Source organism: Solenopsis invicta, chromosome 12 (genome assembly GCF_016802725.1).
Source record: "Solenopsis invicta isolate M01_SB chromosome 12, UNIL_Sinv_3.0, whole genome shotgun sequence".
Lineage (NCBI taxonomy): Eukaryota > Metazoa > Arthropoda > Insecta > Hymenoptera > Formicidae > Solenopsis > Solenopsis invicta.
This window is the reverse complement of record NC_052675.1, coordinates 3,697,078-3,769,166: the sequence shown is the minus strand read 5'-3', so window position 1 is coordinate 3,769,166 and position 72,089 is coordinate 3,697,078. Positions and strand designations below refer to the sequence as shown.

General features: G+C 35.8%; 5 protein-coding genes and 1 pseudogene across 5 annotated transcripts; 1 reads left to right on the top strand and 5 right to left on the bottom strand.

Annotated features, from left to right (window-relative positions):
• Positions 1-1,116: 1,116 nt before the first annotated feature.
• On the bottom strand, positions 1,117-8,649 carry LOC120359069 (annotated as a pseudogene).
• Positions 8,650-19,374: 10,725 nt separating this feature from the next.
• On the bottom strand, positions 19,375-21,015 carry LOC105197970. Its single transcript, XM_011164581.2, has 2 exons — positions 19,829-21,015; positions 19,375-19,624 (listed from the first exon to the last, which is right to left on the bottom strand). The coding sequence occupies exons 1-2, from the start codon at positions 21,013-21,015 to the stop codon at positions 19,375-19,377; spliced, it is 1,437 nt and encodes a 478-aa protein (XP_011162883.1).
• Positions 21,016-37,181: 16,166 nt separating this feature from the next.
• LOC105200183 lies at positions 37,182-37,739 on the top strand. Its single transcript, XM_011167611.1, has one exon. It carries the CDS (start codon positions 37,182-37,184, stop codon positions 37,737-37,739), a length of 558 nt encoding a protein of 185 aa, XP_011165913.1.
• Positions 37,740-41,125: 3,386 nt separating this feature from the next.
• On the bottom strand, positions 41,126-41,924 carry LOC120359250 (putative nuclease HARBI1). Its single transcript, XM_039456069.1, has 2 exons — positions 41,808-41,924; positions 41,126-41,726 (listed from the first exon to the last, which is right to left on the bottom strand). Exons 1-2 carry the CDS (start codon positions 41,851-41,853, stop codon positions 41,320-41,322), a joined length of 453 nt encoding a protein of 150 aa, XP_039312003.1. The 5' UTR covers positions 41,854-41,924; the 3' UTR covers positions 41,126-41,319.
• An 85-nt stretch (positions 41,925-42,009) lies between these two features.
• On the bottom strand, positions 42,010-42,667 carry LOC120359067 (putative nuclease HARBI1). Its single transcript, XM_039455368.1, has 3 exons — positions 42,580-42,667; positions 42,190-42,337; positions 42,010-42,015 (listed from the first exon to the last, which is right to left on the bottom strand). Exons 1-3 carry the CDS (start codon positions 42,606-42,608, stop codon positions 42,010-42,012), a joined length of 183 nt encoding a protein of 60 aa, XP_039311302.1. The 5' UTR covers positions 42,609-42,667.
• Positions 42,668-56,529: 13,862 nt separating this feature from the next.
• LOC105204403 (putative nuclease HARBI1) lies at positions 56,530-57,948 on the bottom strand. Its single transcript, XM_026141339.1, has 4 exons — positions 57,688-57,948; positions 57,245-57,535; positions 57,026-57,170; positions 56,530-56,807 (listed from the first exon to the last, which is right to left on the bottom strand). Exons 1-4 carry the CDS (start codon positions 57,946-57,948, stop codon positions 56,530-56,532), a joined length of 975 nt encoding a protein of 324 aa, XP_025997124.1.
• Positions 57,949-72,089: the final 14,141 nt, after the last annotated feature.

Sequence of the window (72,089 nt, the reverse complement as noted above, 5' to 3'; positions counted from 1 at the left end):
ATATATATTAATTATCTAATTGTTTTAAATATATCTTTAATAATAAAATGTGTTTATTTTATATTTATTTTCTTTTAATTTAGTAAAATTAATTCTTATTTTACAGAAATATAATCGCATATTTTAGAGTGAACGTATAAATTCAAAGCGATATATTGTATTCCGTCTCTTTCTTTTCTGATTTTCTACTATTGCTGTCTCGCTTTTTTGTTTCACATTTCTGCCACTTAGGAGATGGAAGCGTTGCAGATCTTTCTTACACGAAAACATAGGAAAGTGGAGGGGTACTAGCAGTCCACATTTATATAGTCAAAGGTTGAGATACATTTATAGCTGAAGTTTATTCCCCCCCCCCTCTCTCTCTCGCGGAAGTTGAACCCGATACTTTGGAAAGAATTTTCGTACATTTTCTTGTCGATGTATATTCTGCTGTACATATATGTTTCCTACTGAACGTACAACAATGCATAATCCCTAAACTTCGATCAATTAAGAAATATTAAATTTAGTTTAAGTAGTGCGCTAATTCAATGAAAAGTAAATAAGGAGCTAATTTTAAATTACATGTAAAACTTTTTCATAAAGTTTGTGAAAGCATATAAAGATGTCAAAAAACAATTGCGACTAAAGTGCATTCCTACGATCTTGGCAGTAAACTTTACGTAAATCTACCTTAAAGACAGAATTATTTGGCTGTGAATGAAACATGGAGTATATATATTTTAGTCATTGTCTGAGCATGAGGTAAATGTAACTGTGAAGAGATTTCCTTAATAGTTGTTTCGGCAACGGACTAACGGCTGTTATTTCTCTCCTGTTAACGTATTTTACACGGAACGTTGTTAATTCTGCAACGACATTGGAGAATCTCTCGTTCATAATAAGCGAATTGGCTATAGATGAATTCAATTAGTCCATCAGAATTCAGTTTCGACGTATTGTGTGATGCATTCAGAATCGAGAGTGGTTTCAAAATGGAAAAATGGAAATGGAAAAATACTTTCAATCACCTTGGCGTGACATGGGCATGAGTGAAAAAAATACGAATGAAATATGAAAGAGGAGATGCAAAATGTTCATTTTCTATAAAATTTTATATTGACATTTATTCTTTCATAGATACGTGTATACAGCACAATATATAAATTTTACCTGAAGTTTTATCTGAACAGTCGTTCAATGAGAGCATTTCTTACGAGAAAACCTTCTCCAGGTTGCCAATGGGGCTGGATCATCGAGACTTCGTTATTTAAATTCTCTATTTCTTCATCATCTTCTAACCGATCGTTAAAAATTAACGAGATGTTATGGAGAACAGCACATGCCACCACAATTGTAGTAGACGTTAATAATTTTGTCGTAAGTCCTTTCGACAAATAAGAAAATCTTCGTTTCCATATACCGAACGTCCTCTCGACAATTTTTCTTGTTCTTCCATGAATTGTGTTATAACTAAAACAAAAAAATGTAAATAAAATAATTGTATTATGTTTATTAATGACACACTTAAGTGTATGCGTGCGCATATGTGTATATAAAACTAAATATAATTATGTAAAAGAATTTTTAATTCTAATTATAAAATACATGCATCAAACCTTATTTCTTCATCCGTTGCAGGATTACCAATCGATAGTATAGTATCGGTAGTTAAGTAAGAAAGGTAATGCGGGATATCCAGCATCTCCAACTAGCATTCCGTCCAGTTCCCTTTGTCTATATCGCATATGTATGCGAGAATTTTGGAAAATTCGGCTATCATGTTCACTTCAAGAACGATATCCAAAATTTCTGTCTTTGGTCCAACAACAACCAACGAAAAGAAAATAAGAATAAGATAGGTTTTGCTTTATATATGTTCTTTTAGACAAAATATTTTCTTAAATTTATATATACCTGAATATATATATATATATACTACTGTGTCCAAAAAGTAAGGTGACATTGCATTTATTTCGAAAATTCTTTATTTATTCTTGCAAATCAATTTCGTCCCCTTCAAAGTAATCCCCCCCTGATATAATACACTTATTCCAACGGATTTTCCAATCTTCAAAACAGTTGTAATAATCGATTTCAGGAATGGCCTTTAGCTCCTTCTTCGCAGCGAAACGGTGTCCCCGGAGCGGCCGCTTGAGTTTGCTGAATAGCCAGAAGTCGCATGGAGCCAAATCAGGTGAATACGGTGGTTGTGGAACGATATTAGTCGAGTTTTTGGTTAAAAAATCACGAATCACCGTTTCGAGTCGATAGAAGAGATTCAAGCCGCTGCGAAGAAGGAGCTAAAGGCCATTCCTGAAATCGATTATTACAACTGTTTCGAAGATTGGAAAATCCGTTGGAATAAGTGTATTATATCAGGAGGGGATTACTTTGAAGGGGACGAAATTGATTTGCAAGAATAAATAAAGAATTTTCGAAATAAATGCAATGTCACCTTACTTTTTGGACACAGTAGTATATATATATATATATATATATATATATATATATATATATATACTATATACCGGGTGTCCCAGACCACCCGTCCCACCCGATTTTTTCGTAAACGCGACATTTTAAAGAAAAATGTTTCAGACAAAAGTTGTAGGGTTTTAAAAGATCTATTTACTGATTTTATCAGTTTGACCTTGGATGGCGTCGCCAAGGTCAGATCAAAATAACATTAACTTTTTTAAATAGGACACCTCATTTTTGGTTCCAGAATCTAATAGCTGGTGTCAAGACCTTTCCAAAACACTATAAGAAAGTTTATTTTTGTTGAGTACTTTCCGAGTTGTGAGGCTTGAAAGTTACGGTGTACTGTTACCTTCAAGCGTCATAACTCGGAAAGTCCTTAACCAAAATAAACTTATTTATAGTGTTTTGGAAAGCTCTCGAAATCGACTACAAGAAAATGCAATGAAAAATATACCTGTTTCAGACCACCCGTCCCACCCTTTTAAAACGTAGGGATGTGCTTGTACAAAAAAATGGCTCAGACAAAATTTGCATGATTTCGAGGGATCAACCTGATGATGATCTTGAATTCGACCTTGAGATCGATCTTGGGCATAAAGGTATAAGTCAAAGTAACATTTTTAAAATGTAAAAACGAAATAATCGGTGCCGCCTGTAGGTATTAGCGTTACCTAAGGTGTACCACGTGTAGGTAACAAGATCGTACTTACACCTTATCGGGGTGCTTTTTTAAGGTGGTTCTCCTCGCCGTCACCTTTGTCGGGGTGCTTTCATAAGGTGGTTCCCCTTGCCGTCACCTTTGTCGGGGTGCTTTCATAAGGTGGTTCCCCTTGCCGTCACCTTTGTCGGGGTGCTTTTTTAAGGTGGTTCTCCTCGCCGTCACCTTTGTCGGGGTGCTTTCATAAGGTGGTTCCCCTTGCCGTCACCTTTGTCGGGGTGCTTTCATAAGGTGGTTCCCCTTGCCGTCACCTTTGTCGGGGTGCTTTTTTAAGGTGGTTCCCCTCGCCGTCACCTTTGTCGGGGTGCTTTCATAAGGTGGTTCCCCTTGCCGTCACCTTTGTCGGGGTGCTTTCATAAGGTGGTTCCCCTTGCCGTCACCTTTGTCGGGGTGCTTTTTTAAGGTGGTTCCCCTCGCCGTCACCTTTGTCGGGGTGCTTTCATAAGGTGGTTCCCCTTGCCGTCACCTTTGTGCATACGCATGTTGTTCAGTCTCGATGTTCAAAATGTCCACCACGTGCATTTATACAGGCTGTTACCCTACTTTGGAAATCATCCGTCGCCCGACGAATTTCGTCAGTATCTAGAGACTGAATGACTTGTCGAATTCTGTTTTTCATATCTTCTGCAGTCGTAGGTCGTTCGCGGTATACAAGGTCTTTTATTCGTCCCCACAAATAATAATCTAAAATTGTAAGGTCCGGTGATCGTGGTGGCCAATTATGTGGACCATGTTTACCTATCCATCGGCCGCGAAATATGCGGTTCAGTTGATGACGAGCAATGACAGACGTGTGGGCGGGACATCCATCCTGTTGAAACCACATATTTAGACGTAATTGGAGTGGAATATCTTCAAGTAAACGTGGAAGTTCGTTTTCGAGTAAATCGGCGTATAAAAAACGGTTTAAATTCTCTTGAAAGAAAAATGGTCCCACGATATGCGTATCAACAATTCCGCACCAAACATTGACTTTCCAGATACGTTGATGATCCATTTCTCGATACCAATGTGGATTCTCTTGTGCCCAATAACGAAAATTATGTGTGTTTATTTCGCCGTCACTTTTAAAGGTGCACTCATCAGAAAATAAAATACTTCTATGGAAATTAGGTAATTGTTGAGTAACCCAATTACAGAATATCAGTCTTTGTCTATGATCGTTCAATGTCATGGCCTGGTGAAGTGACATTCAATATGGATGGAATGAATTTTCACGAAAAATTCGACTGATCGTGCTTCGACTTATTCCACTATCTCTTGCTCGTCGCTTTAAAGAATCATTCGGGGTTACAAAGGCAGATGCAATTACATCAGGTGCTCTTACTGAACGAACTGATCGATGAATTTGCCTTCCCTTATTATGATCCGGCTGAACAATACCTTTTACAATTATTCGACGTTGTAAGCGACTGAAAACTTTGCGCGAATGTGGTGTATGATCGGGATATTCATTTCGCCACATTATTTCAGCTGCTCGAAAACTTCCAGCTCTACCCAAAACTGACATCATTAACGCAGCTTCTTCGTTCGGGTAAGGCATAACTACAAATTACGCTTACGACCGGGTTGCTTATTAGAAAACGTGAATTGGTGACGAGTTGCGTAATATTATGAATTCTAAGCAATGACTTTTAGGAGTGGTATGTAAGGGTGCTTTTTCGTGAAAATTACTTTATTGCTACAATAATCAACATTAAATGAAGATTAATATTAATAAATCAAGAATAAACGGCATTATAGAGCTGTACCGAATGTTAGAGATCTCGGTAATTAGGTATCTTCAAAACTCTACGCGTAGGACTATAGGTACACGCACCGGCAGAAATGGTGTCTCTCGACGCTAGCGCTCGGCTGCCGCACACACCCGGAGCCGCGCTCGTACGTGTGTCTAGGCTGCGCGATGACGATCGGGGTGCGGGCGGAAAGTGGTGGGGGGCTTTACGATAGTGCATCCTCCTCGCTCGACGCTGGGTCGAGAGAGAAAGCATTATTCGACGTGATACCATGGGCGAAGTCGGTGTCCTCTGCTTATATTTTTCATTGCATTTTCTTGTAGTCGATTTCGAGAGCTTTCCAAAACACTATAAATAAGTTTATTTTGGTTAAGGACTTTCCGAGTTATGACGCTTGAAGGTAACAGTACACCGTAACTTTCAAGCCTCACAACTCGGAAAGTACTCAACAAAAATTAACTTTCTTATAGTGTTTTGGAAAGGTCTTGACACCAGCTATTAGATTCTGGAACCAAAAATGAGGTGTCCTATTTAAAAAAGTTAATGTTATTTTGATCTGACCTTGGCGACGCCATCCAAGGTCAAACTGATAAAATCAGTAAATAGACCTTTTAAAACCCTACAACTTTTGTCTGAAACATTTTTCTTTAAAATGTCGCGTTTACGAAAAAATCGGGTGGGACGGGTGGTCTGGGACACCCGGTATATATATATATATATATATATATATATACCTGAATATTCAAAGAAAAATATCCTTTTCTATTCCTAAAAATCTTGTCAACATTTTGTAGTCTTGTATGTACCAAACGAATATGAGTACAATCTATTGCGCCATCAATACTAGGAAACCCAATTGCTCCATCACCACGTCCAAGCATGTTAAATAATCTTTTATTTTCCAAACGTGATTTTTATGTGGATGGCATTTTTATATATCGGTTAATGTGGCTGGCTAATAAAGTAGACTCTCTAAACACAATTCGTGAAACTGTTGGTTATGATATTATTATAACATCCCCTAAAACAAGCTGCAAAAATATATATTTATTAAATTATTTAATAGCTTATTTTTATATTCTTGATATACGATTGGGAATCTTTTGACCACGTTGTGATTGACTATCAGCTACTCACAATGCTTGAACAGTAGAAAAACTCTGTGCACCGGGTGCTGTGGATGACTGTGGTCAATCGCAACGTGGTCAAACGAGATACTCCCTTGACATTCATGTACACACACACACACACACACGCACGCGCGCACGCACGCACGCACGCACGCACACACACACACACACACACACACACACACACACACACACACACACACACACACACACACACACACACACACACACACACACACACGTATACATAAGGTGCTTTTCAGCTAGGACACAAGTCGACACTGTGTAACACAGTGTCCATTAGTGTGAGTAAGACAACTAAAATTTTCTCTCTTACACTAATGGACATTGTGTTACACAGTGTCGAATTGTGTCGTAGTTGAAAAACACCCATAAATGTACGTTAATAATATAAAAATAAATTATCAAGTTATAATAATTTTATATATATATATATATATATATATATATATATATATATATATATTGTGACGTGACATCCCGTTTGGCTGTCCGTCACAAGGACCGTAAGATCCGAACGAGGAGCGCACGCTGCGGCTTTACGTCCTCTCGGCTCGGAGACGGACGTGTCGGCGAGTGCGCTCATAATTCCGCGTCTTTGTTTTGCGTGCGTGTGTCCGTCTGTTGATTTTAGCGACGTTTTGCGGATCGGCGGCTAGCGAATATTCCTTTTTTTTGTATCGACAAAATCTCACCCGGCGAGCAGACTGGAAGAAGGAGGAGGCTGCCGCCATTGGAGACCTTCCGGACCGTGCGCAGGATCGCAGTAGCGCACGACAGGTTATCTCTCTTCATTTAATTACGTTGTCTCTTACCGTCGCGCCTGTACGCAACAGTAAAGCCGCTGAAATTGCAGGACGCAAAGAGGGAAGGTCCGGCGTAGGAGATGTCGACACTTCACGCAGATCATCGCGTAGGAGACTCCGAACAAGGAGCTGCGAGGGAAAGTTCCGGACGTGGTCCCGAGCGCGGGGGCACCGGACGTCGAAGAGTCCGTAGAGATAGCCATCCGGCCTCGGGAAAACCACGGGAAGAGTCGCAAGCTGCCCGAAGACACCGACCTACCTCGAATTGCGCGCCGCGGCGCGACAGCCTGATTAGAGGGTTGCGAGGACCGCGTTATAAGGCGGAACCAATAGCGCGGCGCGACGAACCCCCGTGCGTGGGGGCGAGAGATCCTGCGTGCCGCCTGCCAAATTTCCTCGCGCTATCGATCACTTCGCTGTGGATCGTCACGGGTGCGATACCAAGAGCCGAGACGACGGGAGCCGCTTTCGAGGCCGAGTCACATCCCCGCACGAGGACGAGTTCGGGCCCAGCCTGCGTCGTGGTGAGACGAACGAACTAGTGTAAAGCCACCGATTTCGCTGGCCGGATGAGTCGCGCGTGCGAGAGTCGTCTTTAGAGTTAACGTTCGCCGTACAATCCTCCGCCGGAATGGGAACACGCTAGTGCTCGCGTGCCGTCCGCGTGCTCAACCGCCGTACGCCTCATCCGACCAAGTCGCGTCTTGATTCTTTCGGTTCCGTTTATTGAGAGCGCCGACGCCACAGCCAAGTCGCGATAATTGTATCATACTTTCGTGTGTCGTCTGTAGTAGCGTATGTATGCGTTTCTGTTTGGTGATTCCCGTTTGTTCCGCGTATTTCCGAACGCTGGCTACCGAATCGCCATATAATTTCGCGTGAAATGAGAGTGTGTGTGCCGAGTTGCGAGTGTGCACGGCGTGGTTTGTCCGCCGCTAAGTAGAACGGAATTTTGTCTCTCTCCGTTCGGTGAGCTCGTACCGACGACCGCGGGAAATTTTCCGACCGCGCCCGAGTCGCGAGACATCGTCGCGAGGCCAGGCGAGTAGTGTTAGATCTCGGAAATACATTGTCCAATTCTCTATGAAATCGAAGTGTTTTCTTTAAGTTCCCTCGCTCTCCCCTACCTCCCCGCCCGCCGCGAACCACCCCTCTGTCAATTCCGTGGCTGAGCTACCGGTTAAAAGAGCCCGTTATTGCCCGTGGCGAAGTAGAGTATTTTCGCGTTTCCTTTTCCGGCATGAATCGGGAGATCGGTCACGTTCCGATCTAAGAGTGGCACGCTCGCTCGTGCCTGGCGCCCAATCGTACCGACTAACTTTGCGCTTTTGATGTGAGCGACTTCACGATTACCGTGGCTGCCTAACTAGCGTCACGAGCGATTAACGTAGTTGCACCACGCTCGTGAGTGCGGTCGCAATATATATATATAACTCAAATTATATATATATATATATATAATTTGCGTACTTAAAAACTTGCTGTTGAATAAAACCTTAAACATATTAATAATTGTAGTACAGGAGTTATTGGCAAGCCTCTATTGTTTATTTAGCTAACCCTTCTTCCACCAAAGGTAAAATGCCAAACATAATTGACTCTTTGGAAAAACGGAACCTTCTTTTAAATTCCCATTCATTGTAAAATTCAAAAGAATTTTGGTAATCACGAAAATATCGCTTAAGAGCACGTATCAATCCTTTGTCTTCTTCTTCTTCATCATATGGAAAATTTAATTTATCTATGACAAAATCTCTTATATCTTCCAAATCCATTATCAAAGAGTAATTTTTGTAGAACTCTTATCTGTGAAAATACAAGGCTTCAATAAAGATTGTTGGAACAAAATGCCAATTAAAGTTTGCAATTTGCATGTAAAATAGAAAGAATACCTACGTTATGATGGCACATTCAGCGATTGGATGAGCTGAGTTAAGTAGAGTTCTTATAAATTTGTATATTTGCTTATGTTCAGGATTATGCTTGTCGTACTATTTTGAGACACCGTCCCTCTGAAAGATAAATTTATTGTTCAAGCACTGAGTAATGTACCACATGCAGGACAGTCTGCTGATTTGATTACTCATACTAAACAATTAAAAATTTAATACTGCACTTACACGTCTTCCACCGTGATGTCTCTCAGTTTTTGCGAGTGATCCACATTTTACACTGCCTGATAAAATTGCCAATAAAATAGCCTCCAGCACAATTCGTTTCTAGTTGGCCGATATTATTTCTGCATGAGTAGGCGCTCAAGATAAACTAAGGTAATGATGACAATTCAGCGACTAGCTGACTAGCTGAGCTGCATAAATATATATACATATCTGCTTATGTTCACACCGTCCTTCTGAAAAATAAATTTATTGTTGTAATGCAATGTACCACATGCAGAACAGTTTTTTCTGATTTGTGTCATTATTGATATTAATAGTTTAAAATTTAATACTACACTTAAGGTTTATAATAGCCGTAACCGTAAGAAATTGGTTAATTATCGATTATTCTCTTATAAATTAACTATGATTGGTCAATTTCTTACGGTTATGGCTATTATAAACCTACTTTAAGTAATTATAAATCACCCTTAAGAATGCAGAACTTTTTTATTATCACTACAGATTTTACTACAGATCAATTAAAAGTATGGCCGGAGCAACGCGAACCACTTAATTTCCGAAAGCCTTGCTTAATACGTCCTCGGACACGTCTTCGCGAAGATCGTTTTATTTATAAGTGTGTGCGTGAAATAAGACAGTCTTAAATGACTATGAATTAATGACTAACAAGGTAGCCTTAAGCACATGCTTAGATGTGTTTATGAATCACATTAAAGCGTTCCCAAATAAGATCATCTTGAACAAGGTAAGCCTTGAGTATTTGCTTAAATCCTGCCTTGTTTTTCGATTATGAATCTAGAGGGCACTTTAAGATTAAACTTAAGGTGATCTTAAGAATAAGTTCCGACTATGAATACGGGCCTATGAGTGTGCTCGGTAATGTAGCGCTCTCCTGCTCGCTTGTCAGTTATACTACCCTATGATCAGAAAGTACCGGGAATTTTTAAATAAAACAAAATAGAGTTAAATTTCAGGCAAATTTATTTTATCTCCTTCAAAATATGATCCATCTGAAGCAACACACATGTGCCAACGCTTGACCCAGTCCTCCATGCATCCCTGGTAGGCCGACGAAGGGATGGCCTTTAGTTCCCTCGTCGCATTCTCTTTGGTCTCCTCGATCGACTGAAATCTCTTTCCACGAAGTGGCAACTTCAACTTGGGGAACAAAAAAAAATCGCACGGGGCCATATCAGGTGAATACGGTGCTTGCTTGATGGTATTTACTTGATGTTTGGTCAAATAATTCAGTACAATTCGGGCTCGGTGCGATGGTGCGTTATCATCATGCAAAATCCAAGAATCCATACCCAAAACATCAACCACAATATGCTGTGCCGTTCCATATGCAATGCCAAGTTCACTAGACATCTCTCTTAAGCTGGTATGACGATTTTCAAGCACCATTTCTTTCACTTTCTTCACGTTTTCATCGGTGTTCGACGTCGATGGACGTCCGGAACGAGGGAAATCTTCCACCACTGTACGACCACTTTTAAAGTCTTTATACCACTCGTATGCTCTTGTTTTTGATAGAGCAGATTCGCAAAATGCTTTTTGCAACATTTTCAGTGCATCGGCACACGAAATTTCGTTCGCAACACAAAATTTCAAACAAACTCTTTGTTCAACAAAATTATTCATGGTAAAATGCGGCAAAATGAAAAAAGTTGACTGATGTAAACAAACGCCAGGCAGACACTAGTGATCGGATGGCACTAAAACCTGACAGATGTGCGTCTTAAGGTCGTACCAACATAAGAAAAAAAAATAAACCGGTTCCCGCATGCGCGGTACTTTTAAATAAAAAATTCCCGGTACTTTCTGATCATAGGGTATATATTCAAAAAAATGTTACTCTGTAAAAATTGTATTTAGTATTTAGATTTTTATCTAGAATTGGAGATCTACCTCAATTCATTATTCGTGTTATACGAATAATAATAATAATAATTATTATATACATATATTATGTATAATTGGATACATGTATTCATGGAATTTTTTTATATTTACTTGTACGTGTGCAGTATTGTATAGAAGTCATAAAACATTTTATGGTTTTAAAAAATTGTTTGAATGTTTTAAATATATTTTTTTTCTATTTTTTCGAAACTTGTCACACAGCACCATTTTTATCGGATTTCACAGCAATAATGATTACGTTGAGTCTTGCGTTAATCCAGGTACGTTGACATAACGATAAACAAAATAAATCCCAAAACCAACATAGTAAGCAGAAATACTATATTTCCTTTTTCTTTGCTTGTAACATAAGTCATCTATACAATATATATATTTTACGTATTCAATTTTTAATAAATATTTTCATCGAGGTTTTAGGCAATTGGTACAAATTCAGCAACTCATTCCTAATTAAAATTGTCTTTTATTCGAAACAAAAAAAGAAAAATGAGATTCAAAACGTATTACAAAGATATTTAAAAATTTGGTATATTACAATGTTTGTTTATTATTGGAGAGAGAGAGAGAGGGAGGGGTGAGAAGACGAACAGGGTTGTTAGTGAAAATAGAAAAAAATATTTCCTGAATTGTTCTCGATACTTTTTGGAAAAATCATTTGATTGAAGTCAAAATGGAGCATTTGCGACGCTGTCACCCGTTTGGCATCACCGCCTGTAAATTTTATACAATGTCTTTGCAGAATTTTGGAAACGTAAAAAAAAAATATGCTGTATTCATTACATGCGAATCGTAAAAGCAAAGAATTACAAATATCTTTCGAAGATACTTTAAACATCGCTCTCCTATTGCATGTTTATCAGACAAATGTAAAAAAATTTCTATCAAGTTATAAGTGTAGAAGTAACGTAGAAAAATCGCAAGAATGTTAGACATATATTGGTCTCAATCTAACGATAAAAAAATTGTTCTCTGTAAAAATAGAAATTTGTTGGTGCGGTGTACAGGTAGGTGTAAATACATAGAATAAATACAAAAATTAATTAAAATGACTTACAAAATATGTGATTTCTTTTTAGAGTAACAAGACATTTATGATAATAAATATCTATTTTTAGTAGCAAGAAAGCAGAACATAAAACAAAAGAATAAAAATAAACTAAACAAATCGCACAAGAAAAAAAACCTAACTAATTCTGTAAATTATTATAACTGTAACCCACTAAATATTTTGGTCATTATAATGTTGAAATGTCATGCTAACATCTCGGCAACAGCTAATGTCCCTCTTCTACAATGTTTCAGCAAAATGTTTTCTTTGTAACTTTATTGCAACGTACAGATAAAAACGTAGCAATCAATATTACGTTGTAACAAACCGCCTTTCCGCTCCCCTCTCGGACCGTCCACCGTTCCAAGCTATCCGGCCGAACAACCACCGGACAGCGAAAACACGGCGCACAGCGCCAATAAGAATTGAAACACCGGCATAGCGCGCGTTTACGCATCCATGCGTCGACAAATCTCCGCGCGCACGCGTTCGAGCGGAGTGACGGCCGCTGGACCGATCTCAAGCGGCGGGAAGTCCCCTACCGATTCCGTACCGTTCCGTACCCCCGCACCGTCCCTGCCATCGAGACTCGGGTATATAAGCGTCGCCGCTCTTAGAGTCGAGGCTTCTTCTTCTCCGTCCGATCTCCCGTCCGAGAAGGAAGTCTATCCCGAGTGCTCAAACGGAGTTAAGCGCCTTAGCTTCAGTCAAGCGATCTTGACACGAGCTATCCGCTTTCCTAGACCGTCCGTTCACGGGCTCAAGTCCACCTTGGGCTCCACCAGGAGATCCTGGTAGTCGGCACTTCCCGATCCGCCGTCCTGTCTCGGTATCGACTCACGACTTGGGGTGTTGAGTTCCGCGCCTCCACCAAGAGATCTTGGCGTGAGTCGATGACCACCGCCGAACATTGCGGTATTAACCGCAGCGCGTCGCGATCGGGCTGAAGTACAGCTGTACCGCGCGCGCGTCGCCTACGGCAAGGCCACGGTACCAGCGCGTCAACAAGGATTCCGAGTTCCGAGAATCTCGGCTTGGAATTCCGCGCACCTGTAAATAAACACCGTGTAAGATACCGCGTTTAAAATCCGACCATTCCGAATCTCGCGTGTACATATCGTCCGTCCGTCCGCGCGTTTTAATTTTCGTTTGTCCATCCGCGCGTAAATTCTAAGTTTTGTTACGTCCGTCCGAGCGTCACCGCCATCCGTCCGCACGCCGTGGCCAGAACGCTTTTATATTGTTCAATATAAAATATATTTTATATTGATATACCAATCGTATGCGAAATAAAGATTCGCCTATTTATCCAACAACTACAGTCTAGTTCTCTTGGCGACCTCAGTCCGCGTCCTCGTTCGCCAAACTCACGCCGCCCCGTGTGCGGAAAAAGACAGGTCGTTACAGCTCTCTGCAAAAATCAATGTTTTATGAAAATAAAACCGAAAACGTGCTTATATTTTTACGTACATAATCACGATTATCTGTTTGGTTTTTGAATGGCTATTTTGGAGAGAACAAAAGCGGTCAAAAATTTGTATCAAAAGCGTTATCATTTTCCGACCAAAAATCAGACATTTGGCCACATGGTGATAATATCCTCGTAAAGATATTTACATTCTAATATAGACGTAGCAAAAAATTACTATATCGTATGCATGTATACATATGTTTTCGCGTATATGTGTAGCAAATATGCGCCGCGCGTTGAAGGACACCATTCCTGCCTATATGTTCTGAATCGATGGTAATATAAAACAAAATTAAAAATGTCGGTAATTTATCATTGAGTAACATTTTTTGCGTATAGTTGGTGCTGTTACGGCGATCGGAGTTCGGCTTTCGCAGATTCCGCAGATTCTTACTAGAAATCTGCAGTACCGACGCGAAGCAAGTTCTCTTGTTACTTTAGCATCCTCTTAAATGCCTATTTTGAAAACCAAATTTTATTTGTAATATGATCCTGAAACAGAATGTGTTACATAAAATGGTGATAAAACAAAGAAAGGAATACTAAATAAAACAAATGAAAAAGAAAAAAAAAAATCAAAGAAAAGAATATGGTACGCAAACGTCGCGTTTGCATAAAATGAAAGAGTTAAGAGTCGTCTTTTTGCAATGGCAAAATGCAAATTTTGGTGATTAGCCTTTTGTAGGTTCCTTTACTGGTTCGCACTAACCGATACCACTCGATTTGTTCTGTCAGTGCCTGGGTAAATTTCCTCTATTCGTTCAATGAGCCGTTGCATGGGAGCCGTATCGCCTTCTCGTAACATGTCATCAACAGTTGGTTGAAGACCTTTGAAGTATTGCCATTTTGTTCGCTGTTGGAGTTGCTGCAAGTACTCATGACTCCACCGTTTCCAAAAATGTTGGTTTATTTGAATGACACGTTGCCAACGTGAGAGTCTATTGATAGGTACGTGAGTTACATCTTGTTGCGGAAAAGAGGTTAAAGCGTCTCCAACGAGGAAATGACCAGGGGTTAAGTAAGTTAGATCGTTAGGCTCATCGGATAGGGGTGTGATAGGACGAGAGTTCATAATAGCCTCGATCTGGGCTAGCACAGTGTACATTTCTTCAAATGTTAATGCGGCGTCGCTAACAATGCGTTTTAGATGTATTTTGGCGGACTTTACTGCCGCTTCCCATATTCCACCAAAGTGTGGAGCATGTAGTGGTATAAAGAGCCATTTGATGAAATCTTTTTTTAATAGTTGATCGACTTTATTTTGATGAGATTTATCAAACAGCAATCAGTAGAGATCCTTTAATGTATTTGACGCTCCTTGCCAATTTGTTCCATTATCGGAATATATATGCGTTACCTTCCCCCGAAGAGCGATAAATTGCTTGAGAAAATTTAGAAAGGCGTCAGTTGTTATGCTGCTCACCAACTCTATATGGACTGCCTTCGTTGCCAAGCAAATAAATATAGCGATGTATGCTTTCTCAAGTTTAGCTGTACGAAGTCGTCCAGACTTGATATGTATTGGGCCACAGTAGTGGCTGGTGCACAACACTTGTGGAGTGGCTGGTGGTCAACACTTGTGGAGGCAAATGGTTTTGATGGTGTTACTCTGTAAGTTGGCAAGTTGCTCATGATTGCTTCAGAAGTTCAAGGCGCTGTTTTGAAACACGTTATGTATTTTCTAAGAAGTTTTTTCACGTTGCTGCGTGCTGATAAAAGCCAGTATCTCATACGAATGGCTGCTAGAGTAGCTTGTGTTCCTGCATGTAGTTGTTTGTGATGTTCATGTCGTATGACGAGTTGCGTGAATGGATGATTGCCTGGTAATAATATTTGATATTTGGCGTCCATTGCTAATGATGATTTTTGTAGTCGACCGCCTACTCTTATAATACCTTGCGAGTCCAAGAATGGAGATAAATTTGACAACTTGCTTTTTCTCAGAACGCTGCCTTTTGTTCTTAATGCATGTAAGTCTTCACTAAAAGTTGCTTCTTGCACTATCTTTACCAAGCGTAAGTTTAAATCTATTAATTCTGATGTGCTTATGCGTCCTGTAATTTTATCCTCTTGGTTTTTGAATTTATTTCTGGTAAACTTGATGAATCTCAGGTATAATACAGTGATCCTGATTAGCTTGGTGATGAGAACCTCTCAATTATGTCTTATTTATTATCGATAATGATAGCTTCAGTAATTTGCTTCTGTTCTGGTAAATCACTTGATGCTATTAACGGAATGCTTATATCCCAGTCTTGAGTTTCTTTGGACAACCACGATGGACCAGACCATCAGAGCTCCGAACCGACCAACGATGAAGAAAGAGCTTCTCTTGAAATGTGATCCGCTGGATTGCATTCTGTATTTACGTGAAGCCAATTGTTAGCCTGTGACAGAGCATGAATTTCACCGACTCTATTAGAAACGGATGTGTTCCAAGTTTTGTCAGAAGCTCTTATCCAATGTAACACTATGGTTAAGTCTGTCCAATAATATACAGCGTCTGGTTTAAAATGTATTGCCTTTAATACCTTGTTTACTAACTGTGCCAGCAACAGTGCTCTACATAACTCCAGTCGAGAAAGTGTAATTGCTTTCAAAGGCTCGACACGGGATTTTGAGCATAATAAACGTGTTCTAATCTTGTGCGATCCGCGCGCTGTAAGATAAACGCATGCCCAGTACACCCTTTCACTTGCGTCTGAGAAACAGTGAATTTGGAGACTAATAGCGTTTTTACATGATACGTATCTAGGTATTTTGAAATTAGGAATCATATTTAATTGAGACTCAAGTTGTCGCTATGCTGTGTGAATGTCCATAGGCACAGTTTCATCCCATGCTAAGTTAAGTATCCATACTTTTTATATGAGTATCTTGGCGAAAAGCATCACGGGTCCTAGAAGCCCTAAGGGATCGAATATTTTTGATAATGCAGACAACATGATTCGCTTTGTTACCTTGGCAGTGTCAATAATGTTAATGCCGTACTGAAAGCTATCGCTTGTTATGTTCTATTGCATTCCCAAAGTATAAATGTCCTCGTGATGATTGATGAAGTGAATCGGAGCGCTGGCCTCGAAACATGGTATGTCTTTTAATATTTCAGGACAATTTGATGCCCATTTTCTAAGATGAAAATCTCCTTGTTCTAATACCTTGATGGTTTCGTCACGAAGAGCTCTCAAATCTGATTTGGTATCAGCTCCCGACAATAGATCGTCGACGTAGAAATCGTTCATGATCGTCGCGGATCCAAGTGGGTAAGTTGTTGTATTTATGCTAGCCAACTCCTGCATCGTTCTTATTGCTAAGAAAGAGACACATGCTGTGCCGTACGTCACCGTTTGTAGTTAGAAAGCAGTTATGTCTTCTTTCGGATCATTTCGCCAAAAAATAGTTTGCAAGTGTGTCTGCGATTTATCTATGCGAACCTGTCTGTACATGCGGGCAATGTCGGCTGTGATTACATAATAAAGTGTGCAAAAACGTAACAGAATTGAAAAGAGATCCTGCTGTAATGCCGGTCCCACCGACAGGCATTCGTTTAACGATACTCTTGAGCTCGTTTTGCATGAAGCATCGAATACTACACGCAACTTGGTAGTCAAGCTGTTAGTTTTCAGTACAGCATGATGCGGTAATAACGTTGCGTATTACCTTGTGTTTGCTCGTCATTGATAGGTATCATGTGCCCTAAAGTTTGATATTCCTTCATGAATTGTAAATACATCCTTTTTAAATCTGGTTGTTTTTGTAATTTGCGTTCCAAGGTTAAAAATCTATTTGTGCTGCGGGATTCACCTAATTGCTGCAATATTCCTTGTTTGAATGGCATTTGTACGACGAATCGTCCTGACTGGTCTCTCGTCGTAGTTTCTGCGAATTGTTTTATACATTGTTTTTCTTCTGGGTTAAATAAAACTTTTTCAGGAATATGCTCTGTTGCGTCCAAATGTGGGTCGGACGTTTTTGAGAAGAATTTGATTATGTGTTTTATTTATATTAATTTATTTTGTGATTTTAAATAGTTAGTAATGGGCTGCTGTCACCAGTCTGGTGCTTAATCCCAGACAATTTCAATGTGTTATTTATTTTGTATTTTCGAATTATTATAATTATTATATTTTATTAGTTAATTTGGAAGCATGACTAGGAGCGGTGGCGTGGGATATGGTTTAATTGAGCATAGTTAAGTAGAAAAATACTTTATGAATTTATTTATATAAAGAACTATAAAAACGCCATAAATAAACTGGTCTGATTGTTAAAATATATTAACATGAACAAAGATAACAATTAAATTTATAATATTATAATCATTATGGTTTTACAATTTCTAACTCGCGGTTTTCAATATTTTAAAATTTATTTACTTTTACATTTGAAACAATACGCGGTAATCTTTGCGCCACTATAGGTTTCCTCGTGTAAATAGATGGAACAACGGGTCGCGTGGGAATTCTGTTCGGTATATAACCGTTTGTCGGTTTCGCTGCTCTTTTCCGAAATTCGGCGATCTCCTTCCTTATGTCTCGTTTGGGAGGACGGAACGGAACTGTGAGATCCGGAAACTCAAGGACCGGAAATTCCGCCGGGAAGATGGGACATCAGGGAGGTCTGCCCAATATGTAGATGAATCAAAAATTTTAATTTCGTTCAATTCTTTTCGTAGAGCGCGTAGAAATCGTCTACATCCTCCGGCTTTACCACGATGGGTCTTCTTGCCCATGTTGCTTTGTAAAGGATTGCCATTTTTGTTGATTAATAAGATTTTCGATTAAGAAAGAAATAAAAATAAATTCTTATCGCTTTTCCAAATATTAAGTTAATTAGAGAGAGAGGAGCGTGAGCGTAGGAATGTGGCGTGTGGAACAGCGGAGTGAACTTAGAAGTTACAATTTTCAAATTATTAAATGTTTAAATCTTGAATATTAAGATTGAATTTAATTCTGATTTAAAATTAAACATTTTTAGTTTAAATTTTAAATCTTGAGTACTCGAGTGTCGAAGAATAAATCAGGATGCCAGTGGGATTTTTAAAGAAGGGAAAGAGGTTAAGAAAGGAGAAGAGGTGGCGAAGAAGGTGCAAACACAAGCATGACACCAGGTCGCGCGCAAGTCGAGAAAACACACCTCTCAGGGTAAAAAGAAAAAATGGAAGGTAGTAGTGCAAGCAAATTACGCCGCGACCAACCTGAGGAAGGGAGAGCGAGGAAGGAGAGAAGGAGTGTAGGTTAGGCCGAGGCCGAACTCAAGCATAAGCTCGGTGTGGTTCAACTGTCATGTCCTACAAAAGAGAGATAGTGAAGAAGGGGGACATCCCGATGCTATTCCTCGGCTGCCTCGTTTTTGCAAGAATAATCCTCCCGTCGTTGGGATCCTTCTGCCAGTCTTACCGCTGGCTGGCCGCCTGTCAAGCGCACACTCCGACTGTCCAGAGTGATCTGTTCGAAAAATGCTCCGCGCGCGCTCCTTTTATATGCTCCGGACGCGCGAGGGTGGTTATGGGTTCGAAAATGGCGCTGCGGCGCGCACTCGCGGCATCGCCGGCTCCCATGCTTGTTGGCGCCCGCGCGGAGGCGAGCCGCAGAGGTAAGGGGAGGGGAGGGACTGCGTTCCGCCGGCGGCCGTAATCCGCCGCGCGACCGCGCGCCGCCGAATGTTCGAGAACGCTGTACGGCCGCGCGCGCTCGCGGGTGCATTCTTTAAATTTTAATATTTAAAAATCGACACAAACATGCCAAATGAATCCGATATATTAGTTAATTATGTGATTATTAATATCAAAGGGAATTTTCCAAAATCATAAATGAATGGGTTAACTCGACTGTTTTAGAAATGTTTTGATTTAGAAATATTATCGGATGGCGTAAAAAAAGAAAAAAAATTTTGAACCCCAGACGTAACAGCTCGATGCTCCAAAACTTTGCTACTGCTTGATTAATTTGCTGATTGATTGATACGGTGCAGATTCGAGATGATTTTGTGGGGCCATGGTTATATATTTTGTCACTGCCAATCCAACCCAATTGAGTTTTTTGTAGTGTGTTTGTTGATTTTTATGCTCGTGAATTTGATCCACACATATCAATTTCCAGAAGTACTCATTGCCTATGAGTATGTCTATGTCGGCTGCTATGTGAAACTGCGGATCTGCCAACTTAATATTATTCGGGATCCTGAAATTGCAAATGTTAATGTGCGTTTGAGGCAATTTTTCAATTATACCATCCAATACATAACATTCCATGTTTTGAGTGTATGAAGAATGCATTGATTTTATTTGAATGTTAACTGTATGACAAGAATGCGTTTGTGACATGTTTATTCCGCTTAAAGATATGTTAACCTGCTTTCAATGGAGACTTAATTTTTTTGCTAACTTATCGGTGATGATATTAAACATAGCTCCTAAGTCTAATAATACTCGACATGTATGTGAGTTGCCGTGCCGATCGTTTACCATAACGATTGCTGTTGATAAAATGACTTCTTTATACCCTCCTTGAATGGTGTGATGATTCAACGTGACTGCGCCGGCGTTGACTGCTTCATTTGTTTGATCTGTAGATTCACTGCCTTTCTGAGCCTTTACTTCCTTGTCTTGCATGTGAAGTAACGTGTTGTGTCTTTTGCTGCATGTTTGACATGTTGACGATCTACATTCTTTGGCTTGGTGCGTCGTGGAACGTAGGCAATTGATACATAATCGCTTGGCTCTTGCTTTCTTATTTCTATCCTTGCTTAATAATTTTAAAAAGCTGGGGCACTGAAAGATGTAATGCTTTTCCTTGTAATAAAAGCAACAAATGTTGGTAGTTGTGAGATGGACGCTGGTCGCTTTACCGGTTGCTTTACGCATGTTTAAATTTGTGGAATCGCTGGGAACTTTTTTTGATACGGTCGACAACGTCTTGCATTTGTGTGTAAGAAAGTCTGTGAGTTGTTTTAAAGTGGGGATATCACTCGGTGGGATATGATCTTTCCAATCGCTAGTGAGAGTTGCGTCCAGTTTTGAAATGATTAAATAAACAATGAGGTCGTCCCACCGTTCAGTTGGCCTGCTTAAATTCTTTAAAGAACGCAAATGACGTAGCACATCGTCTATCAATTTTCTTAAAACATTGCGATTACCTTTTGGTACTGTGGGTAACTCGTACAGTGCCTTAATGTGCTCTTGTGCAATGACACGTTTGTCATTGTAACGCTGTTTCAATAGATCTAATGCTTGGTGATAATTATCGGACGTAGTTTTCAATGACTTAATTACGTGCGCGGCATCGCTCTCGAGAGACGAAATTAAATAATGAAAACGTTGAATATCCGTTAGTTTTGTGTTTGAATATATTATGGACTCGAAGGTATTGTGAAACGGATACCAATCTTCGTATTTACCGCTGAATTTCGGTATGGCTATTTTCGGGAGATGGACTTGACTAATATCACGCGCGTATAAAAACTGCGATCGTTCGTTGTCACGTGTTTTTCGCGCACCATCATACGTGCCGTCCGTGTTCACTGACTCGGCCTTCAAAAAACACTGTATTTTTCCGGCGACATTAAAATACATTTCCTCGAACTCAATGTACTCGGTTTTTTGCTCAAGCTTGAGCTACTCTACGTTTTTAAAATCGTCTGACGTTGCGAGCAATTCGTCGATTTGTGCTTGAATTCTATTGAATTGATTCCAGTGTTTTGTGAATTTGTCTCTTCGTTGTTTCACGTGTGTAAAATCTATTGGTTCGGATCTACGGCATCTGTCACATTCCGCGTACGCGTACACTGTGTAGCCCTTTTTGGCCTTGAGTGATCTTAACGCTCGCATTGACATCGCATATGATAACAATTAATGCAGGGAGAACAAAAGAAAGGAAACGTTGGAGACTCACCTCGAGAGAAAAAATGGCTGCGTCGTTGTGCGATGGTTCGCCCCTCGCGTCGTGATTAGAACATCCGGCTCGAAGGACCATGTACACCTAAGGACTTTGATTCTGTCCATGGGGAAATTTTCCAAACTGAGAAGTCGCTATCTTTCTACATATTTACAGTTCATGATTAACGTAATGACCAATAAGCTCTAGTCGTTTCATTAATCATGAACTGCGAGTATGTAGAAAGTGGTGACTTCTCAGTTTGGAAAATTTCCTCATGGACAGAATCAAAGTCCTTGGGTGTACGAATTTGTATTGACTTGCTTTAATGTTAACTTGTTACATAAGTATGGTAGGCGAGGCGCACTAATCATCGCATGTATAATGACAATCTTCTTAAGCTCCTGGTAGCATATGTATGTGTCCACGACGGTGTACGGGCACAGAGAGAGCGAGCTCGAGTCAGTCGCACGTAGAACGATGCGGGGAGGGGCTTGGTGCATACGCCGTCTGTCAGAGAGCCCCGGTTGCAAGGCTTAGGCCCGTGCAATATAGATGACGGGGTGAGGTCCGTGGAATAGGCCCGTGAGATATTAGTTTCTCAACACTATTAAATATTACAGCTAGCCTGTATAATATTTGACCTGTAATATTTTATAGCCTATATAAGAATATTTGTCCCATATAATATACTACGTTTCCTGTAATCCGTGTATATATTACTTTTTCTGTAATAAGTGGATTACAGTGCAAAAATCTTACACAAAATCCTGTAATATTTACGTGTGGTTATCGTAATATTTGTATTACATGTACGAGGTGTGTTCAAAAAGTATCGCGAATTTTGTGTTTTTTCAAAAATTATTTATTTATTCATGAATATCTATTTTGTCCCCTTCAAAGTAATCCCCATGAGATATTATACACTTGTGCCAACGGTTTTTCCAATCTTCGAAGCACTTCAAAAAATCATTTTTTTTTTTATCTTGTTCAGCTCCTCCTTCGATGCCGTCTTTATCTCGTCAAGCGTAGCGTAACGTCGTCCTTTCATGGGCCTCTTCAGTTTAGGGAACAAGAAAAAGTCACAGGGGGCCAGATCTGGGGAATACGGTGGCTGCGGCATCATTAGTGTGTTGTTTTTGGCCAAAAAGTCGCGCACAAGCAACGATGTGTGAGCAGGGGCGTTATCGTGGTGCAAAAGCCAATTTTTGTTCTTCCACAAATCCGGGCGTTTCTGGCGGATTGCTTCGCGCAAATTGCGCATAACTTGCAGGTAATATTCATTATTGACCGTTCTACCCTGTGGCAAGAACTCATGATGCACCACGCCCCTGCAATCGAAGAAAACTGTCAGCAAAACTTTCACATTCGACCGAACTTGGCGCGCTTTTTTCGGTCTTGGTTCGTGCGGCAGCTTCCATTGAGATGATTGAGCTTTGGTTTCCACGTCATAACCATAAACCCACGATTCGTCACCAGTTATGACCCTCTGGAGCAAATTTGGGTCGTCGCGGACAGAGTCCAACATCTCATTAGCAATGTTCATGCGATGCTGTTTTTGGTCGCAATTGAGCAATTTTGGTACGAATTTCGCGGCGACCCGTCTCATGCCCAAATCATTGATAAAAATCGAATGGCACGAGCCAATCGATATGTTTAGGTCCTCAGCAACTTCTCTAACGGTGATTCGACGATTGGCCAATACCATTTTCTCCACTTCATTAATTTTTTCGTCTGTTGTTGAAGTGCTCGGGCGTCCGGCACGCTCTTCGTCGTTCACATCTTCTCGGCCTTCTGAGAACATTTTGTACCACCGATAAACGTTGCTTCGGTCCAAGGTAGCTTCTCCGTATGCCACAGTCAACATTCGGAATGCATCCGCGCACTTAATTTCGTTTTTCACACAAAATTTGATACAGGTTCTTTGATCCATTTTTTTGAATAGGTAAAAATCGAAGACGATCCAAAACACGTGCAAGCAAAGCAGCTGTCAACAATTAAGTGAACATTCAAAATGGCCGAGCTTGTCGGCATAAGTGAGAGACATGAGTACCAACATAACGCCACAAAAAGATCGAAATTCGAATATACGTAACCCGCGAAAATTCAAAATTCGCGATACTTTTTGAACACACCTCGTATTATAATACATGTTCAGTGATTTTTTTCCGTAAGGGTAACCCATTAACGCCCACAATCAGACCAGCAAAGACAGCTAAAAAATAACAATTGGAAATAAAATCGAAACGTAAAAAATACATTATTAACATAAAAAACACATTGCAAAAATCAATTTTGAAACAAATTTGCTTATAACAATTACAACAACAATAACAATTTAGAAAGCGTTATATATGTTTTTCAAGTCATTTTTTCCGTCGAATCGATTGGCGTAATCAATTTTCCTCTATAGTCAATTTTTAGTAATTTATTTATAACAATTGGTTGCAAAATTGAGTTTTGATAAGTTCTTTTTACGTCAGTAATGTTTTTTTCATATTTCAGTCCTATTTCCAATTCAAATTTTTTTTGCTATTTTTGCTGGTCAGACAATGAGCAGGAACGGGTTTTAATTATTTATGTGCGGGCAGATGCAGATAGAAATCTCGACGGATACAATGCGGATAGATGCAAATAGGATCCCTGTATGTACATACACCCACGGTCGTCGATTCTGTCCTTCGGAAAATTTTCCAAACTGAGAAGTCACTATCTTTCTATATACTCGCAGTTCATAATTAACATAAAAATTAATAATTAAATGACACTGGAACAATAACAATACAATAATTTAATAATAGTTTGATAGTTTTAAAAATTTATGTCTAATTTATCTTCTTTTTCATCACAAGAAATTATTAATCTTCAAAACTCGAGTTTGCGGATTAACTTCCAAAAATTTATCGCATTTAACATGAAGGTTACTTCGCCTTTATATCAAATGCGGTTGCAAGCGACCGGCGTGGCCGTAAGTTCTGGGACCCTATTCTTGAGCACATACACGATCATTTTCGTATACGAATAATTTCGCATGTAAGTTTTCGCATGCGATTGGTAAAGTTAATTCTTGATCACTATACGAATTAACGTAGGAAAACTAATACGAATACTAGAGCGTTGTTGCCAAATCTTCATGAAATGAGTGAACCAATGAAATACTAGCTTTAGTTATTCTTGTTGATACATAAGAAATTTGTTGAAAAAAAAACATTATAACCTGTAAATTAATTGCCTATTAGTAATTATTTCAGAGATAAAAATTTAAGAAAAAAACTACACGATTAAATTATTTAGATTGTATTGTAACCTTAAAAAAAGGTTACACATATCGTTTACAACGTTTACGTTTAAGGAGAAATTGAAAGTTAAATTTCATTGCCTATTAAATATTTGTATTGCATACAAAATATTGAAATCGTTATTGATATAAGGTAATTATAAAAAATTATTTCATTATTTCATTAATTATTTATTTAAATTTACTATTCATTGAGTTTTATACTTCTTGCTACAATATTTACAAATTACCTAGATAGCACACAGCATTCAAGAAGAATTCAGGTTTATGTCACCAATACTGAGTTTATTTTGAAATGCAAAACGAATTCTTTTCCTTACTTTTTCTTTCTTTTTCAGAAAAAGAATTCTTTTTGCATTTCAAAATGAACTTAGTATTGGTGACATAAACCTGAATTTTCTTTTTAATCTTTTTGAATTCTCTGTGCTATCTGGGTAAGTAATAATTTTTTATATCTGTATTTTTAATTTATATATATATGGGACGTTTCACGTCAATCGGATCACTTGTCTGCCCAAAATTTGAAGCGACCTACAGAGACGTTCGATAGCTCAAAAAATTAGTCTTTACTAGTACTTTCGAAAGTCATGTGGCCCGTTTTGAAATTCAAAATGGCGGATCCAATATGGCGGCTGAATGGATGAATAATTACACTAGGGGACATGGTTTTGAATAAAATTGATTATTTTCTATGTATTTTTGCGCGCTGAGCACGAATCCGGCAAGCAAATTGCTCCATCACATTAGGTTTTTGAGAAAAGTGATGTTAAAGTGTCAAAAACGACGTTTTTTGACATATTTGTGATTTTTTGCTGGCAAAGTAAATTTTTTTTCTACTTCCGCTTACGCTATCTTAAAGTGTCAACTTTTAGCTTTAAAATATATTTTTTTAACACCAACACATTTTTCTTTTACCGACTTAATCTCTGTACGTGTAGTCACGCCACGACCAACATTTCATTGGCCGACGTAGTTTCCATTGTTTGAATAAAAGTTACATGCCGTCCCATATATTTTTGCCCTCTAAACACAAATCTGGTAAACATTGCGGAAGCCTAACAAGCTGACAACATTGCTTGTTTTCGAACGTCGATTCTCGCGGTCTCGCGACCTACCCCCCCTGCGCCGATTTACGCGGCGATTCTTCTTCGGGTACTACCGTTCTAGCGATCGAAACGATAAGTCTGCGAGCGAGTACTATTCATATTGAAAATCTGTGCTGCCGTTACACCATCAGTGTGTAGTGGAAGTTTTATACCAAGACAAAAAGTTTTGTTGTTACACGTGTTCATTAGAAAAAAATGGAAAAGAAACGCAAGGACGCTACAAATGAACAAAAAAAGTTATCTTCCGATAGATGCTCTAACCCATTCAGAAGGGATGGTCATATTGGTAAAAATCTGAGAAATATTTCAGAGAGTATCTCTAAAATATTCCCAAACTTAAGTCAGAACGCAAAAATTTGCAGTCAATGCCGAAAAATGTGTAATGAGACAAAGGCAAGGAATTCCTCATTTTGTGAGGACCTTGAAGATTCGGATTTCAATGATAATGATCATTCTCCAAGTAAAAAGATTTGCTTGTCCAGAGAACAACAATTAGAAGATCTTTTGGAAGGTTTAAAACATAAATTTCAAAATTTACCTGAGAATGATCCTCTCCGAGTAAGTATACTCACAATAGCTCCAAAATGTTGGAGTATTCGTCAAATAGCTGAAGAATTCCAGACTTCCTATAGAATGGCCAAACAAGCAAAAGATCTTAGAAAATCGAGCGGAGTTTTAGCAATACCGCCACTTAAAAAAGGGAAGAATTTACCTGATGAAACAGTTTCCAAAGTGATTCAGTTTTACGAAAATGATGAGAACAGTCGTATAATGCCGCACAAAAAGGAGACTGTCACTGTACGTATCAATAATCGTAAGGAAAAAAAGCAGAAGCGTTTATTATTGAGTGACATTAAAGTACTGCATACTTGCTTCAAAAAGAAATATCCTTTATTTCCTATTGGTTTGACCAAATTTGCTGAACTTCGGCCAAAATGGTGTGTCCTTGCTGGTACTTCGGGAACACATACTGTATGCGTTTGTGTTATTCATCAAAATGTTAAGGCGATGATTGATGCTGCAGGTTTGAAAACATACAGCAAAAATTTAAAAACTATCTTAAACAACTCTGATGATTGCATTCGTTTCATTCTTTGTGATAAACCTAAAGATACCTGTCATGTGCTTCAATGCAAGGATTGTCCTAAACTAAAAAACTTTTCTGATCTTCTGTTAGGAATATTGAATCAAAACAATATTCGGCAAATAATTTTCAGTAAATGGCAATCTACTGATCGATGCACTTTAAGACAAGAATGTCTTCCAACCGAAGATTTCGTAGAAGAACTTTGCGAAAAGCTAAAAGAACTAATTTCTCACGATTTCATCTCGAAAGCTCAGTCAAAATTCATTTCTACTAAGAAGGAAAATTTACAAGAAGACGAGGTATTACTTCAGTGCGATTTCGCTGAAAATTACGCCTACGTTTTACAAGACGCAGCACAGGGTTTTCATTACAATAATGATCAGTGCACAGTTTTCACAGTTTTGTTTTATTACCGTTCTGGTGAACAATTAGAACATCAAAGCATCATTTTACTGTCAGATAGTACAACTCATGACACAGCTGCTGTATATATAATGCAGCAAAATGTGATACCAATAATTAGAAAAATTTGTCCAAAATTTAAAAAAATCATTTACGTTACGGATGGTGCTAAACAGCACTTTAAAAATAGATATCAAATGATTAATTTAATGAATCACAAGGACGATTTTGACGCAGAAGCCGAATGGCACTTTCATGCAACAGCACATGGTAAAGGACCATGTGACGGTCTTGGAGCTACTTTGAAAAGGGAGGCGACTCGTTATAGCCTACAAGTACATCAGAATAATGCTATATTAAAATCAACTAAGCTCTTCACTTGGGCAAAAGAAAAATTTGAAAATATTAAATTCTTTTATTATTCTAAAGAAAATCATCAAAAGACAAAAAAATTTTTGAATAAAAGGTTTTCTACAGCTCCAGCAGTCACCAACATTCAAATGAGCCATGCATTTATACCGACATCAAATAAAGTATTGAAAATAAAAAGATATTCTGCTGCGAAGGATTTCATTTCTACTGTGCAATATTGAAGCCAAAAATCATAGTTTCAATAAAAACCTATTTTTTATTACTAACTATGCCATGATTCATTATTAAGAACATTTAATACCATCATGTAAAAAAATACCGAAAGTGTTTATGTGAACACACATTTATGAGAAGACAATATACCTTGCAGATTTTTAACTACTTTAAAAATTTTGAAACATCAGTTACTGGTATAGAACCGAACCCATCCAGATTCAACATCACAGACACTGAAAACTCCTTACCAAGCCATTTCAAAACCGAATCATTAAAAGAAAAACATGATTACGTTAAATTATGTAGATTTTTCTTCAATTTTCAAACTTTTAGCCGCCATATTGGATCAGTTATCTTGGATTTCAGTGACACAACTCTAGGATTATGATTAGCCCCTGAATAATTAAAAAAAAATTTTTTTTTTATTCATAATAATTAATAATATTTATTTTTGTGTTATGGATGAACTCCTCTATTTGTACACAAAGTTTCAAATTTTTTTTAATTTTCGGGTTGCCTACTGTTTCTTGTCAGCCGCCATATTGGATCCGCCATTTTGAATTTCAAAACGGGCCACATGACTTTCGAAAGTACTAGTAAAGACTAATTTTTTGAGCTATCGAACGTCTCTGTAGGTCGCTTCAAATTTTGGGCAGACAAGTGATCCGATTGACGTGAAACGTCCCATATATATATATATATATATATATATATATATATATATATATAGTATATATATATGTATGTATGTATGTATGTATGTGTGTGTATATATATATATATATATATATATATATATATATATATATACATATATAAAAGATGGTAGAAAAACGAGTAGGAAATATATCAAATAGACAAAGAAAAATTCTTATTGAATTTCTGAATAATCATCCGGAATTAGTGTCGGCAAAATTTACATTAACATTTTCATATTTCAAAGATGCTCAAAAACTATGGTGTAAAATTACTAATATATTAAATGCCCTTCCTAGAGCTAAAAAGACTTGGGAGCAATGGCGAAAGGTAAATATATGCGGTAACTTTATATATATTACACACACACACACACACACACACACACACACACACACACACACACACACACACACACACACACACGCACGCACATATCCATATATACATACGTACATATATAATACATAAACGTAATCTGTGTAGTTTTTATATGATAAACTTTACTTTTGATCAATTAATTTTTTTTGTAATCTTATAGACTTGGCATGACATTAAAAACAAAGTAAAAGAAAAGAAAGCAGATATCAATCAAAGTTTAAAAAAATCTGGAGGAAGTCCACCATCAGAAATAAACATGACAATGATAGAAAACGATGTAGCTAATTTGATTGGACCTACTACTGTATACGGTGATGCTACAGTTGACGAATATATTGCTGAATTTGTAAATATCTGAACATAGGATACACTTTATAAAAAATTGATTTTAGATAGTGTAAAACTCTAACGGGTTATTTGAATGACCGCCTTTAGCCTTGTGGTGCGGTCCCATGGACGGATATGATTGGTTACGCCATACGCGAAAAGTATCCGTCCAATATAGGACCATACCATTAGGCCCAATAGTCGATGCCTAATTGTAAGTATAGGTGCGAAATACGAATTTGAATTGTGGTTTGATGGAAATCTGTTGAGATAGTGCGCTCTGTAGTCACTCTATAGGTAGCCTTTTTAAGAATCACTAGCATATAGATGTCGTTCTTTCTTTTTGTTTAGCTAGTTCTATGCGCTGCGCCGCCACTAGTCCGTGCGGCCTACTATGATTGTATTCTTTCTTCACGTTTTCGCTCTGCTACATTACATGTGCACATGTCGCTCAGTTATAATAAATAAATTTCTCTTAACACAAATTTCATTGCGTTCATATAACACATCAACAGGTTATGGGCCCAGGTGAGCTCACGCTGTGACTAAGAGCAAAAAGTAAAACTGCGAAAAGAGGTTAGTCTCGTAAACGTCAATCTTTTGCATACGGAAAAATGAAACACGAAAACGACGACTTTAAGTTGCCTGCATTATCGAAGGCCACATATCAACGATGGTCATTCGAAGTAAAATCTTGTGCCAGAAGCCTAGGAGTACTTTCGGTTATGGATGCGTCAGAGGAACGGCCGTCCGGAGAAGGTAAAGAGGTTAAGGAATGGGACGAACGAGACGGTAAAGCATGTCGTATATTAACGTGCGGTCTGAGCGACGACGATCACGCAGCAATTCGTGATTGTACATCAGCACATGAAATCTGGAAAAAGATTAAATCCATGTACAAGCAGAAAACGTCTAAGAATAAATATCTGCTTCAACAAGAATTCTTCAAATTAAAGTTTGAAAGCAATGAGACAGTATCAAGTTACTGTGCGAAGCTTCTTGTTTTAAGTCAAAAGCTAAAAACCGTCGGTGAGGAAATCACAAATACGGCACTAGTATCAAAGATAATAAACGATCTTCCATCAAGATTCGATCATTTCAAGCAAACGTATATGATTCAAGCCGTTGCTGGAACTACACTAACGTTTGAAAAATTAAGAGAGCAGCTACTAATGATCGAGGCCACTAGTGGTACTGATTCGACATCGTCCGACGAAAATCAAGCTCTGTCAGCTAAGGCCAAAGTTGAAAACAGCAAGAAGAAGCCGAAGGAGATACGTGAATGTTATCACTGCAAGAAAAAGGGTCATCTGAAACGAGACTGCAGAATACTGAAGACGGAAATGCAGAAACAGGGAGTACAACAAACAGCGAGTGCGTCAACGGCAAACAGTTTGTCACTGATGATGGCTTCAGACACCAGTGGGAATCGCAAACAAGATTGGTTCAGGGGCGTCGCATCACATGACAATGAATAAAGACTGGTTCTGTGAGTTCGAGCCTTTCAACGATAATCAAATGGCTATCACGGTAGGAAATAGCGGTATCGTATACGCAAAAGGTCGTGGCTCTGTTCAGGTTCGTGCGCATGTTGGTAATAAGTCTATTGAACATCGTTTGGTTAATGTATTGTACGTACCCGAAATCAGATGTAATTTATTTAGTTTAGGCTCAGCAGCTGATAATGGAATCGAAGCAAAAATTGACAGAAATAGTTTAAAGTTAATGAGAAATAATAAAATAATAGCTATCGGTTCGCGAGTATCTGATCGATTGTATGCATTACATTTTGAAACTCAGATTCAGTTACAGGCCTGGAGCATATCAGATATGGCATGAGCGTTGCGGTCACTGTAGTTATAAGACTATCCGAGAAATGGCGAAAGGCGATGCAGTCAATGGAATGATAGTCACAGATATTGAAGATAACAAAAGCGATAATCAATTCTGTGAAGCGTGCGTTTTTGGTAAACACTGTCGTAAGCCTTTTAATGAAAGCGATACTCGTAGCTCGAAACCTGCTGAATTAATCCATTTCGATATTTGCGGTCCTATGAGCGTTGAAAGTTTTGGTAAAAATAAATTATTAGCTGTATTTTGCGATGATTATACAGGTATTGTCAATGTGTATGCAATCAGGACGAAGGATGAAATAGTGGAACGAATGGCAGACATGATCAGCGAAGCCAAAGCAGCCGGACATGAAATACGTCGTGTAAGATCAGACAACGCTAAGGAATTCACGGGCAAAGAAATGAAGACCTTACTACGCAAGCATTCCATTGTACATGAATTTTCTACTCAATACTGTGCAGCTCAAAATGGACGAGTTGAACGTCAAAACCGGACAATAGTGGAGATGGCGCGTTCAATGCTGAATGGTGCTGGTTTGCCCCAAGCATTATGGGCTGAGGCATGTAAAACTGCAGCATTAATTCGAAACATGTTACCATTGAAACGACTTAACGGAAAAACACCTGCTGAGCTATGGACCGGTAAAAAGCCGAATATTGAGATGCTCAGAGTCTATGGAAGTAAAACTTATGCCCATATTAATGAAAAATTTCGTTCTAAGTTCGACCCAAAAAGTAAACAAATGATTCTCGTAGGTTACGAACCAAAACGTAAAGCTTACAGACTCTAGTTACAAGGCACTAATAGAGTGGAAGTAAGTCGAGATGCAGTTATTGTCGAGCCAATTTCTAAACAACAGGCAGTTCTTCTACCAACGGATATCAATGAATCAAATGTTGAACTAGATCCTGAAGTAAAAACTACTGAACTCAAGCAAGAGTTTACATCTACGTCTACTGAAGATAATCAAGGTATTGCATCACGCACAAGGAGTCAACTTAAAGAAGCTCAACATGAGGAATCCGTTAGCAATCGCACCCGAAGTAAAGCAGACATACATTTAGCTGTGAGTGCAACAGCGTTTATGGCAAACGTTATAATTCCACAAACAGTTGAAGAAGCTAGAACACTACCGGATAAGGATCAGTGGGAGCAATCAATGAACCTGGAATTGAAGGCTTTAAAAGAAAATAATACATATACACTTGTTGAACCCTCACCAAATTGTAAACCAATAAAGAATAGATGAGTTTTTCGCATAAAAACTAATTCAGATGGATCACTAGACAAATATAAATCACGACTCGTTATCAAAGGATGTTCACTACGAGAGGGCATTGATTTCGATCAAACGTTTTCCCCAGTTGCACGTTTGGAATCAGTTAGAATTTTATTATCAATAGCAGCCGCAAATGACTTCGAATTGTATCAGGTGGATGTTAAGTCGGCCTTTCTGAATGGCGAACTGGAAGAATGCATTTTCATGGAGCAACCAACTGGCTTTGATGATGGCACTGGACGCGTCTGCAGGCTTAATAAAGCGCTGTATGGTCTTCCACAAGCTCCACGGGCATGGCATTCAAGATTCGATACATTTATGAAGAAATTTGGACTGAAACCAACCAACGCAGACCCATGCGTGTACTCAAGTGACAACGGAGACATTTACATGACATTATGGGTTGATGATGGATTAATTCTGGAACGATCCAAAACTGAAATCAAGAAATTACTTGATGCAATGAGTGAAGAATTTGAAATAACAAGTTCTATTGCAAAGTATTACTTAAGAATTGAAATAACTCGTGATAAAAAGTTAAAGAAGATTCATCTAACACAAACGGCCTATGCAAAGGCAGTACTGGAAAAATTTCAAATGATAGAGTGTAATCCTGTACAGACACCGATGCAACCAGGAACACAGCTAGTAAGTAACTACGATGAAAATGGAGATCCTGGACCAATTGCAAACGTTCCATATAGACAACTGATAGGCTCACTGATGTATCTTGCTGTGACTACTAGGCCAGATCTCAGTTATACGATAAGCGTTCTAAGCAAATTTCTTGAACGACCGTCGAATGCTCACTGGTCATCTGCAAAGCGAGTGCTAAAATATGTAAAAGGAACACTCAACGTGGGCATTACATTTGATCAAAACTGTAATCAAAAGAACCAGATAATAGCCTATTGAGACGGCGATTATGCATCATGTCCTGACACTCGAAAAAGTACAAGTGGCGTCGTATTAATGTTTAATAACGGTCCTATAATTTGGTCAAGCAGAAAGCAAAGTATTATTGCTACTTCAACAACAGATGCCGAATACGTAGCCATGAGTGAAGCAGCATAGGAAGTTGTATGGACTCGACGATTAATGAGCGAGCTTGGAATTCATCAAGACAAGGCAACTATTCTTTACTGCGACAATATAGCGGCTAAATTGTTAGTTGAAAATCCCGTTTACACATGTTTTTGTCGCACAAAACATGTGGATGTTAAATTTCATTATACACACGAGCAAACAAAGAACGGTTCTATTGAAGTAAAACATATCGAGAGTTCTAATCAATTAGCCGACATATTTACCAAGAACATGCCACGGGATAAGTTCAAAGCAAATTGTTCGTTATTAAACTTAATGTAATGACTTACAGAACGAGTGGGAGTGTTGAGATAGTGCGCTCTGTAGTCACTCTATAGGTAGCCTTTTTAAGAATCACTAGCATATAGATGTCGTTCTTTCTTTTTGTTTAGCTAGTTCTATGCGCTGCGCCGCCACCAGTCCGTGCGGCCTACCATGATTGTATTCTTTCTTCACGTTTTCGCTCTGCTACATTACATGTGCACATGTCGCTCAGTTATAATAAATAAATTTCTCTTAGCACAAATTTCATTGCGTTCATATAACACATCAACAAAATCTTACAATAGTCTGCCTTACAAAATTAATTTCTTTTTCTAGAATTTTGAAAACATTGAAAATACCGAAATTGAAAATACATTGGGTTTTAAAGAGAACAATTCAGATATATCAACTGCATCAAGAAATAATAATATATTGAAGGATATTACATATAAAAGTAACTTTTTTATTTACACATTTGTAATTTAAATTTTTATTTTATAAGTATTTTTTTTAGATGTTTATGATATTTCTTGTATCAACTTTTTTTTGTAGGAAATGTTGACTTAAATACAAAAAAATGTGTTCAAGTAAAGTCATCAATTAATTGTAACAAAGAGTTATTAATATCTAAATCACGTCAGTATATTTATATTTAGTTCTAAAGTCAAATATTTTTCAAAAATAACTTTTTAATAAAAAATGTTGATCTTTTACAAAATCAGTGGAGCCTTGTGTTTTCATATCAGATGAATCAGTCAATGGAGACGCCAATGAAGATACAAATATAAACAACGCAAAGTTAAAAAATCAAAATATAAAATCAATTATAACAACAGCACGCATACAGCACAGAAAATTCCAGCAACATTGTAGCAACGTTGCAATGTTGCAGATTGCAATGCAATATTACGGAGACATTGCAGAAACATAAATTAACAATATGCCTGCAACATCGCATGGCATGTGCCAATAATATTCCGGAAACATTGCAATATCATAATTTTTTAATAAAGTAGTGGCAATAAAAAACCAAAGCAGAATATTCGCGTATAATAATATATTAATTTAACTCATCCATATTTATTCATCTGTATTTAGCAAATTAAGGTCGGGCGTTACTAAATTTTCCGCTGAATCTCTACATTCCCTAAGAATACAACCGTCCATATATCGACTGTAAGTCGACTCATTCAAGTCAGGCTTTCAAAGTTGACTGCAAATTGACTTTGCATAGACGTCTGCAGACATTCTTTAAATGTTGACTCTAAGACGTCTAGAAAAGGGCATGCGGTCCCGTGGTGCTGTGTGTATCATAGTATTGTTAAGAAACATAAATATTTATATCAATAGATGAAATAGGTCCATATATGAAGAAACCTCGATCTACAGCCCAATGAACAAACAATATTTTTTAATTGTTTTTTTAATAAAAATTTTTTTATATTTAATTTAATTATTTTATTATATTGATATATATTTTCTAATTGCATCTTATTTAAACAAATAACAGGAAAGTTATTCCAGATGCTATTCTGCATTTGCAAAATTAATAAAAAAAACTATAATTTTATACTTTTTTATATAAATAATATGCTTTAATTATACATATTTCATTTTTTCGACAACGTATATTGACCTAATCTATCAGTTATGTCAGCATAAAGTGTTCATAGGTCATCATGAGAGATCAGTTTGCAGCGATCACGGAGGTCAAGCAACGTTCACCGGAGTCGCGACTTGGATGGGTGACCACTTAGAAATTTCCGAAAAAATATTCCCGAGATTTTTTTTGCAAAAAATGTTTTTTTAAAATGTTACGCAAATATTATTTTGTTTATTAGAATTATGTGATGTAATAATATTTATGTGAAATATTTTGGAAAAATGGGAAGTTTCAGCGCAATATTTCAAAAAGCGGACATCTTAATGTTGCTGCAACCTTCCAGCAATGTTGCAGCAATGTTTCGCAATCAAAATGCAATATTACAATGTTTCCATGAAATCATTCTGCAATGTTCCTGCAATCTCTCTGTGCTGTATGGGCAGTAACACATAGTAATATTTATTTGTATGGTAAATTGTTTTTATAAATATATCGTATTACTTAATAAATAAATTATATTTTAGGAGGTATTAAGAAATGCAGACAAAATACATCTCACAGTCAGCAACGTACTACAAAAAAAAAGATAGTTTGAAAATACTCTTTCGTATACAAAATGTTTAAGCATGTTGGAGATCATAGAAACTGACTTTAGAACATACCTACACTTCTAGGTGTTACACTTTTAGTAGTTTTTTCATTTTTCTAAGGTTGTCGCTCTGAAGTACAGAAAGGGGGCTTGTATGTACACCCAAGGACTTTGATTCTGTCCATGGGGAAATTTTCCAAACTGAGAAGTCACCATTTTCTCCATACTTGCAGTTCATGATTAATAAAATGATTAGAGCTTATTGGTCGTTACGTTAGTCATGAACTGTAAGTATGTAGAAAGATAGCGACTTCTCAGTTTGGAAAATTTCCCCATGGACAGAATCAAAGTCCTTGGGTGTACAGTCGTATTCATTATAGTTGCGACACTTTTTCTTCGATGGTTTTTGGAATGTAGCCTTGCTCATCGAGCGGCGAACGTAATTGGTTGGATCCACAAGTAAGAACCAATCATGTTCTCAGTTCTCGTTATAGTTGCGCGTTCAGAAATGCATCTAAAAAATAGTGTCGCAACTATAATGAACACGACTGTACACATGTACTACGAGTTTCTTCTTGCCTTTTTTACTGTAAAGTCTTTCTGAATATATATATATATATATATATATATATATATATATATATAAGCTTTCTTGTGATGTGAAAACGTAGGTGTATTCTCTAAATACTACCCTTCACTCATTTCTGGCTCCAACAGGTTATGGGCCCAGCACGGCTGTAAAAAAAAGGGATAGAGAGAAAAAAAAGAAAAAAAAGCACGTGCCGATTTGCGAGGTTATATTAGTACAAGGATGTCGCTGGATTTTAAGGCTCGAATCGAGAGATTGGAAGGAAGTGCGAATTGGACGAGGTGGAATAGAGAAGTAACCTTGCTCCTTCGTCATCATGATGTTCTTGAAATAGTGACGGGTCAAACGACAGTACCTACAGTACCACTGAATGCAACGGCAAATAATCAGTATATTGCAGAAGTAAAAGCATATCAAAAGAAAGATGATTTAGCTCAGATCATCATAGTTAATAGTTTAAATGATGAGCATGTTGATATAACGTCAATGTGTGATACTGCCAAAGCAACATGGGAGAAATTGATATCAATTTATGAGCAAAGCTCTGGACAAAGAATTGATAGATTAATGGAGCTGTTTTTCACCAGTGAGAAAATGTGGATGAAACGATTGCTACTCATGTCGGTTGCCTTCAGCGGAATTTTCGTGAGCTAAACAATGAATTAAAGAAACTAGGAAATATTGAGTTACCTGAGATCTTGTTGACAAGTCGGATTATGTCAACACTTCCTTCTCAATACTTTGAGTTTAAAAGTGTCTGGGAATCAGTTCCTATAGAGACACGAACAATAAATCTGCTACTAGAAAGGTTAAGACTCATTGAGCAAAGATTACCAGCAAAGAATGATGAAACGGAAGCGTTGTTTGCAAAATCGAAATATAAAAAGAAGAGCGAGCCCAAGACGAAAGAAGAATTTCACAAAAAGGATAAAAAATGCTATATATGTCATGAAGTTGGACATATTGGAAGGCATTGTCCAGAAAAAATGAAGAAAAAGAAGCTGACAGATTCTAAAAAGGACTCGAAAACAGAAGGAGATGCTTTTCTAGCCATTGTAGATGATGGAAAAGCCTTTTATACCTCTGTCAACGGTATTGTGGATCGAGATGCCTGGTTGGCTGACTCTGGGGTTTCTACACATATGACAAACTGCGAAAAACACTTTGTTACATATGAAGCATTTTCCACACCGAAGACTGTACAAGTAGGAAATAAAGAAATAATTTTAGCCTATGGAAAAGGTATGATAAATGTTGAAATGTATAAAAGGTAAGTGGTATCGAAATCATCTTCAAGATGTCTGGTATGTGCCACAAATCGGACGAAATCTGTTTTCAATTAGTCAGAACATTGATAGAGGTTTCAGTTTTAGAGCTGACAAGAGAGGTTGTCTTCATTAAGAATGGAGAAATCCGACTAATTGGAAGAAAGACGTCGAATCGACTCTATGCTCTTCAAATAAGAGTATTAGTTCCAGAGGAAGCTGCAGAAGTCCATATAGCCTCAACTCAGGAAACGCTGCAATTGTGGCATAAGCGACTAGCTCATCAAGCGAAGAGTCACATAAAAGGAATTCTGAAATCAAAAGGAATCAAGGTGACAGTTGATGACGAGTTCTGCGAAGGATGCATTCTGGGCAAACACGCTAGAACCAGTTTCAAAGACAGACAAAATCGCCCGACACAGCCAGGTGAACTAATTCATGCAGATGTTTGCGGGCCGATGCAAGAACAGTCTATTGGAAGATCGCAATACTTCGTATGTTTCAAGGATGACTTTTCAAAATATCGACGTGTATTTTTCTTAAAAGAAAAATCTGAAGTGGCCAGATGTCTTTCAGTATTTCTGAATGAATCAAGTGTAGCTGGTCATACAATCAAAGAGCTGCTATGTGGTGGAGGAAAAGAATTCGACAACGCAGAAGTAAAGAAGATTTTAGAATCGAAAGGAATAAATTTTCGGAAGTCGATGCCATACACTCCCGAACAAAATGGAGCAGCTGAAAGGGAAAATAGGACACTAGTCGAGAGTACCATGATACATGCTAAAAGATTACCGATTAAACTGTGGGCAGAAACGGTCAATACTGCTACACATATTTTGAATCGTACAGGACCAACGCCAGTAAAAGAAAAAAGTCCGATTGAACTTTGGAGTAAAAAAACTGTAAGTCTAGATCACTTTAAGGTGTTTGGGACAGAATGTTTTGTACATCTTCCAAAGCAAAAGCGTAGGAAATTTGACAAGAAAAGTAATAAAGGCCATCTTGTTGGATATTGTGAAGAAAAAGATGGATATAAAATCTGGTTGCCCACGCTAAACAAAATTGAATGCAGTCGAAATGTTGTTTTTAAACCGGAAATCTTGATTAACAAAAGACCGGAACTGACTGTAAATTCAACTGCTAACACCAAGAGTGATGATAACACTGATTTCAAGAGCAGAATAAAAGAAAATGACAGTGATATAGAAATCAAGTCGGAAGACTCTCAAAATTACGAGGAAGCAACTGATGAATTTTATGAAGAGGAACCACTCCTAGCTGAAGAAGATCTGCTCTTCGTCGAGAAAAACGGGAAATTAGAAAGCCTGAAAAATTCTCATTGCTGGCTGAAGCATACTCGTATTTGGCGGAAGATTTATATCCACAGTCGTACAATGCAGCAATGAAATCACATGAAGCAAAAGAATGGCAAAAAGCTATGGATGAAGAAATGACCTCGTTAGTTGAAAATAACACTTGGAAGCTGGTAAGTCCATCAAAAGGAAAGAAGATCATACAGAATCGATGGGTACTGCGAGTAAAAACCAATGCTGATGGAACTCTAGACAGATTCAAAGCTCGATTAGTAGCTAAAGGCTACACACAGAAAGCAGGCATTGACTACAACGAAACGTTTAGTCCAGTAGCCAGATATGATACTGTGAGAGCTGTATTAAGTGTTGCCGCAACTGATGGTTCAAAGCTGTTACAGTTTGATATTAAAACAGCATTCCTGCATAATGAACTTAAAGAAGAAGTTTACATGAAACAGCCGGAAGGATATGACGATGGAACAGGACGTGTCTGCAAACTAAAGCGCAGTCTTTATGGATTAAAGCAAGCACCACGCTGTTGGAACCATCGATTTGTAAACTTTTTCAAGAAACAGGAAATGAAAAGTAGTTCAGCGGATCCATGTCTATTCATACGACAAAAAAACGATAAGAAACTGATCGTTGTTATTTACGTGGATGATGGATTAGTTGCAGGAACAGATGAAGCGGAGATTAATCATTTTATGCATGAGCTGAAAAAAAAGTTCAAAGTTACAATTGGATCTCTGGATAATTTTTTGGGAATTCAAATTCAACAGATGGAGAATGGATCCTTTTTCATAACTCAACGTACATATTCTGAACGAATTTTTCAGAAATTCGGAATGGCAGAATCAAAGAAAGTTTCAACGCCAATTGAAGCACGAATTGATCAAGATTCAAAAGGAGCCCTAGATGATCAAGTGCCATATCGTCAAGCAGTTGGTAGCTTGATGTATCTGATGATGGCAACGCGTCCGGATTTAACTTACGCCCTTAGCATTGTCTCAGCAAAACTGGATTCTCCAACCCAAGCTGACTGGATGGTGGTATTTACAAATATCTAAAAGGTACCGTTGACTATGGTCTATTGTTTCAGAGAAACTGTAAAGAAAAGGAATTTCAAGTATTTAGTGACTCTGATTTTGCTGGAGAATCAAACTCAAGACATTCAAGAACAGGAGTTGTCAGTACACATTCAGGAGCAGCCATGGTTAAGTCAAAGGCAACGATGTGTTACATTGTCTTCAACGGAGGCTGAATATGTTGCTGCCACAGAGGGAACCAAAGAACTTATTTGGTTGAAACGTCTATTAGAAGAATTTACGGAGATAAAATACACACCTACACTTCTAATGGATAATGCTGGAGCAATCAAATTGGCTAAAAATCCGGAGTTCCACAAGTGAACCAAACATGTGGAAGTAAAATATCATTTTGTTCGAGAAAAGTATCATGAAGGTCTCATTCACATCGAACATATACCCACGGAAGATATGACTGCAGACATCATGACGAAGCCTCTGGGACGTCAGAAATTTGAAAAATTTCGAGATCACCTGGGTCTAACTAATGAAGGAGGATTACCGTCAGTTTCTCTGAGAGGAAGTGTTGGAGAACATAGAAACTGACTTTAGAACATACCTACACTTCTAGGTGTTACACTTTTAGTAGTTTTTTCATTTTTCTAAGGTTGTCGCTCTGAAGTACAGAAAGGGGCTTGTATACACACATGTACAACTACTACGAGTTTCTTCTTGCCTTTTTTACTGTAAAGTCTTTCTGAATATATATAAGCTTTCTTGTGATGTGAAAACGTAGGTGTATTCCCTAAATACTACCTTTCACTCATTCCTGGCTCCAACAAAGCATAAATATGGAGGATGATATGAAGGTGGGTGAAGAATATTATAATAAAAAACTTAAACTTATGGAACGTGATGTTATAGCAAAAGAACGAATTGCTGCGGCTATTGAAACTTTTTGTGCAATAAATCAAGAAAATATAACTTACGAAGAAGTAGAAAATTTGGAAGACACAGGTTATTAGTTTAGAAGAACAAATGTTTATTAGTACAATGTTTATTTTTTTTTAAACTGATCAAAATTGCTGTGCCAAAGCTGCACATGACTGATAATTGTTAATACATAAGTTGTGCAATATTAAATGTATTATGTGTTATGTGTTCATTATATGTGTGTACAAAATATTATTATAAACAAAATAAAATTAAACAAAATGTTATATAATTATTGCATTATTGATAGATTTATATCTAATTTAAGAAAAAATTTCTAATTATACGGCGTTGCATTACTCTTGCTTTTGTAAGATCAGGATTTAAACGCCCCACAGCAGCTTCAACTTCCATTGGTCTCTCATTCAACATACCAAAATCCATATGTAAATCATAATCATCATCTGGAAGAGGTAAATTATTTTCTACACACATATTGTGCAGAACTACACATGAATTTATAATTTTAGAAGCCACGTTTGGAGTATAATGAAGTACACGGTGTTTCAACAAGCAACGAAAGCGCATTTTTAATAATCCGTTGCATCTTTCAATAATTGAGCATGTTCTTTTAAAACATTGATTATAACGTTCTTCTGGAGTAGCCGGTTGAACATCATTCAGTGGAGTTAGAAGCCATGGTCTTAGTGCGTAACCTGAATCACCTAACGTACAAATAAAATAAATTATTTATTATAAATGTAAATATTTAAATAAATGTAATAAAATGTATAATGTATACAAACCTATCAAATAAAAATTATCATGCCCTCGTGCATGTAAAGTTTGCATAACTGGCAAAACATTGCAATGATTCCAGATAAAACTATCATGACAACTTCCAAGATATCGAGCATTAACATTTAAAATTTTCATTCTTGAATCACAAATCTATAATAAAATCATAATATAATAAAATAAAATAATTGTAAATTGTATGTAATTCCATTACAACTGATAGATATAATATGAATCTTACATAAACATATATATTTTAAATATTTTATATTATATATTTTATATATTTTATGTATTTTTTTATATATTTTATTTTACATTTTTATACTTTATATACTTTATTTTGTATATTTTTATATATTTTATATTTTATATATTTAAATTACTTACTAACTGTGTATTTATGGAATGGTATCCTTTTCGATTAACATATACATGTTCTGGATACATTTCATTGTTCTTTGAGGGTGGAAATATAGCCACGTGAGTACAGTCTATACATCCTACGACACCAGGGAATCCATATTCTGTGTAAAATCTATAAATACCATATTAAAATAACTCAAATAATTTTAAATCCATATTCTATGTAAAATATATAAATGCCGGCCGTATTAAAATAAATAACGCAAATAATTTTAAATAACAACTAAATTTAATTAATTTTTCGTACGCATTACGTATGGTCGTAAGCTTTTCTAAATTCTTCGGAAAATAAACCCATTCGTTAAACACATTGGGGTGATTGAGTACTATGTTTACATCTCGAATACGACTTACAGAGGATTGACTAACTCCAATATATCCATTGCATCCAATACCTAACTGATAACTTCCAACTGCATAAAATCTAAGAGCAGTAAATACCTATAAAAATAAAGGTTGTTATAAATACAAAACCTATAATATAATATTTGAAGTATAATATTTATAACATATTAATTATTACATGTTATACAGCTTTTCTTTTATCTTTTGTTTCGCATCTAATGCTGATCTTCTTGAAATTGGATCACTATATTCCTCTACTATGTCAATTACGTTTTGTACCATATCTTTATTTAAACGAAATAATCTCATAAACTCCAAATTATTTAATTCAAATGGATCATTACGTTGGATCATTACGTTACAAATCTTTCTCTATTTTCAAACACAATGTTTGCATTTTCCAAAACATTTATTACATTAAAATTAATTAACCTTCTTAAAACCGCCATTGTTATGTTATATGAAATTTTTACTGTTATATAAAATTTTGGTTATTTATCGCATACGAATCTTCATTTCGAATGCCATGACCCCCCATACCATGGTGGAAGAAACAAGGTGTGCTCGTTTCTTGAACGCATTTTCGTCACGTTCTGCGCAGTGACTGAGATCCGCCATCTTGCAATCATACATATCAAACGCGCGTAATTTTGATTTTACGATGCCGTCGTGTGCAATAAAAAATTGTAAAAATAATTCTCGAAACACAAAAAATCAAAAAATCAGTTTTTTTACATTTCCGAAGAAAAGAGAAATGATCGAGAGGTAGAAAATTGTATGCAAAGAAAATGTTAACCCTAAAATCGGTATGTACACATACCTTCGTTGATATGATTTATTTTTATTTATTTAACACACGATATTGTAATTAATAAAATATAATTGATATTGATTTATTAAATGTATTATTGATTTGTGTAGCTCGTATTTGTTCGAAGCATTTTCATCATACACAATTTGAAAATCAATTGTGGTTAAGAGATTTAATCGGAGAATCTGGGAATGTACGAGTAAAACTTAAACATGATGCAGTTCCAGTTGAAATCGTAGAGGACAACGAAATTTCTACGGATAACGATTTGGGTATACATATAGTCTATTTTCAATATTAAAAAAATGTTTTTAAAAACATTTAAAACACATTTTTAAAAACATTTATAAAAACGTTAAAAATAATGGGATAAGTGCCCTTTTTTCATTAAAAAAATCTTTATTTAATATTGAGGTTAAAAATAAAATATAAAAAATAAAAAATCAATATTGAAATCTTTTTTTAATATTGAGGTTTTATTTTAAGAATTATTTTTCGGAAATTTCCACGTGGTCACCCATCCAAATCGCGACCTCGGTGAACGTTGCTTGACATCTGTAATCGCGGCGAAACTCTCTCTCACTGATCTCTCGTGATGATCTGTAAACATTTTGTGCTAATACATGTACATCACTGATAGATCTGCTCAATATATGTTATCAAAAAGACAAAATATATATAATTAAAATATATTATTTATATAAATATATATAATTAAGTTAATTTTTTACTGATTTTCATAGATGTTATTGAAATATTTTTTAAAGAAATTTTAAAATCAATAATAATTGAAAAATAAATAGCTTAAATGTTAAATTAATAATAAATAAAGATAATTTTATGGAAATCAAAAAGAAGTAAAAAAATTAATATTAAATAAACATAAATAAATATTAAAAAATCATTTAAAAAATATTGTGTGCTGATTGGGAATATAAAACATTTTAAGCAATATATAGTACTATTATCTTCTACCATGCCTTCTTATGTATTAAATATATTCTTAGAAGCAGATGTTGCAAAACCTGCTGCAAAATGTAATCCAGATACGGATTGTGTTGCATCGACTTCTGCATGTCGAGCCGCATTGAGCTGTGCGACTCAAGCCGCACTGAATACTGCAGTGATTCCTAACTTTGATACATTTTGTCACGGTATTTCACCTGTTTCTTAATTACTTATTACTTAAGCCAGCAACACGATACGTTTTTGCTTGCTGGATTGATTGCGAGTAAAATTCTAGAAATGCACCATACAGCAAACAGTATTTTTAGTAATGTATTAATTCACAAGCAATCAAGTAAGCAAAAACATATCGTGTGCCGTTGGTTTTACATAAATGTAAAAAAAAAAAAGTTTAGTAAAAATGTTTTGTTAAATGTATATTTGTTTAATTTGCTTTTGCAAATATAATTAATATTTGAATTTTTTATTTTTTGGCATAACTTACATAATTATAATTACTTTACTTTGGGAGTGTCCCAGTTGCGCACATACCCGATTGGACACCACCAATCATAGCAGCCGATGCCTAGAGTATTTCCGTTGGTTAGGTTAGATTAGATTACGTGATTGGTGGTGTCCGATCGAGTCTGTGCGCAACTAGGACTCACCCATTACTTTTTGTATAGAAATTTATGTATTTATTTCTGCTAATTATTTTTTATACCTAAAAATATATTTCTCCTTTTATGCTCATGAAGCAGACATCTCTCAGGAAATGCGGAAATTACAAAAAAGAAATGCAGCCTTACTTCTGGAAACGAAAGCTCTTAAACGTCGACTGGCCTTGAAGGATAAACTGCACAAGAAGCAGTTGAAGCAAAAGTGCAGGACAAATTATCTCAGTTTTTCACGTCAGGACAAATAAAATTACTCGTTGACTAAGATCGTTGAAAAGATGACTCGTTGGACTAAGGAGGATATTGTGGCTGCAATTTCATTGAGAAGCGTAAACTCAAAAGCTTATAGATATTTGAGAAAAACAAAACAACTTCCTTTACCTGCAATGTCAATCCTTCGAAAATGGATAGCAGATTTTAACATTGATGAAGGCATCTTAAAAGACGTATTAACAATTATGAAAGGAAAAAGTCGAGGCATGACAGAAATGGAAAGAGCGACGATTCTCTGCTTTGATGAAATTTATTTGTCAAACCAAGTTCAAATTGAAAAAAGAAAGGAAAGAGTCCTTGGAAAAGATGCCCTCATAAAAGATGCCAGATCGCTGTTGCTCGTGGTTTATTTAAAAAATGGAAACAGTTTATTTTCTACGCTTTTGATCAAAATATGACAAAAGAAATATTATATAATGTACTTACTCAATTACATAATAATGGCTACATAGTATTTGCAATAACCTGTGATTTGGGACCATCGAATCAAAAACTATTGGTAAAATTAAATATTGATACAAACGAGAAGGACAAAACATACTTCGAACATCCATGTGATGAAAATATTAAGGTACATGTTTTCATAGACCGTCCTTATCTACTAAAATTACTTCGCAATCATTTTCTTGATTCCGAATTACATGTAAATGGTCATTTCATTACATCAATGGCCTTGAAAAGATTGCTAGAAATCAACAGTGGCGATTTAAAAATTGCACACAAATTATCAGAAACTCATTTGCACGTCCAAGGACCACAACGCCAAAATGTAAAACTTGCAACACAAGTTTTTTCTTCAACAAATGCAGCCGTAATTGACTGGTGTGGTTCCCGCGGATTTATGGACAATTGTCCAGAATGAGCTGCAACAGCTAAATTGATAAAGCTGTTCAATGACTGGTTTGATGTTTTTAATAGTACCTGCAAATTTGGACATCATCCTGGATAAAATGGTTATGGTGTTAAAATTTTACAACAGAACAATATTCTTATCGAGTCACATTAACAGTAAAAGGAATAAAAGTTGGTACTCGTCAAAGTATGCTTTCTTTCCAAAAAGGAATTCTTTTCTGCAATTCGTCGTTACAGCATCTTTACTCTGATTTACGAGAAAAGTTTAATACAAGCAATTTAGAAATGTCATATATAACAACAAGCCGTTTGAACTAAGATATTGTGGAAAATCTGTTTTCCTATATACGAGCAATGGGAGCAGCAAATGATAAGTCAACAGCATTGGACATTCGCTACAAACTTCGTTGGTACATATTAGGGAAGCATTCTGTAAATATTTGTACTGAAGGAAACAATACTACTACACACAATTCCACAGTAGATGAAACTTGTCTGACCAGTGGCATTGACGTTGATTCAGAGAAAGAGTCTCCGACTGAAGATGACGTCGAATGTGGAATTCTCAATGTCACAGATTTTCAAAACGAGTTACCTGATGATCATAAAGTAGATGTAGACGTTGGTAAGATTTTTTCTTTCTCATAAAGACTTGCATTCATAGTAAAATAGTGATTAATCAACCTTGGATTGTTCAAATCCCGTATAATCGAAAACGCTATTAATGGTTTAGTTTACACCATGCCTCTGATACTCCTCCTAAATATCCTATTACTACGTGGTTACTTAAAGTCCGCAAACCGCTAGATGGCATTAGGCAACTGTCGGTCCGATCCCCGATCAGCTGTTGTAGCCGTATAGCTGTTCATCTCTGTGCCGATCGTGATAATAAAAGTGATAGTAGTGATTATAAAAGTATTAAATAATGCCGCGCTGTATAGCTCCAGGTTGTACTTCTGGATACGATACTAATCACGAAAAAGTATATTTCTTTTACGTACCTAAAAATGAAAATATAATAAAGTTGTGGCAGACAGCAATAAGAAAAAATTTTATCGTAAAATATAAACAAGCTTTGTGTGAAAAACATTTTTCACCTACAGATATTTTATGGAATCATACTATTTATGATAAAGAAGGAAATATTCTTGGTGTGGTAAATTAGATTGATAAATAATTACTATTCATGATTAGCTTTAAAGGCTTTACAATGTTAACATTGATCTTTTATATGCATGATCTGTAAATAAGTTCAATAGCATATGTAAAAATACATTATACTATTGAAAATATAGAAGAACTAAAAGATTCTATATTTTCCGTGAACAACTTAAACATATGTTCAGGTGCAATTAATGTTACAAATGACATTAACGAATTTGGACACAGTTTTGCTGTGAAAGATATTTGTAATACAGACAAACATAAAGAATGTTTAATTTTGGTACCGCAATCATTAAAAACGTGCAAGTTTTGCTTAAATGTTAAATTTTCTTTAAATCGAAAAAGACGGCGTTCAAAAACGGTAACAACTATTAAAAGAATTAGATTATCTAAATCACCAGGATCACCAGTTATTGCAGAAAATAAAAAGAAATAACACGAATTTCTTTTTATTTATCAAGAAGTAAATATTATAAAGCGGAAAAAATGAAAAAAGAAGTAAATATGTAGCGGACAAATTAAAGGTAGAACTTGTCAATTGTCTGTCTAAAATGAAAGAAATATCTATGCAAACTGTCAAAGAAGAATTTAAAAAAAAAGAAATTCCCAAAAATCAGCTCCATGCTATACATGAAATAGTACAAGCAGCAAAACATAAAAATCCAAAGGGACGTAGATATCACGAAGAGTGGATACTGTAATGTATGCTCTTGTATATGAAATCTCCGAGTGCCTATAATTTTCTGCAAAACAATCAGATAATACCTGTCCTATGTATTAGGACTATACATAGGCAGGTAAACATTAAAAATCTAGTTTCATTATTAATGTTGTAAAATATACTAAAAGATAAATACATTAATAATATAAAAATATATTTACTTAAATAAGACATTCTATATTTTCATTATTTTATTTATATTGGATAAAAAGAACAATATTTTGTTTCTTTTCATATAATCTTATTTTAAACAAGAAACAAACAAAATATTTTATTTGATAATCTATTTTGTAACTGTTTTCTTATTTTGAGAAAAATTTAATTTACGTACAGATTATGACATTGTAATATAATATATATAATATGAAATGTTTCTATAAAATTAACTTTAAATTTGACTTCAGTAAATTTAATTTTAATCCCTAATAACATTTTCTGGCATTTTCTTTTCAAGACAGAATCTGCGTGCAGTTAATTGCAGTAGAATTGAGTCAGATGTGCAGAAGATGATTCCCAAAAGAGCCACGCTGGCAGATTGCTAGCAGACTGGTTCAATATTCGTGCACTGTACTTGTATATGAACTACTTGCAGAAACTTGGTACAGATATTGAGCTATCTTGAAGCAGATTCTTCCCGCAACTGCAGTCTGTAAGCAGTCTAGCAAAGTTCTTCAGCAGAATGACATAAGATTCTTTTAACAGAAGTAGCGCGCAGATCTTGTGCAAATATTGCACAAATATTATCTGCAGATTTCTGTAAGTTTCTTACAACAGAAATAGCGCGCAGATCTTGTACAGATATTGCACGAATATGATTTGCAGATTTCTGCAAGTTTCTTACAACAGAAATGACGCGCAGATTTTGTGCAGAAAGATTTGCTGCCACCGCTAGGTGGCCACGCCGCGGAAGATCTTCTCGTGAGTCGAGTGCGGCCACAGGCGTTATATCTAGGCGCTACCGCGGCCGACTTCTCAGCACATATTCCAGTGAGATTTTTATGAGCTCTGTGTTGTAACCTCAAGACGAATACGCGCTCTTATTTTTTTTAAACATGACGTGTATGTGGAACGCTGTTCCACATAAAATTTTATATTTTTACATGTAAATAACAATTTGTATTGTTATTTAATCTTGTACATAAATGAGATGTTTAATTCAAACTTAATCCGTTTTTAATCCATTTTAAGACTATACTAAAATATTCTAGTGAAAGAATTTTACAAATCATGCAGCAGATATATATACAAATTTCTTGCAGAATTTGACTGGCAGAATCTTTAAGAATTTACTGCAAGATTTACAGCAGTCTTGCAGAAAATTGCTATTAGGATATGTAGCAAATATCTTGAAAGACTGTTGCTAGATTTACAGCAGATACATTCAAGTTTCTTGCAAGAATCTGCCAACAGAGATATGTGCAAGTTTCTTGTAAGAATCTGCCAACAGAGATATGTGCAAGTTTCTTGCAAGAATCTGACTGCTGAATCTTTCAAAAGAATTGAACAGAATGAGGAAGCAGATCATAACGTCCTGTTGGCAGAATCTTTCAAGAATCTGCTGCAAGATTTACAGCAGTCTTGCAGAAAATTGCTACTAGGGATGTGACATTTAAATAATTAGTTTTTGGTTCATATAACTTTTAACGTAACTAAATTATTTGTATAAGCCCTCAATTTTAACTTAATTTTATACATTGTGGAAAAAATATTAATTAACACTACCATGATAATATAATATGTAGTACAGGGTACAGACTATATTATTATGTTATATTCACTTTAATTGCTCTAATCTTTCTAGATATTTATCTTTGATTGATACTCCATGTGGTTTCGATAAAAAATTTTTTGAGATATTTAAGTTAACATTAAAGAAAAAAGAAGAAAAAGAAAAGCATGGTGTAATTCTGTTAGATGAAATTCATTTAAGAGAAAGTATAAGTGTAAATTCAAAAAAACTTACATATAGTGGTTTAATTGATTTTGGAATTGATAGGTCACGAGCATTGAATCTAAATGAAAAAGCAGATCACGGTTTGGTAATAATGTATCAACCAATAACAGATATTTATTCGCAACCTATCGGAGTATTTGCTTCAAAAGGACTTGTTTCAAGAGGAATTCTTGCACAGCTTATAATTAAAGTGAGTTCTATGTTTACAGCGTTTACAATTATATTAAAGTTTTAAATTAAACTTTTAAAGAAGTGCAATTTAATATTAATTACATTAATATATTTATTATTAATTTTATTTTATTATTAATATTTATACAATATTTACATTGTTATTTTCATTATTTTATATATACAGGGTGACTCATTTTAACTTAGGCAGCCAAATAACTCGAAAAATAAGCATACTACGAAAAAATGTTTAGAATCAAAATTTCGTCATTTCGAGGGGAACGTACAACGACGTTAAAATCAGCCCCCCCACCACCCCTTCCCCTGGGCGGTGAGGGGGGGCAAGTTTGAAATCTTAAATAAGAACCCCTATTTTTTATTGCATATTCGGAATCTTTGGCTAAAAACACATACAATTTGTCTGAAACATTTTTCTCAATTTATGATAGATGGCGCTGTAATCGACGAAATTCAATTTCTTCGATTTCTCTTACTGAGAACCCATGCTTACGATTCTGCAATAAATTAACAATAAAAATAGCACGTTTTTATTGTTAATACTCGAAATTAGTCTTAAAACAAACTTCTCATTATTTTTTATAACTCATTAATTACTTCTCAAGAAACTGCTTTTAGCGTAACCCGTAGCTAAATATAACTCGAGGGCGTAGCTACTGCTGCTTTTCCCTCCTCACCGCGCCAAGCCTACAGCCGCGGCTGCCTACGTCTCGGCGACCGACGGGCGGTCCTTGCGCGCGGTGATACGTGCTTATTCGCAGACTTTATTAATTTTTTTTTTTTTGGTAACTATGGCAAATATTAAAAAATGGTAAAAGACTTTTCTGCTCAGTTTTACTTGATCTATCAATCAACGAAACCACGGGCGGTAGTTACCTGACACCCTGTATATATGTATATAGGCTATTATCTTATTGGAAAAAGTTGGTGCCAAAGTTCATGGTGTCATAACTGATGGTGCAAGTACTAATAGAAAATTTTGGAAAATAATGGGTATTTGTGCAGAAAGAAATAAGTTAATAAATAGTTTTCAGCATCCTGTAGAAAATGAACGTTCTATATACGTTTTTTCTGATACGCCGCATCTAATAAAAACAATAAGAAATAGACTTTATAATAAAGAATTACAGGTATATTTACAAGTATATCATAACAAAGTATATTACAACCCGGGTACGCCAAGTTTTTGCTTCACTCTGATCCCGTTGATCATTTAGTCACTTTATGCCCGTTTTATGATACCATACCTTAGGTCTTATTTTTTTAGTAATGTACTTGATTAATTGTATGAGTCTCATATTTATTTTTAAACAGATAATTTTTTAATAAATAACATTTTTTACCCATTTATGTACTTGGCGTATCTTTTTTATCTTTGTAAAGTTTTTTTAATAGGATTACGAATATCCTTTCTTGTCATTAGCTTCCCAACGAAGCACTTGTAAAATGGGATCATTTCCGAATTTTACATGAAAAAGATAAGACACTACCAGCCGAGATGCGTGTGTGTTCGAAAATAACATCCAATCACTTGATACTAAATAATGCTACAAAAATAAGAGTTCGATTAGCTGTACAAGTATGAATGCTTTTGGATTATTTCATAGAGCAATAAAAATTTTATATAAAATTTTAAAATACGTAACTTTATTATCTGTATAGGTTTTCAGTGAATCAATGGCTCATGGTCTACGATTCTATAAAAATTTTCTAGATGAATTAAAAGATTGTGACAGTACGGCTAATTTTTGTGATTGGATTAATGATTTATTTGACGCTTTAAATCAGAACAAATCTTCTGCAGGTGTGACGACTGAAAGCACACATTACAAAGTAAAGTTTGTTATTAGTGCACACAGTGCACTTTAAATAATTATTTAATAATATGCTTTTATATATTAAAAGAAATTACTTTCCAATTTTTTATTAAATTTTAGAAGATTCCCTTAAAAAATTAAATAATTGAGGAGAACAGAGCGATAACGGTATTATTTCGAAAGATCTTTTCTTAACGAAGCAAACTGCAGACGGGCTTCGCGTGACTATCAAATCAACATTAGATTTGATAAAATATTTAACAATGAATGCTAGTTTTGATACTATTTTTACAGGACGATTGAATCAAGATTCTCTGGAGGTTTGGAAACAACAGCAAAACAAATATAACTGCTATATACATATAATATAAATGTAAAATGTGTATAATTATGTGTTATGTAACAATATATATATATATATATATATATATATATATATATACAGGGTGTTTCAGACCACCCGTACACCCCTTTTCTCTTCGCAGGATTAGGACCAATCAAAAATATGTTCAGACGAAAGTTGTAGGGTTTCAAAAGATCTATTCAACGATCTTATCAGTTTGACCTTGGATGGCGTCGCCAAGGTCAGATCGAAATCACATTAAGTTTTTTAAATGGAACACCCTATTTTTGATTCCAGAATCTAATAGCTGGTGTCAAGACCTTTCCAAAACACTATAAGAATGTTTATTTTCGTTGACTACTTTCCGAGTTGTGCGGCTTGAAAGTTACACTACCGCCAGCATCAGCATTACTCAAGATGTACCATGTGGTGGTTACTTAGTCGGATTTAATCTTGTGTGTGGGTGTGTGCATACGTGCATGCGTATGTGTATGGGGGAGGAAAAGGGGAGTCAAAGTTTTATGTACTCTGCTTTTGTTTATTAACTGGATTGATTATGTTTGATGATCAATCATGTCCAGATTGACTGTATGCATTTTCCCGTGCTTAGCATTATCTAGAATGAACGACGTGGACGTGACGAGAATTTCATCCCATTGGGGTGCTTGATTCACGTGAGTCCCCTTGCCTCTCACGTTTGGGGTGCTTGATTCACGTGAGTCCCCTTGCCTCTCACGTTTGGGGTGCTTGATTCACGTGAGTCCCTTTGCCTCTCACGTTCGGGAATGAATGAGTGTATGTTTTGTTAAGCGACTAAATGTTCAAAGTGAGCACCATTCTCTGCGATGCAAGCATCAACTCTATTTTGAAAATCATTGGTTGCTCGAAGAATTTCATCGGCACGTAAGGATCGAATTGCTTCACTTATTCTACGAATCATATTATCCCTCGTAGTCGGACGTTCATGATAGACCAAGTTTTTTATCCTTCCCCAGAAATAATAATCAAGGACGGTGAGATCTGGTGATCGGAGTGGATAATTGATTGGACCGTATTTGCCTATCCAATTGTGGGGGAACATAGTATTTAATGCCGCACGAGCAACTCTCGATGTATGAGACGGACATGCATCTTGTTGGAACCACATGTTCAGGCGCAATTGCAGAGGAATATTTTCTAGTAAGACAGGAAGATCTGTCATTATCAAGGCGGAATATCTATCACCGTTTAGATTTTCGTCAAAGAAAACAGGACTTATGATTTGACTTCCAATAATTCCACACCAAACATTGACTTTCCAAATGGTTTGATGATCTACTTCTCTCAACCAGTGAGGATTATTTTGTGCCCAATAACGAGAGTTCCAAGTATTAACAGATCCATCACTTTTAAGTGTACATTCGTCAGAAAATAAAATGTTCAAGTGGAAATCAAGTGGTTGCTGTCTTATAAAGTTGCAAAATACAAGTCTCTGTCTAATATCGTTATAATTCAACGCTTGATGAACAGACATTCTGTAAGGGTGAAATTTGTTATTTTTTAGAATGCGCCAAACACTGATTTTACTAACACCAGAATCTTGTTCTCGTCGTCTTAAAGAATCATAAGGGTTCAATTCTGTCGATGCAAGAATTTCCACTGTTCTTTCATCCATAATCGGACGACGAATTTGTGTACCTTTGTTATGTTGAGGCTGAACGACACCTTTAATTTTGATTCGTTTAGCCAAACGTGAAAAAACATTTCGCGAGTGAGGAGTCCGATCAGGATAACGTTCCCGCCACAATCTTTCCGCTGCAATGAATGTACCTCGACACTCACCTAAAATTAGCAGCATATCATATGCTTCTTCATTGGAATAGGACATGGCTAAATAAACCTAGACTAATAAAGAGGGTCGGATTTTTGTTGCGCGATTGATACTGATATGACGGTTATTGAAGACGTAGGTGACAAGTTTGAGAGAGTTATTGTCACTCGTGTTGAGTTGAGTCACAATAGCGTTGTGGTGAATACATCTCTACTACATCCTATGCAAATAACAATATGTATAAAATCACGAGTTAGACATCGTTACGCAGAAAGCCGCGCTCGTTATTGCTCGTGTGCTACCGTTAAAGTAATAATGTAATTACATAATATTATGACATACATATGTATGTGACTATCTACGGTCGCGACAGCTAACTTTCACGATTTTTCATGATCTGTTTTTGTTGGCCCGGCTCGCGTGTTTACTTTCTTTGTGTCGGCTGCACGGCTTTCTGCGTAACGCGTGATTTTATATTGTTATTTACATTGTGTTGGCGGTAGTGTAACTTTCAAGCCGCACAACTCGGAAAGTAGTCAACGAAAATAAACTTCCTTGTAGTGTTTTGGAAAGGTCTTGACACCAGCTATTAGATTCTGGAATCAAAAATAGGGTGTTTCATTTAAAAAACTTAATGTGATTTCGATCTGACCTTGGCGACGCCATCCAAGGTCAAACTGATAAGATCATTGAATAGATCTTTTGAAACCCTACAACTTTCGTCTGAACATATTTTTGATTGGTCCTAATCCTGCGAAGAGAAAAGGGGTGTACGGGTGGTCTGAAATACCCTGTATATACAGGGTGTCAGGTAACGATCGCCCGTGGTTTCGTGGATTGATAGATCAAGTAAAACTGAGCAGAAAAGTCCTTTACCATTTTTTAATATTTGCCATAGTTAACGAAATAAAAATTAATAAAGTCTGTGAATAAGCGCGTATCACCGCGCTCAAGGACCGCCCGCCGGTCGCCGAGACGTAGGCAGCCGCGGCTGTAGGCGCGGCGCTGTGCGGTGAGGAGGGAAAAACAGCTACTGCTTTTCTTTCATACCCAAAACATCCGTTAAAATTGATTGGCATAAGCCAAACGATATGTTAAGATTATCAGCTATTTCTCTAATCGTGATTCTACGATTTTTCAACACAATTTCTTTCACTTCCTGAACATTTTCGTCGGTTTTTGACGTGCTGGGGCGTCCAGAGCGAGGTTCATCGTTAACATTTTCTCGGCCCTCTTGGAATAACTTATACCATTTATAAACATTTTTTTTGCTCAAAGTTGACTCACCGTACGCCACTGTCAACATTTCAAGAGTTTTTGAACACTTAATACCATTTTTTACACAAAAATTAATACAAACTCTCTGCTCCATTATTTTCAACAGCAAAAAATCGCCGAGCACGCAAACACGAGTCTAACCTTTATGCCTCTCACATAAAAACAACACATGCTATATAGTCAAAACTGTGAACATATGATCGTGACAAGTGTACCAACACAAAAAAAAAAATTTGAAATTAGAGTGTACAGAGCGCGCGAAATTCAAAAAGTTACCTTACTTTTTGATCACACCTCGTATAGAGTAATAATAAGATATACGCAGTTAAATATTTAAGATATATGTTAATAAGTTAAATATTTTTATATAACAACATTGAAACGTGATTATTAACCTATGTGTTAGCTATACATATAATATAAAAAAGTATTATTTTTTGTTTCATATATTTGTTTATTTTATGTTATTATAAAAGTTTCTATTTGTATTTTGTGACAAAGTTTAAGACTGATAATACTAGTCAATGTACAGTCAAAGGAATAATTATTTTCTTTCATATGTTATGAGCATCGTATATTATATGTATATTGTTAACAAGTGCCTAATATAAAAATAAAAGTGTAATGAAATAATGAAATTAATGATTTACTTTTATATTTCTAAATAAATTTTTTTTAATATTCGTTTGCTATTAGGATTTATTTAGAAATCATTGATAACAATTTTTAAATTTTGAATAATGAATAAAGCTCTAGTTATGATTGCCGTTATCAAATCAATGCGTGTGTTTTAAAGTTTTGTAATAAAAACATTTAATATGAACTAATATAATTAGATTACAATATAAAAGTGTATGAATATGCAAAAGTAAAAACAATATGCGAGATGCGATTGATTCGCTTACAATTTATCACAAACATGAATTTCACACAAGATATAGATTTTCAAAAGATTGTGTTATGTGTATGGATTACTACCTTTGGTTATAGTCGGTTTAATAAAGCTTGATATGCAAAGTCTTTCTGATAAATCAGTTATATTCAATTGCTTGTTTACATATATTTATTATTTTAAAACTTTAAATCATTATAATAGAATCAGTGAAATAATTCTTGAACTACCTACTACTTTTGCCTAACAATATAACCATCTCCAGGCTGCCAATGAGGTTCGTTGTAATAGAGTTCCTCATTATTTTCAATTATTGCATTAGGTTCTGTTTCCTCTGAAAGAACATCTTTATAATATAATAATAAATTATGTAAAACTGCACAAGCTGATACGACACCAGTACAGGTTACAAGTTTTAAAGATAATCCTCTCGATAAACAAGGAAACCGTCTCTTCCATACTCCAAATGTTCTTTCAACGACCATTCGTGTTCTTGATTGAATTTCATTATATTTATAATAAAAACTTTAACAAATAAAGATAATTTTTTAGATAAATTTTTATAAAATTATTTTATGATTCCTAATAGGTTCTCATTACTAATATCATTAAAAAGACTTAAAAAGACTAAAAACTTTAAAATATATTAAATTATATTTTTTTGATCTCTGTTCTTCTTCGTTTTGTGGATTTCTAAATGGCGTTAAAAAAAATGTGAGAGAAGGATACCCAGAATCTCCAACCTCATTCCTGTTAGTTCACATTGTTGATACCGTATAAAAACTCGAGAATTTTGTAAAATCCTACTATCGTGTTGGCTTTCTGGCCATTCTGGAACTAGGTCCAAAAATTCCATTCGTGGTCTTACAATAGCCTTATACAAAAAAATATACAATAAAAAAACAAAAATTAATTTAAGTGACATGAACACAGTTTTCATTAATTTACATTTAAGGAAAAATATCCCTTCCTATTTCTATAGATCTCGCCTACTCCTCCAAAGTTATTACTTAATAGTCTTATATGAGTGCAATCTATTGCTGCGTCAATACAAGGAAGTCCAATAGCTCCATGTCCATATCCTAATTCTTTAAACAGTCTTCGATTTTCTTGTATAGCTGCTGAGTTTGTTACAAATTTGACATAAGTATTTAGATAAGATGCTAATATAGCAGTTACTCGAAATATAATTCTGCTAATTGTTGGTTGCGGTAATTCTATGAGATTGCCATTCACTTTCTATAAGTCATAAAATAAAGTATAATATGATATATTTCAACAAAGTATAATATATTTATATTTCTTTTTAAGATTAAAGACATGTAATATAGAGAACTTACTTGAAAACTGCTGGTAGCATAAAATCTTTAACAAATAAGCAATTGAATAACTGGTTCAATAGGAAGACCTCGCATATCAGGCTTTGTTAAACCATCTCTGACCAGAGGTAATAATCCATACATAACACACTCTTTTGAAAATCTATATCTTATGTGAAATTCATGTTCACGATAAGCAGTAAACGGATCAATTGCATCTTGCACGTATCGTTTTTCACGTATTATACGAATATCATCTTCTTCATAAGAGGAGGAATCAGATAAAGCTTCAAACAAATTAATGTCAAATTGACCTAATATGTTAAATTCCATAGTTTATCTAAAATATTAAATAACCTTAAATTATTGTATGTATTTGCAACTAACCTATAAAACCTTAAATAATAATTATGTAAATAAATAATAAATAATAGTATCGCATATAAAATATTTATCTCAAATATTTAATTTTACATATGATATTATTAATTTATATAACATACAGCACCACTTTTTTATTTCAGACCTATCTTCAGACCTCCACAATTTACTGAACTCGGCTAAGACTTGCTCAAGATGTGGCACAAGCCATGATTGTGTATTTAGTAATCTCAAGTCGTATTTAAGATTTGACTATGAAACTGGATTTGCTTCATTAAGCATGGTTTCAAGTTCTAGCTTTGAATTCATTCTTCAGTAATGTTTATGATTCGATCACAAGCTTAAGCATTAGCTTAAGCTCATCTTGAAACTCAAGAAACATCTATGAATCCTGCCCCTTATGTCTCTCGTGTCTGTTTGAATTGTTTGAAATAATTTTGGTGATAATCTTTAGAGATTAAAAGAATGCTGGACTGAAAAAATTACCGACATTTTTTTTGTCAAGTCAGCACTTGAGTTAAGACCGTCTTGGCAAAGATCGTCTTATTCGAATAAGATTATCTCAATAGTAGTACATTTCATAGTCATGAGTTGAGGCGAGCTTGGCAAAGAAGTTCTTGTTCAAGTTGTGCTTATTTGATATAAGATCGTCTTTGCGAAGCAATGCTTAAGCTAACGCTTATTTATGAATCAGCTGTTTCCGTGATATTTTCTATGAATCCTCCAATGAGAACATTGCATACATTGAGCTAACGAATATTCCATTGAATCTGTTAAACTATAAAATTAGTAAACTTAAGTATTATACCTATATAAATCTAATAACCTCAATAGTAGACTCGAGAATTTCGAATCAATTAGTGTAATATGATTAATTATTTAAACTTTATTAGCTTACATTAATTGTGAACAATTAAAATAATCGCTAATAAAAAAATTTTATTTATTTAATGAAAAATAAGATACAACTAAATATCTCAAAAAATTCTACAATGCGAGATCATATAAATTAAAAGTAATGACCCACATAACAAAACTTAATCCCAGGGATATCCTGCGGATGTATGTCAAGAGATTTCTAATATCCTGAGGATGTGCTTAGATAAATTAAAGAGGTCCTAAGGATATCCTGTGGATGTCTGAATGTCCACTATGTAGAGCCCTAGGGTATCGTAATTCAGATATCATAATTCAGATATCCTCAGGATGTCTTTGGATAATCAAATTTAATCCTGAGAATGGTCCAATGGATGTTTTAAAATAACTTTTAGGACTTTCTAATTCTATGAATTTTTCCAAAATATTTACATAAATATTATTGCACTACATAATTCCAATGAACAAAACAATATTTTTGTAACATTTTAAAAAACATTTTTTGCAAAAAAATCTTGGGAATTTTTTTTCAGAAATTCCCAAGCAGTCACCCATCCAAGTTGTGACCGCGGTAGACGATGCTCGACTTCTACGACTGTTGCGAACTGGATCCCTCGTTACGATCTGTGAACACTTTATGCTAATACATTTATATAACTGATAGATTAGGTGAATATATATTATTAAAAAAATGAACCGTATAATTAAACCATATTATTTGTATAAATATATATAAAATTATAGTTTTTTTAGTAATTTTTACAAATGCAAAATAGTATCTGAAATAACTTCTGTTATTTGTTTAAATAAGAATGCAACTAGATATATATGCCAATATAATACAATAATTAAATAAAATATGAAAAAATTATTTAAAAAACATTTAAAAAACATTTAGAAATATTGTTTGCTCATTGGGATGTAAATCGAGGTTTTTTTATCTATAGACTTATTTTGTCTATCGATAATATTTATTTTTCTCAATAATACTATGTTTAAGATAGAAATTTCAAACTTTTAAATTAAAAAAGCAAAAGCACAAGTTTTAAATAGTTAATATATGCTATTCAAAAACTTTAAGTATTTACATATAGCTCAATGGAATAGTCCCGCAGATGAAAAAATCATAGGGGTTATCAAAATCATACACGTTTGACGTGTTTTTAATCCAGACGGCAAACCTCGTAGGGACGTCCTAAGGACGTCCATGAGATGTTGTAACGCTCTAAATCTATCCTATTCACGTCCCTGGACATTTAGAACGGATTCAGGACCGTCCTGAGAACGTTTTATGCTGTTAGGATTTGTATATTATTAGTAATAAAAAAATTTTTTTTCTCAGATCAGAATAAAATATACTAAGGACTTTAATGGTAATTACAAATGTCCTAAAGACATCCTATGATGATTTTACATTTTGGATCAGAATAGGATCAATCCGATCAAAATAGGATATCCTAAAGAGATTTATTGCTGTGTGGGGAAGGATAAAATCCTTGAAAAATATGAATAAAAATAGGGAAAATGTTATAAAACATAAGATTATTTATTAAAATTGAGTTTTTTGAATATACAGGGTGTCAGGTAAATACCGCCCCTGATTTTGGGGATTGATAGATCAAGTAAAACTGAGCAGAAAAGTCCTTTACCATTTTTTAATACTCGTCATAGTCAATAAAATAAAAATTAATAAAGTTTGCAAATAAGCGCGTATCACCGCGCGCAAGGACCGCCTGTCAATCGCCAAGAAACAGACATCCGCAGCAGCGCGGCGCGGTGAGGAGGCAAAAGCAGCAGCAGCTACGGCCCGTGAGCGGCGCGGCAAGGAGGGAGAAGACTGCCTCGGCAGTCTACCTTTCGGCGACCGGTGGGCGGTCTTTGCGCGCAGTAATACGTTTTTATTCTCAAACTTGATTAATTTTTATCTCGTTAACTATGGCGAGTATTAAAAAATGGTAAAGGACTTTTCTGCTCAGTTTTACTTGATCTACCAATCCACGAAATCAGGGTCGGTATTTACCTGACACTCTGTATATCAAATAATATATCCCAATCAGTACACAATATTTTTTTAATGTTTTTTTAATATTTATTTAATATTAATTATTCATTGTACAATTTATTATAACAATAATATAAAATTTATTAAAAATTTATTAAATATTTATTTAACAATAATTAAATATTTAAAATAATAAATATAAAAAAATATTAATTTAAAATTTATTTAACGTTTATTTAACATTTATATTTTATTAATTATTCATTTAAAATAATGATTTAGGAAAATGTTTATTTAATGTTTATGGAATATGAATATTAAAATTTATTTAATATTCATATTACATTAATAATTTATTTGCAATAATGATTTAAAAAAAAATTACTATAACATTTTTTCAAAATTAATTAAATATTTATTTTACTTTCATTTTGTATTTGAAACTGTAACGTTACGCCCCTCTGCCGTACCCCCACACCAGTCCAAACGCCGAACACAACGTGTAAGACCGAGCACGTGCACGAGCTCGGCTAAGCTTGCCGCGATCACGCGCTACTGTGCGTGCCGCGCGCCGCGTTCGGCAAGCGTTCCTACTCCGGCCGGCCCAACCGCGCGCGCTGATTGGTACGTCCGACCGCGCGGACCGCTATATAAGCCGGCAGCGGGCAGCCGAAATCAGAGCCACCTACTCCGCTCCTGCGCCGGGTATCCTCGGTGCTCCTTAGCTTGGGTATTCTCGAGCACTTCCTCGGGAACGGGCATTCTCGTTTTAACTATCTCACGACGGGCATACTCGTCGGTCCTAACGGCTGGGAATACTCGGCCGATCCCATCCTTCGTCCGCGACGGGAATACTCGTCGTTTCCACGGCTGGGTATTCTCGGCCAATAGGAACCGTCCGTCCCGCAAATCCGTTCTATAGGATTCTCGAGACCAACACCGTCGTCGGGAATACTCGACGCTTTCCTCCGGCTTAATCCGTAAACCTACTCCTCACAAGGTGACAACACTCCGCGGGGTGAGACCACTTAGGTTTCTAACGTCGACAACTCTCGCGTACCGCGGAACCGTCCGCTGCACCACGCGCCGCCGATTCCGCGATCACGACTGTCCATCGCGCGGGTCAATCACGACCCGTTTAACCGTTAAGTTAACCGCTTTACGGCGACTCCGATTGCTACCTCCGAGCGCATAGCGCATAATACCAGTCCGTCCGTTTCATTAGTTATCCAAATCCGTTCTTTTGTATTAAGTTACGCCGCAAATTATATTTTATCCGTTCTTTTATTTTGCGCTCGTCCGATTACTGTTTAACCGAGCACTCCGGTACCTTGGTATTACTTGTGTATTTCAATTACATTTGATAAATATATTGTTACGTTTGTATTATTATACTCAACACGGAGTTCTCATTACTACCGAAAAACCTTGGCATCCGGCGAGCACATCCGAGCAACCGATCCCGAACGCATTCCCATAACCGCCCAGAAAAGTATCAGCGTTACAAAACTATAATTTCAAAAACATTAATTTAACATTTATTCAACTTTAATTTAACATATACTTTACATTAATTTTTTATTTAAAGCAATAATTTCAAAAACATTAATTTAATGTTCATTTAACATTAATTTAATATTTATTTTACATTAATTTTTATTTGAAACAAGAATTTCATAAACATTAATTTAACATTATTACCCACATAGCATGTAATATTGCAATGATATCACAGCAATATCACATTTTTATTGCAATATTACAAATGAAATATTGCAGAAATATCACAAAATATTACTGCAATATCACAATAATATCAAAATGTCCGCGAAAAGGCATCACAGTAATATTACTGTGATATTTCACAGTAATATTATTGTAATATTTCACAATATTTCTGTGATGTTTATGTGATATTTAAATAATATTGCAAAGAATTAAATAAATGAATTATTTTAATTTCTTTTATTTTTATTGTTATTCTTAATATTACTTTCATAGTGTTACATGTAATATATATTAGACATAAAAAAAAATAATTATATTTATTAAAATAGAACACAATAATGTAAAACGTAATAAATGTTTAATTTACAAAAAAGTATCTCTTGTGTCTTTTTTCATTTTTGTTAAAAAAGATTTAATTTGAATTATAATGTTAATTTATGTTCAGATTAAATAACAATACAAGATTAAATAACAATACAAAATATTATTTACATGTAAAAATATAAAATTTTATGTGGAACAGCGTTCCACACACACGTCACGTTGGGAAAAAAATCAGAACGAGTATTTGTCTCCAAATTACGACAAGCAACGATTTTCCTTAAAATCTCATTGAAGTGTGAGCTAATGAGTCGACCGCGGTAGTGTCTAGATATAACACCTGTGGCTGCACTTGACTCACGAGAAGGTCTCCAGCGGCGCAGCTACCTAGCGGTGGTGCCAACACTCACTTGTTTGCATGGAGTTTTATACACACGGCGGGACCGCATAGTGGCTATGCACGCGCTCGCTTGTTTCGTCGTATGTAATAAAGAAAAAGATTAATACTATATTAAATAAAGTTGGATTTTATTTGCATAAATGGGCTTCCAATCATCCTGACATCGTCAAGAATTCTACATCAGATAGCACACTCAGCTTTGACAAAGATAGGCACATATCAACTTTAGGATTACAATGGAACTCCAACGAAGATTAGTTTAGATTTTTTATCAATGAATATAAATAAGTTAAAACAGTCTCAAAGCGCTCAATTCTATCAAGCATAGCACACATTTTTAATCGGTTGGGATTCATCGGGCCAGTCATCACAACAGCAAAGATTTTCATGCAACAATTATGGCAGTTAAATCTAGACTGGGACAAAGCAGTTCCTCAAGATGTGCACACTAAATAGCATGAATATGAAACTTCCTTAATTAAACGCACTTCGCATTGCAAGGAATGTCATTGTGCACACATCTCCTGAAAACTTAGATTGCATAGTTTTGCTGATGCAAGTAAGAAAGCTTATGGCGCATGCATCTACATTTGTAGTCCAATGGTAACCATCATACAAGTTTTGTATGTGGAAAATCACATGTAGCTCCATTAAAAAATCTATCTCTTCCATGATTAGAATTGTGCGCAACATTACTAGCCGCTCAACTAACATACAAGGTTTAATAATCCATAGAAATCAATTTTAATAACGAGTATTATTGGTCAAATTTGACTACCAGTCTATCATGGATCAAATCATACTCACGAAGATGGACGATATTCGTGGCGAATCGAGTCAGCGCCATTCAAGAAGTGTCGAACCCAGATAATTGGCATTACGCTGAGTCATCTCAAAATCCAGCGGATATAATATCTAGAGGAATGTTACTTTCATTGTTACTCAAGTCAAAGTTCTGGTGGAATGGGCCATCATGGCTCAAAGAAGATACATGCAAATGGCCAAGTGACACGCCATCAAGTGAATCAGAAATACCAGAACAACGCAAGACAATTCTTGTTTCATCTGTCAATTAATCAGGTTGGGATATCTATGATAAATATTCGCAATTTCACAAATTGATGAAAATCATCGCACATTGCTTGTGATTTATTAATATTTGTCATAAACATAAATCCAAACGACAAGGTCCACTTGGAGTTGATAAACTAGGAACAGCAAGTCAATGTTTAACCAAGAACGTTCAAGCAACAGTATTTGCACAAGAACTGAAATGCCTCCAGCTCAATAAGACTTTACCAAAACATATTAAACTTTTGTCTCTCAATCGGTTTTTAGACCAAACAGGTCTCATCCGTGTGGGGGAAAGACTTCAACATGCAAATTTACCATATTCTGCAAAACATCAGTTAGTATTGCCATCCAAACATCCGTTTACAAAATTTGTAACAAACCGCCTCCGCGCGACCTCCTCCCCCAACGGACCGGTCATCGTCCGCCAAACGCCGGCCGAACATCCGCCGAGCATCAAACAAGGCGCTACGCGCCGATAAACGACTTCAAACGCGCCAATGCGCGTCGCGGTATCTCGCCGCGCACGCGCACCGGCCCAAACCGGCACGCGCTAACGACGTGCTCGTCTCGCCACGCAACCGATCTCGAGCGGCGGGGACGCTGGCACCGACGCGAACCGAACCGCCACCGAGCGTTCCCGACGTCTCGAGATTCGGGTATAAAAGCGCGGGAGCAGCGGGATGCTGGGCTTTTTCTCCGCCGACTGTTCGGACCGCTATTCCGCCGACTGGTCTCCGAAGAAGTCTCCCGAGGTAGTCCTGGGGTCAAGTGTCTTGGCCTCTGTCGAGCGTTCTCGGCGACTACCGCTCTCACACCCGTCTCTCCTCGCCGAAGCTGGGCTCAAGCGTCTTGGGCTCAGGCAAGCGTACTTGCCCGACCGACTTTCCTCGAAACCGATCCGATTCTACCGCGACGGCTACAGAAAAAACGGGGTAAAGCGTCTTTGCCTCCGTCGAGCTTACTCGACGTAGCCGTCGCATCCTGCCTGCGAGAAATCCCGCGGAATACAGACAGCGAATTTAAAGGGACGCTCAGCCGAGCACCGCCCCGCGCTCCGCTACCGCTCCGACGACCGCGAAAGCCGTGCACGCGACCTCGCAAGGCCGATAAACACAAGACCGCCCAGCGCGCCGAAAAGAACGTCAACGACGTAAACAACGCACCTGTCGCACGAATAACGGCAACCGCGCCGACGATGATCTGCGCACCGAAGCCGGTACACACCGGTATTCGCAACATCCGCTACCGAGATAACCGTCACCCCCCGCGTGATACGGCCGACGACGTATCAGCGGTGACGCTCTCGCGACTTTTGTAAATAGTAGTGTTAAGACATTTGTATTTCGTCCGTGTGCTTTACTGAATAAAAACTGTACATATCTTACCCGTCTAATTCTCTCTTAACCCGGATCGTGCCCTGGAATTCCCGACGAGCTACGTCCGTGCGCGATATCTAATCAAGAAACACGGGTTGTTACAAATTATTGATTCAACAAGAACATTTAAGACTTCTATATGCAAGGGCACAGATGACCTTGGCATCGATTCGTCAAAAATTCTGACTTATAAATGGGTGCAGAACTATTAGGCAAATCATTCATAAATGCGTGAGATGTTTTAAGACAGCTCCAGTATCAATTCAACCAATCATGGGTAATTTACCTGAGCAGCAAATTCAACCTTCACGTCCATTTTCCAATGTCGGAATAGACTTTTGCGGACCTTTTTGCGTTCAAGAATCAAAAAGACGCAACGCTAAGGTTGTAATGTCTTACGTAGCAGTATTTGTATGTTTTGCAGTTAAAGCGATTCATTTGGAACTTGCATCGGATTTAACGACAGAATGCTTCCTAAATGTCCTTAAACGATTTGTATCGCAAAGAAGAAGACCATCCAACATTTTTTCAGATATGCAACAACCTTTGTCAAAGCTAATAAGGAATTGAAGGAATTCTTCACAGAATTTACAAGTCAAACTACTCAAGAGAAATTGTTCTCTGCAGCAATAACTGAAGGCATCAAATGGCATTTCATTCCGCTAAGAGCTCCAAATTTTGGAAGAATTTGGGCGGCCTCTGTGAAGGCTTCTAAATCACATCTAAAAAAGGTTGCAGGTACATCTTTGTTAACAATTGAAGAAATGCAAACCCTAGTAATACAAATTGAATCCATCTTAAACTCCCATTGACTAATTCATCAAATAATCCTAACGATTTTTCTTACCTTTCTCCCGGGCATTTTCTGATAGGAGACACTCTTATCGCTATACCAAAGACAACTTTATTAGACGTACCAGAAAATCGTTTGAGTCGTTGGAAAAGAATAGAACAAATAAAACAACACTTCTGGAACAGATCGTCGAAAGACTACCTGAATCAATTTCAACAAAGAAATAAATTTCTCTCGCAAACTCAGAAGGTTTACATCCAGCAAGGTGACTTAGTCCTCTTGCGAAAAGACAATGTCCCACCGTTGCACTGGCCTACCGGGCATGTTCAAAAAGTCCATCCGAGGAAAGACGGCATCATTAGAGCAGTCACCATCAAGACTTCTAAGGGTCATTTCAAGAAACCGGTCAACCGGCTTTGTCTATTCCAAATCAAAGAAGATTGTAACCCATGATTCGATATAATTTATATCTTGTATTCTTTTTCAAATTATTGTAAAGCTAGGCTTTCCAAGGCGGCTGACATGTTAAGTACCAGTTATTTCATTCCAGTCTTGAGGCTTTCGTGGCCATCGATATCGTTATAATTAGTTTATATCTTTTTCAAACAAGGGTCTCTTCTATTTTACTAAACATTGTTTCGTTGTATTCATTTTGATGCTTTATTTCAGTGATCCTAAGACAACAACACATATTAGTTATCCTAGCATGAAAAGTACATTGCAAAGAAAGCGTGTTGCACGCAGATAATCCATACCTAATTCTTTTGCAGCTCTCGATTTGGAGCTTAAAGAACATGATGTATACAAAGATATTTATAAGAGGAGTATAATTGCAGAGGATGGTAGCATGGAACTTTTATTTTTTAATGTTGAATTGCTTAGTGCATTAAATGAAAGTAAAATACAGAACTATTTGTTGACAGAACATTTTTGGTAATTTTTTTACACTTAATATATCTCTATTGCCTTTCTTCATAAAAGAAAAATAAATTTTATATTTTCATTAATTTATTGACAGGTTGTCCCTCGAAAACCACATATAATACAGTTGTACACGATTCATATTTGTTTTATGGACACAGTATGTTTTGAAAAATTCATACATTTTTCATATTTAGATTTAACTTCTAGTATTATTTATACACATGTCATTATTTTACAGGGAATTGCGACAACATTCATTTTATGTGAATTACGAACCAAAGCGTTTTATCGGGCTATGTGGAAAAAAATAATTGAACTTACACCCGCATTACAAAAACATGTGAAATTTATTATGACTGATTATGAGAAAGCAGCAATCGCTGTATTACACAAATGTTTTCCTACCGCTTCAATACATGAGTGCTGGTTTCATTACAACCAGGTTAAACATACGTTTCATTTTAATTGTTATTTAATATTTTTTAATTTTTATTAATTTCTACTTTATTTGTTCACAATAAATTTTTTACAGTATTTAAAAAGCTGAGCAGAACTAAGAGTCATCACGACGTCCAAGTGACTTTAAGATAACTGCAAAAATGATTATTAAAAATCACTTCGATTAACAATGATTTACTTTAATATCATCATGATGTGATTTGTTCTGCTTGGGAAATTTCCTTATTAATACCATTACCGTAATAAATGTTTGTTAAAATTATTATTATTAAATTGATTCTTGATTTAATATTGTGATATTATTCACGTTTAATTTAAAAATGTATTTCAAAATTTTATGTACTTTTTCAGTTTTGCAAACTGCACGATAAATTTTTTGGCATGCAGGTTGGTAAATTTGAAAATGTAGATATATAAAACCTCACAAGAAATATTAGCTAATATTTCTAAAATCTAGTTAGATATATGACTACTTTAATTAGTATTGAACTGTGTATTTTTACATATTCGTCTGTTATCTTATTTTTTTATTGTTTTTATTTATTATAAACTTAATACTAATATCAATATTTAATATACAAAATAATATACAAAATATATAATATAAAAAATATACAATATTTTATAATATACAAAATTTTAAATTAAATTTGAATAAAATCTTTTTAGTCAATATTGCGCAATTGGCGACAATTAGGGTTAACTAAAGCTCCAAAATCTTTAATATCAACGGTAATGTCAGCTCCACTAATTCCACACACTAAATTTGAAGAAACATTTGCAATATTACAATGTATTGCTGATGAAATGTGCAATGATTATCCTGCTGTGTTGCATTTTACATCCTTTATGCGAAATACGTGGCTCAAGGTATCTCAAAAAGTCTCAGTGTACAATCGTCTTGTACGAACTAACAACTTAGTAGAAAGTTTTCATAATACAGCATCAAAACATTTTGCTGACAAACATACAAATTTATGGATATTTCTAGGTATATCATTTTTGTAATAGGATAAACAGTATCTTAATGTAAAAACATGAATGGTTAATAATCAAAACATAAGTTAATAAAGTTAATGCTTTCAAAAATAGTATAAAAATATTAATAATGTTGTCTTTGAAAAAAAAACAGATAATTTGAAAAAACTAATTATTACTCAACAAATTGATCTCGGTCGCATTAGAAACAATCTGCAAGATCCACGAACCCGTTGTAAAATTACTAAGGAAAGAAATGATATAATATTTCAAAAGCAAAAGGATCTTACGCAAAATAGGTATTTATACAGCGTCTTATATGTTAACTAAAGTTATGCGTAATATTAAAAATTAGTAATATTTATTATTGTAATGTTTTTCTTTACTCTTTTCAGAATATTTTTGAAGGAATTTTTGCAATCTTTTCACTGATTTAATGAGAATCAAATATATCTTACTGGCTTAACTTTTTCCATTGGAATTAATGAAAGCAACAACGTAGATGAGATCTGTGCCGACATGTTGTCAGAAACATGTATTATTAATCGTGATATAGATAAGATTAAGTTAATAGATTTATTATGTAATTAATTACATTAACCTCTTTCTTTTTCACTACATACATTTTGTCTTGCGCGAAAAATGAATTTTCAGAAATTAAGATCATTGCTCAGCATTATAAAATAATTAATCATTAAAAGTGAAATTTTTAATCTTATTTTTTATAGAGCTTAATGAGAACAGAAATACGTTAACTAACAATAGAAATATACGTCGTCGATTACGAAGAAAGATCACGTACTTTCTATCTGAAAACTCAAGACGAACTGAAGTAAGAACTGATGAGCATAACAATTCTTAATCATCTGAAATTTTGTCTGAAAGCAACTTGCCAACAGAAGTAATAGATGTATCGCATCAGTGTCATCTAAATTGTACACATATATAATATAAATATAAAAATAATACCTTTTTTAAATAATATTTTACATAAATGTTAAGTCCAGAGGGAAACAAACTAATGTCAATACTTAAGTAATAATAATACAATAGTATAGGTGAAAGTGTATAGCAGACTGACAGTTAATTTAACATTTAAGTTTTGCACATACTTTTATACAAATCATTTTTTCGATAAATATCCTATTTTCAAAATATTTGTTATTGGTTTCAAATGCACTTTGTGTGTATGTATATATCCTTGATAACCACCTATCTGTGTTCTTGCTGTAATGTTGCCGAAAACAAAGGGCATTAGTTTTCAGCAAATTTAGAACAAGTTGTGTGTCTCATTTGCCTTTGGTTTGACATCATATGAATTCAGCACGTTTTGCTGCCAATATGCTGCGTATTTGCTGTTAACGATTTATCGCTATACATAAAGAGCAACATAAAAGCAAGTTGCCAACAACATGTGCTGAGTCATAAATTTCAGCAAAAATTCAACAACATATCGAAAACGGTTAAATATATGTTTTGTACTTTTTTTTCAAATACATAAAAAATAAATAAGTTAATTCTTCTTTCTGCTGAATTGTCACCACCCTGCCAAAAATGTGCGATAAAACCGATTGAAAAAAAGTAATCCGAATCGACCGAGATTTCTACACCGAAAATACGGTATTAAGACCGATTGAAAATAAAATCGGAATCCAGATAGATTTATTAAAACAGAATACATTAATGTAAACATAATAAATGTTTAGTTTACCAAAAAGTATTTCTTGTATCTTTTTCGTTAAAAAGAATTAAATTTAAATTAAACATTTAATTCATGTACAAGATTAAATAACAATACAAATTGTTATTTACATATAAAAATATAAAATTTTATGTGGACCAATGTTCCACACACATGTCACGTTTGAAAAGAATGAGAGCGAGTATTCATCTCGAGCTTACAACAAACAAGTCCTAAAAACTTACGGAAGTATGAGCTGGGATGTCCGCCGCGGTGGCACCTAGATATAACGCCTGTGGCCGCACTCGACACACGAGAAAATCTCCCGCGGCGTGGCCGCCTAGCGCTGACGCCAGCACTCACTTGTTAAATCCATTTCAATCCGATCTGATAGCCAAGTAAATAATTAATTTACTCCTGTTTATTTATTACATTACACACGTTGGCGCAAACACACAATCACATACGCACACGCGCGCACACTACAAGACAATAATTAATATAGTTAATGTTTTTAACAAATACACGACAAAAGCACAGCATCATTATCTTTTTTTTATTATCGTCACATTGCTCTTATGTTGTTGAAAATGATGGATAAAGCAAAACGTTTTCCACGAAAAGAAGTCATTTTGTTGGCAAAAGAATAAGCAACAGTTGTTCTCCGTTTGCTTTGAATCTGATGACATAAAATGTCTCAGATCTGCTCTCATGTTGTTGAATATGTAGGCCTATGCGTTACGTTTTCAGCAAGTACACAACAACTAGTCGAAAATTCATGCTCAGCATTAAGTTGTCTGATTTTGCAAAACATGCATGACTATCAGGGTATATGTGCGTGCGTGCGTGCGTGCGTGCGTGCGTGCGTGCGTGCGAGCGCGCGACGCTTCGCCATCGCGCCTAACTCATAGGCAACGGCGCGCGGCGGGACAGGTGACGCGTCGTTCCCAGTTCTCAGGAAGAAATGGTAGGTCAAACCGACGTCAATTTGACGTCGATCGCGTCTAAAATCTTTCCAAGTCGAGACATCGACGTCAATTTGACGTCGATGTTTTCCAACAATTTGACGTCGATCGCATCGACGTCAATTTAACGTCGATCATCGACGTCAATCAAACATCAACAACATTTACAATCTTAGATAAGTTTAGTTAAATAATACCGATAAAAAAATTTAAGTTTAAAAAAGTTTTTTAATTAATAAAAAAAATTAATTAATTAAAAATTGCATTAAAAAAGATTAAATTAAATTAAGTTAAAAGTTAATTTTTAAAATTATTATTTGTATTATTTTTAATGAAAACGTAATTTTTTAAAATTAGATTTTTAAAATTATTCTAAATAATCAAACAATAAGAAAACATATATTACTATATTTTACGTATAATTATATATATCTTTTACATAAAAATTTTTTACCTGTAATTAAAATTTAAAATTTAATTAAATGTATAAAACAGAAAATTAAATTATTATTATTT

Coding starts and splice junctions, on each gene's coding strand:
- LOC105197970 (XM_011164581.2), bottom strand. CDS start 21,015: ATGTATTTTAATGTCGCCGGAAAAATACAGTGTTTTTTGAAGGCCGAG. Junction 19,625..19,828: donor TTTAATATCATCACCGATAA/GTTAGCAAAAAA, acceptor TTGCAATTTCAG/GATCCCGAATAATATTAAGT.
- LOC105200183 (XM_011167611.1), top strand. CDS start 37,182: ATGTCAACACTTCCTTCTCAATACTTTGAGTTTAAAAGTGTCTGGGAA.
- LOC105204403 (XM_026141339.1), bottom strand. CDS start 57,948: ATGGAATTTAACATATTAGGTCAATTTGACATTAATTTGTTTGAAGCT. Junction 57,536..57,687: donor GAGGTCTTCCTATTGAACCA/GTTATTCAATTG, acceptor TATGACTTATAG/AAAGTGAATGGCAATCTCAT. Junction 56,808..57,025: donor AATGAGGTTGGAGATTCTGG/GTATCCTTCTCT, acceptor TTTATTATAAAT/ATAATGAAATTCAATCAAGA.
- LOC120359250 (XM_039456069.1), bottom strand. CDS start 41,853: ATGCAAACTTTACATGCACGAGGGCATGATAATTTTTATTTGATAG. Junction 41,727..41,807: donor TGATAATTTTTATTTGATAG/GTTTGTATACAT, acceptor TTTGTACGTTAG/GTGATTCAGGTTACGCACTA.
- LOC120359067 (XM_039455368.1), bottom strand. CDS start 42,608: ATGGATATATTGGAGTTAGTCAATCCTCT. Junction 42,338..42,579: donor TTGGAGTTAGTCAATCCTCT/GTAAGTCGTATT, acceptor TGGTATTTATAG/ATTTTACACAGAATATGGAT.